The 72,089-nt window shown below is 36.2% G+C and overlaps 2 protein-coding genes across 2 annotated transcripts; both read left to right on the forward strand.

The window, feature by feature from the left end:
* The first annotated feature begins 9,011 nt into the window (after positions 1-9,011).
* LOC101894774 (serum factor response D) lies at positions 9,012-10,842 on the forward strand. The gene has a single exon (XM_005189063.3). It carries the CDS (start codon positions 9,109-9,111, stop codon positions 10,252-10,254), a length of 1,146 nt encoding a protein of 381 aa, XP_005189120.2. The 5' UTR covers positions 9,012-9,108; the 3' UTR covers positions 10,255-10,842.
* A 22,159-nt stretch (positions 10,843-33,001) lies between these two features.
* Positions 33,002-34,534, forward strand: LOC101894615 (uncharacterized). The gene has a single exon (XM_005189062.3). The coding sequence runs from the start codon at positions 33,031-33,033 to the stop codon at positions 34,120-34,122; it is 1,092 nt and encodes a 363-aa protein (XP_005189119.1). The 5' UTR covers positions 33,002-33,030; the 3' UTR covers positions 34,123-34,534.
* The last annotated feature ends 37,555 nt before the right edge of the window (positions 34,535-72,089 follow it).

The raw sequence follows: 72,089 nt of genomic DNA on the forward strand, positions 1-72,089 counted from the left end.
ACATTGATTTTTTTAAAATATTTTTCAAGGATCAAACATGGATTTTTTAAATATTTTTTTCAAGGATCAAAAGAGGATTTTCTTTAAATGTTTTTTCAAGAAATGCGGATTTTCTTTAAATATTTTTTCAAGGATCAAACGTGAATTTTTGTAAAATATTTTTTTAAGGATCAAACGTGGATTTATTTAAAATATTTCTTCCAAGATAAATCGTGGATCTCTTTCAATATTATTTCAAGGATCAAAAGGGGATTTTTTTAAATATTTATTTAAGGATCAAAGGTGGAATATTTGAATATTTTCTCAAGGATCAAACGTAGATTTTTATAAATATTTTTCAAAGGATATATCGTGGATTTTTTTAAATATTTTCATTATCAAACCTTTAATTTTTTAAATATTTCTTTCAATGATCAAAGTAAGATTTTTTAAAATATTTTTTCAAGGATTTTTATAAATAAAGGATCAAACGTGAATTGTTTTAAATCATTTTTCGAGGATTAAACATAGATTTTTTTTAAATATTTTTCAAGGATCAAACTTGGTTTGTTTTAAATAATTTTTCATTGACAAACTGAATCGATTGATTAAAAATATTCATTTCAAGGACAAACTAAGCCACAAACGTGAATTTTATAAAAAAAAAAAACATTTTTTAAGGATTAACGACAAACGATAAAGTTTGTCCAAACGTGAATATTATAAAAATATTTTTTGAATGACACATTAAGCCATAAACTTGAATTTTTCAAAAATAGATTTTGAAGGATAAACTGTTCTATAAACTTAATTTTTTTTAAATGTTATGAACAAAAACTGAAAGAACTAATGAAGCCCTAAATGTAGATTTTTTTTTTTTTAATATTTTCTCAAAAATAATTTTTGAAAGCATTTTTGGAAAGGCAATCTAAGCCATAAACATGGATTTTTAAAAAATATTGTTTAAAGGCATAAACGTGGATTTTTTAAAAATATTTCTTGCGAACTAATGTAGCTCTAAACGTGATTTTTTGAATTTTTTTTAAGGACTAATGGAGCTTTAATGTGAGTTTTAGAAATATTTCTTCAAGGACTAATGGAGCTTTAATCGTGAATTTTATAAATATATTCTTAAAGGATTGACTGAGCTACAAATGTTTATGAAGGACTAATGGAGCTTTAAATGGCGCAAACGTGGATTTTTTTCAAGGACAAACTGACCTCAAACGTCATTTGTTAAATATTTTTTTTTTCTTAAAAGGACTAATAGAGTTACAAACATGAATTTCATGTTTCTTTCAATGTTTTTTTCAGGATCTAATCTTTGAAAACGAAAAATCTATTTTTTGAAAATTGTTGATGACAAAAACTGGAAGTAGACCAATTTTGAATCTTTGAAAAATGTAACGATTTCAATTTTCAAATTATTTCTAATTTTCCGTAACATTACATTGCTACCACATTTTCCAAGGAAATTAAAAAAAATGTCATTATTATTTTAAATGCAAATTCAAATTTTTTGCATTATTTTCACTTCTGTCACATTCCGCAAAAGCGTGAATCGATACTTCGTTAATGCTGCACAAATTAATATGCAAATATATGTCGGTGACTCACTATGTTACCCATACGGCCTGTGATAAGGGTTGATCGGTATAACACACGTGAATCAATATATTTTTGCACACTTTTCCACGAACACATTGACACACATATTCAAACGAGTGTGTGTGAGAAAAAAGTTGTGTTAGATAATGCATTTACGCATATATTAGAGTCTCTTCATATTGATCAAAACTAGGTCAGCAGTCAATCTTTGCAATTATTCACTAACAATATTGTACCATTATTATTTTTCATACCATTAAACCCAACCCAACCCAACGTTCCAAGAAGGATCTTTGCACAAAAAGTTCAAATTCAAGCTCCTGCTGTACTAATCTGTACTTTCTGGTACTTTTAGAAGCCTAAATGTACCATGGCCCCAAAGACCTGCTATATCGTCCACCTCTACATGACAAGTGAAATTCATGCAGATTTCAATAGATTTTGGTATTATACATATCGTACAATTTTTTCATATTTTAGTACCATTTTTTACCTTATGTTACCACTCGAAAAGGATCACCATACGAATCTTCAAAGTTTTAGATATTACGGTTCCATAAACAGTATATTACCATTTTGTACCTTTCAGTACTTTTCGTCCCATTCATACCATGAATGATTTTTATGAGAAATAAATAAGTATGGAAATGTCCCCATGATTAAGTCATATACAAAAAAAGTGTGTTAAACATGATGGCGCCCAACGTGGATCAACGTTTGGTACTCCATCGTTTGAAGTATTTTTAAAGGAACTTAAGAGAAATATTAAAATGTCCATACTATGGAGAGTATATTAATTTTATCATTCCGTTTGTAAGTCCTCGAAATACTCATGTCAGACCCAACAAAGTATATATATTCTTGATCAGCGTATTCGATTAGCGATGTCCGTTTGTCTGTCTGCGTGTCTTTCTGTTGTAATCACGCTATCTTTCCAACGAATTGAGATAAAAGGCTAAATTTATTTTGCCAGTAGGCAGGTTAAGTTCGTAAATGGGCTATGTAGGTCTACGTTTTCATATAGCCCCCATATAACGGTACTTCCCGATATTCGGTATTTTGATGATTTTAGCGACATTGTTCACCGGAATTGTTTCAAATCTGGCATTTGAAGTTCGAAATGGATACTACAGCCTGAGACAGATAATTTTTTGTGCAAGTCCACGTCATCGTATAGCCCCCATATATAAGTACCTCCCGATATTCGGTATTTTGATGATTTTAGCGACATTGTTCACCGGAATTGTTTCAAATCTGGCATTTGAAGTTCGAAAGGGATGCAACACCCTAACACAGAAAATTGTCTGTGCAAGTCCGCGTCTTCGTATAGCCCCCATATAACGGTACCTCCCGATACTCGGTATTTTGATGGTTTTAGCGACATTATTCACTGGAATTGTTTCAAATTTGGTATTTGAAGTTCGTAATAGATTCGACAGTCTATGACAGAAAATTGTCTGTGCAGGTCCACGTCTTCCTATAGCCCCCATATAACGGTACCTCCCAATATTCGGTATTTTGATGATTTTAGCGTCATTATTCACAAGAATTGTTTCAAATTAGGTATTTATTTTTCATTATGGGAGCTACAGTCTGTGACAGAAAATTGTCAATGCAAGTCCAGGTCTTCGTGTAGGCCTCATATATCAGTACCTCCCTATATTCGGTATTTTGACGATTTTAGGTGCAATACTCACGGAAATGGTTTGAGATGTTGTATTTGAAGTTCGTAATGGATGCTACAGCCTGTGACAGAAAATTGTCTATGCAGGTGCAGGTCTTCGCACAGCTCCGATATAACGGTACCTCCCTATATACGTTATTTTGACGATTTTAGCTACATTATTCACCGTTTATTTCAAGTTTCGAAATTAAATATGGTAATGGCTCATGACAAACAATGCCTACGTCGTATAGACCCCAATATAACGGCTATATTTGGTATTTTTAAAATTTTAAAAGAATTTTTTAAGGATATTACTTTTTGAAAATTTCCAAATTCGTTCCAAATGGTGGAGGGTATTCAAAGTTCGGCCCAGCCGAACTTACTGCTTTTTAACTTGTTTTTCTTTTCAAAGCGGCACACCCTTATGTATTCCGAACATCCTAGTTGGATACTGGTGTAGAGTAGTAGTATATCATATAACCACTCACTACCCCATCCCCTCCCTCCTTCTCTCATTATTTTGAAATTATTCAACCAATTCAGTTTCAATCGCACTTGACATAATGATTGCAAAAGAAGAGGAAGAATAGAAAATAACTTTTTTTCGTGTCTCTCGAACAAAAACAAAAAAAAAACACTGCCTGTGCAATGATTTTATAATTTTGATGATAGGCTTTGTTGTGCCTTGTTACTCCTTGAAGCGTCGTCTATTGTATGCTGTACTTTTTTTTCTCTGTGGAAAAATGTGACTTTTACAGCAGAAGCTGCTGTCAGTTATGTCGTTTAAATGGGAAGTGGAATGTTTAAGGCAATGAGTGTGTGTGTGTAGTTAATTCTTAGTATTTTCCTTTAGGAAATGTAAATAATTATAAATCTCAGAAATATTCGTATTAAATTTCTAAGAATATTGAAATTTGTAAATTTTGTTACAAAAAAAATAATTTTTAATTAAAAGAGTTTGAAAGTTATAATTATATTATCCTTGGAAATTACCGGTTAAGCTGCATTCGGTAAAATCTAAAAATTTCGACTGAACTTGGCTCAAATGTTAGATGGCATTCTATGTGGTGGAGAGAGATATCCATAGACATGAGTATAACAAACAGCAGTAATATGATATGGATATAGTATTTTGGCAAGGAACTTCATTTAAGAAAATACTATTTTTTTCTTTTTTTACAAAGGCATAAAAGAAAATATTGAAAAATATGTCCAAATACAACAGTGAAACTTTTACATGACATATTTGATTACTAACCTTTCTGAAACCTTAAATATGGCTTTAATGTATCCACGATCTCTTGACCAAAACATTTTTCAAAAACCTTAAGTCTTGAAATATTCATGTTCTTATTAAATCTCCAATATTTAACTTTAAGTCCTTAAAAGCTGTTCCTACAAAAACCACAATTTTTAGATGAAAAAAATGGAATTTAAAGTCCTTGAAAACTTTGTTCTTACAAAATTCCACTAGGACTTAACCTATTTTCCAAGGGTTCTTAAAAAAGTATTCCTAAAAAGTGGGCAAAAAATCTTTGAGATATTAGCTAAAAACTCCTAAAAATAATCTTTTGAAAATTTAATTTTGACTGACTTTAAATGACTTTGTAAAAATATTCTTATGCATTATTTTTGGCTAGGAGGACCTTTGAAAATATTCCAAAAAATCGAATTTTTTTCTGGGAGAAGTTTTTAATAAATGTTCCTTTTCACACCCTCAGCCATATGGCTAGTAAGGGTATATATAATTGCATACGGCCAAAAACCTGTCTCATCTAAATAACGGATTTAGACCCTAGGTCTCTTTGGACCAAATCTGTTCCAGGACATTTGGAGTCGATCTAGCATACCCGTCCGTCCATCTGTCTGTCTATCTGGCTGGCAGGTGCGCACGATAATTGTCGAAGGGAGTATTCGATTTGATCCAAAGTTGGTACATCGTAATATTATTGTTAAACTCAGATCGAGTTCGGCGATGGTCAATATCGGTCCACTCTTTCTGGTACCACTTACATAAAATATCAGAATTTTCAAATAAAGTAATTTACTGCACAGAAAGAGAAAGGATAATCCGATTTTGCTCTAACTTTGCAAATACTAAATTTTTTGCATAAGTGCTTGGTCCGGTGCGATGGACAATATCGGTCACTCCATTAAGTACCTCCGCCACAAAGGGCCAAAATTTTGAATAATTATAACTGATATAAGGGCCCGATTGTCTTCAAATTACACACATCACAATATTTTTATTAACCCAATGTCTGGTGTGCACATGGAATATATCGGTCCACACCTTTTAGTACCTCCCCCACAAAGGGTCAACATTTTGAATATTTATGCAGTTCATAAGACACGAAATTAACATTCGATTCCATTAAGACTTGGCACATTTCAATATTTCCACCAACACAAGATCTGTAAAAAAAATTTTAGAGATCGGAGCATTCGTTCTGGTACCTCCCCCACAAAAGGGTCAACATTTTTAATAATCACATCGATTATAAAATTCAAAATAAGCATCCGGTGCTCTTCATATTTCACATATCCAATTATTTCTACTAACACAAGCTGTGCAGATGGAATGTATCGGTCCACTCCTCTTGGTGCCACACTCCCCCCCCCCTCCACCATACACAAAAGGACAACAATTTCAATAATCAAAGATGATAGGATCTTCCAAATCCTTCTGCCTCCCCACCCACAAAGAGTTACAATTTCCAATATTTATATTTTTCATAACTTGCGAATCTACAGGGTGAGATAAAGAAAACTGCAACAAAGTCAAATGCCATAATTTTTACATTTTTTTCATTCATTTTATTGAATAAAAGCAAAAATGTCGGAAATAGCATCAAATTTTAGAATAAGTTTAGATTTGTTCGAATTGGTCTCCTTTGGCAGTTCACCACTTTCGGCCAAGCGAAGAACTCTTTAGCTTCTTAGTACCTATTTTCTTTGTGTTGCGGTGTAAGTTCTTGCAGTTTTTGGAATTTCAATGGCTTTACCCCGAGCTCATTTTTCAATATTTGCCAAATGGAATATTGCGATATTTTTAGCTCACGAGCCAATGACAGCAGTTGCAGTTTGGCAGTCGATCTCAGGTCAGCAGGACAGCAAGTGTAAAAATAGAGCAAATGCCCCCGGCCAAAAAGCTAAGGGTAACAGTCCTGCCCAGGCTCTATGAAACCATTACAAAAACGAGATCTTCCAAAAACGATTTGGACATAAAGGGGCTTCTACCATATTGTAGTATTGTAGTTTATCGCATAGTCGGCCTCGCTCGACTATAGTCATGAGTAAGGTTTTTTTCTTGAAAAATATTTCCTAAAAAATTGGTGATTATTGATCTGAAAGATTCACGAAAAATATTCTTATAAAATCCACAATTGATGCCATTGACATTTTTTTCTTAAAGAGCGCAAGTCTTAGAGATAATAATCAAAAACAAATCCATGCTTCTAGGTCAGATGACCCATGTGGGTCGATCACTGAAAACATATTCGTAAAAACTCCACGTTCGATGATTGATGCTTGGAAAATTTAATTTTAAAACTACATGGTTATGGGACAAATGATCCTTAAAAAATATTCTTAAAAAAAACAAGTTTTTAGTTCGTGAGATCCGCAAAAATCATTTTAAAAAATGCAATTTAAAAATCCTTACAAAATATATTGAATTATGCTAATGAAGTGTTATTAATAAAGTTCCGATGGTGAACAATATTTTTTTTTTAAATCTAATTATATAGCTCAGATGACCCTTGAAAAATATGTTTTAGAAATTCGCATTTATGGGGCAGATGGCACTTTGAAAAAACTCTTAAAAATCCTTATAAAATATTTTTAAAGAATCAAAGTTTATAAATCTTAAAATACTTTCTTCTGGTTTTTCGTTTGGCTCGAGGTCAGAATTTAAAAAAACAGACGAATTTGTTTTTTTTTTTTTTTTTTTATATATATATATATTAATTTATTTGTCCGATATTTCGACTATCTTCGATAGTCATCATCAGGGATTTGAATTGGATTTTAACTCTTCTGTTTTTAAGTTCTCTGATGCAGGTTTTCCATCCTTTCCTATTTACTCAAATTTTCCAACTGAAAATTACAAGGAAAAGGAACAAACGTGGCTGGCACCCGCTTTACAACAATGGGAGTTTATGACACGTCTGACAATGTGACTTGCACCGTTTGGGGTCGGATGGATGGATATGTGCAACGGCTCGTGATGGGGGTTGCGATGTTTCATCATCAGCGGCGGCAGTGCTCGTTTTGCCAAAGAGTTATGTAGGATTCTAAAGAAAATTATTGAGGGAAGGCTGAGGGAGGGGGGTACTGAGTTTACAACTTTTGATTTGTGATGCTGCCTGTCGCAATACCATGGCCTACCTGGGTTTTCTCAGAAGCAATGGTCACATTTTCCTTTCCTTATTTCTTTTATGAGCCAACCACGCCGTTAATGATGCCGATGATGCCGAACATTGTAAATATCCAGCAAATTAATTTAATAAGTCACGTTGAAATATAAAACATCAACGTTGTTTGACTTCCTTGCTATTCGGCGTGATTTCCCCCTCCACCTGGCATTGCTCTCTGATTTTTTCCCTTTGTGTAAAAATAACAGCCACGGAGAATGGTGGCAAAACGGAAGTGTAAAATTAAACGTGTTAATTAACTACACGGATGCGGAAATCGAACTCGGCCAACAACAGCAGGAGGAGGAAGAACCACAAACACGCCAATGATGACGACAAAATGTTGGTTGGCCGCCACAACAGGTGTTTGCCGGAACACAAGTCAAGCATGCCGAGCATAAAACACATGTTATGTGTCAATGGTTTTGCTCCTATGGCCATGGTATCCTGGCAGAAAGAGGAGCGTTCGGTGTGGAAAAGGTGTGAACCGAATTAAAATAGTTCAGCGAAGTCGTCAGTTTCAAATACTAAGGACGCTTGAATGCAAAAACATCGGCAACAACAACAAACAAAACATCAATATCCTTTGAATGCCAAAAATCACGTTGTTGCCTTTAAGGACACACTACATTCACTGAATGCAAACATTGCACACATTAACAGGCTATATGCGGGCTCTCCTTGAAACACCGCAAACGGGGAGAGGGAGAGAGAAACGGTGCGAGAGAGAGAGACTTTTAAAGCTTTTTTGTGGTGCTGGCCTCAAATGCGTTTGCGTCAGGAGTAAAATGTGCCAAATGAAAAGCTTTGGCCAAAGCCGAAGGTTAACACGACCCAACGACCATGGCGTCGAAGACTATAAAAGGACATCAGGATAACAGTGAAATGTTAGTTTTATTCAAAACTGCATAGCAAACGGTTATCAAACGGATTAAAAATCACAATTTATTGAAATACCGATAACTAGAAAATACAAGTTTGAAAACTGAAGCAAGACCTACAGCCAAAGAAAAAATAAGTTCAACCGCAAAACAATAAGAGACACTCAAGGAAAAAATTTTGAAAATTTTATAAAAATTTCCGAAAAGTGAAAAAATTGGAGAAAAAATCAGAAACTATTTTCCAAAAAAAAATTCGAAATTCCAAAAAAGTGAAAACAAACAAATTTGAAAAAGGACATCTCAAAAAGAATTCAAAATATTCAGAATATTGAAAATTTCAAATTTTTAAAAAATTGGAAATAAAAACTTAAAAAATCAAAATATTTTGCAAAAATATTTAAATTAAAAAATCTTAAAAAAACTCTCAGAAAAATTCCAAAAATTTTTGGAATTATAAAAAAACTGAACACAAATTTCGAAATCAAAACATTGTGTGTTTTTGTTGTTGTTGTGTAACTCCCCAACAAGATACAAAATTCTGGATTACAAATATCTCAAAATGGATACTCTATCACCACATCACAAAAATGCCAAGGTCAGCAACTCCAGTAGTTCTGGCTGTTCGGCAGCCTCTTCGACCACGGATATCAAATCAACGCTGAAAAATCAACGTTCTGGCGATTCAGCAAAGCCATCAGGATTACGATCCAAATCGTTTTTGCTCTGTTTGGGCAAACATTTGGGACGCCACTTCAGCCACAGCCAGCATAACCATCCGCATCATCATCATCACCATACCTTGAGCCATAATGGCCATACCATTGTCTACAACAGCCAAGAGGATTTGCGTAGCTCTTCAACGGATTCCTTTTCGCTGAGCTATGAACGCAACTCTCGTTTGGATAGTTTGAACAATGGCAATGCCGGGACCTCCAGTTTGGATTTGAGCAGCGAAGAAATGAATTCCCGCACCTCATCGGCCTCGGGCTGTTCACGCCTATCGGCCGACCAAGAATTAGATATGGAAAATTGTACCGTCAATCAGCCACATATCTATATTGCCACCACAATTTATAGGGCCAGCAGTTCCTTGGATTGTCATGATGACATTGCCGACTACAGTGAGGCGGATAGCGGCAACTCGAGCAGTGATGAAAATAACGAAGAGGAGGAAGTAGAGGAACACGAAGACAGGCCCCAAACGGAAAACAATAAAAATTGCCTAAATGTCAATGGTAAAATTACACAAAAATCTAAATCCTCACCCGCATCTGTGTCAAACACACCTTCCTGTTCGCTGACCACATCCTCATCGAAGGGTTTGCATTTGAGCCGCTTGTCCATTACATCCTCAGTGAAAAGTATGCTGCAACATTTCTCCACGGTATCGGGTGTTACAACGCGTTCCTTGTCCTGTTCTAGTACGCCACTGAGAAGGGTTTGGGATACCAAGTGTCGTAAGTCCCAAACCAGTGGCTGTTCCACAAATGCATCCAGTAAATCATCATCCTCCACATCATCTTCCTCCGCCTCCTCGAATTCCAATTCCCGCAACCAATCTTCGAACAAGAAACCCGAAAAGAAACAACAAAGTATACTGAGGCCACCAATCCATTATGTCTATATGAAGGGTATGTCTGGCCTGTACTCAAGGGTACCCAGTTATACGGTATGCTGTCCCTATGGTACCCAGCAATGGGCCTAAATTTTAAGTTTAAAAAATTATTTAATTTTTTTCTTTTTCAATTTACCCCCACAAAATTCTAATAATTTAATTAAAATATATCACCATGACTAATGTAGAGTTAAGTTGTTACAAACAACGCTATTACGTGATGCAGTGCCTCGTTTGAAAAAAAAAAATAAGAAACAAAAACCCCAAAACACTCCCCCTCCCTTAACACACACTTTAGAGATTAGATCGGATAAAGTATGGCAAAGGGACTTTAATATTTTAGGGAATTTCTTAAGATAAACACAAAAACATAAAAAACACATATATTTTCAAAATTCCCTAGAAAAATTAAAAAACAACAAGACAAGGTAAATGAGATCAAAGAAAACCAAGTTTTCGCAAAAAATCCCAAAATTGCAAAAAAGAAAAATGTTTAAGTTTAAAAATCTATATATACACCTCTATAGCATTATAAGTCGGAATAAGTATAGCATATTTAAACAAAAGGCACTATATAGTTCAAATTTTTCGAAAAAAAATTGAAAATAGCAGAAGATTGACAAGGAAATTAAAACAATAGAGAAAAAATATATAAACGAAAATTCCGTAGATAAATATGAGAAGATATAATTCATTTGGAATATTTAATTTGCCCAAACCTATACTTTCATATAATTTTTCTCAATATTTTTATAAAAAAAACAAATAAAATAAAAAAATACCAATCAAAATACCATTCCAATATTGTCCATAAAAAACAAAATTTTAAATTTTAAACTCATTAAAAATACTACTCAAAATTCCCTTCCAACAAAGATCTGTAAAATTTTCCATAAAAAATTAAAATTTAAAATTTTTAAAAATTATACTCAAAATTTACAATATAGATCAAATTCTTTAATGCTTTTTTCGATATTTTTCTAACAAAAAATAACATCAAAAACTTTTAAATTCTAAAAATTCAAAATTCCCTTCCAACTAAGACCTGTCATATTTTTTCATAAAAAAAATATAAAATCAAAAATTTTGAAATCCTAAAAAATGGTATTCAAAATTTCTTTCTAACAAATGTCTGTAATATTTTCCATAAAAAAATTTTTAAATTTTAAAAATAATATTCAAACTTCACTATGTAGTTTAAATTCATTAATTTTATTCAATATTTTTCTACAAAAAAAATCAATCCTAAAAAGTCTCTTCGAACAAAGATCTGTAATAGTTTCCTTAAAAAATAAATTTCAATTTTTTAAAAGTAATATTCAAAATAACTTTCAGGCTCAGATCTTTTAAAAAATATTCAGCTTGGCAATTGGGAAAAAGAAAAAGTTAAGACCAAAACACAATTAAAGCGTTCTCCGTTTAAATTCTGTTATGATGTTTTCAATATTTTTCTAACAAAATATTAAAATTAAAAATTTAAAAAAAAAATTTCAAAACTCCATTTAAACCAAGATCTGTAGCTTCCATAAAAAATATAAAATTAAAAATGTTTAAAAATTATATTCAAAATTCACTATGTAGTTCAAAATTTGTTATGCTTTTTTTTCAATATTTTATAACAAAAAACATTAAATCAAAAATATTGAAATCCTAAAAACTGTTATTCAAAATTACCTTCCAACAAATGTCGGTAATATTTTCCTTAAAAAAAAAAATATTTTACAATTCTTTTGAAGCCCAGATTTTCTTTGGTAAATTTAGCTATTAAAAATATTCGGCTTTGATATTGGAAAGCGAAGCAGTTAAGACCAAAACACAATGAAACCGTCCTCCGTTATTTCGTCTCACACGTCGTCGATAGAGCGACAACGATAAAGCCATCTCCTTGTGGTTGGTTGTTTTATCAACGACTCGTTACATAAAATAACGGATGGCGCGTTTATTCTTCCACGGCCTTAAGTGTCTGTAATAATTGAATGAAACCGACTGAAAACGTTCACAACATATAGTGAGGATATAGAGTTGAAAATAATGGTCGGCTTTCGGTTTTATCGAATGGTCAATTTTTAATTTTCAATATCAAAAATCTATTAATCGGCCAATGGAATGTTGTTATTTAGTCTGTTCCAGAACTGCAAGACTGTAAGAGTTTTTACTACGATAACCGATTTTCACTGTATGATATCGAAAATAATTGCAAAATTAGTAGATTCTTACAGGTATTGGAACAGAGCAATTGTAATACATGATTTTTGCATTAAAATTTAACAAAGCATCCTTCTAAAATAAAACTAAACAAAACGAGACCAAATTATGTTGTTATTAAAAATTTTTTTTATAGCATTTATGCTTATTTTCATATTTTATAACTTAAACCCAAAAAAAAATTAAAAATTGCAACCCTGAATATTTTCCTAAAAAATTTAACCCAGAATCTTTCTAAAACAAACAACACCACTGTACTAATTGTAAGCATATCCAATGTATTTTCTCTAACCCCCAAAACAATTGTAAATAACAAAAATATTTTTAACTTTCTTTTATTTATTTACTTTTTTAATGCCTAAGCACACAATATTTTTCTCCCAAAATTTAAAACACAACCAATTGTAAAAAAAATAATTAACAACAAAAAAATCCAAACTATAACATATTTACGAATTTATTATTATTAAACACTGAAGAATGAATAACGATTTACTTCAAGTAAAGCAAAAAAAATTAACAAAACAAAATCAAACAAATAGCTGAAAATGTAATTCTCATTTTTTTTTCTAAATTTCAAATATTTTTTTTTATTAGTAACTACCACTTAGAACAAATATATATCATTATTCTAATTTCGAAAATAAAATTTACATTTTTTTCTTTAATATAATAATAAGTAGTTTAAGAAAAACAAAACATAAAATAATAATTATAAACTATTTTCTCTAAGAAAAATAAAACAATTTTGAAAAATAAGAAAAATCTTGAAAAAATTAAATCAAAACAATTATTTTATTTGAAATGAGACAAAGAGCACAATGTTATCTTTATAACACATTGCTTACATGGTGAGTATTTAGGGAAGGGAGGGAGAAAATAACATTGATGAGGGAGAATGGGGGGGGGGGAATCTGAAAGCTCATTCCTTGGCGAAGAGCAAAAGCAAAAAAACACAACAGCAACAGTTTCCTGTTACATTTCCCTGTAACACTTGTTGCTTAAACCACAACAAAGGGAAATGCTGTTGTTCTACTGTTATTTGTGTGAGGACATGTAAAGGGATATATGTACTATATTTAACAGGGTGGACCGTTGAATATGCTATAAGAAGACATAGAAATTCATAAAAAAAACACTTAAATGGAAAAATCCGAAAAAAGAAAAGAAACGCCTAAATAATGCAGTGCCGGGGAGTCGTTTACCTATGAAACACGCCAAGCATTTAATGTTTTAATGGACGAGAAAGAAGAGCTCTATGGATCTAGCCTTGCGATAGGGGAAAGGAAGACTTAATGCAAACTGAACAAATTGTGCATTTTGAATACTAACCAGTAAGGAAAAATCAAAAGTCGGGCGGTGCCGACTATATGATACCCTACACCACTATGCATATTTAGTAGTTCCCGTAAGAAAATAATTTATTTGAAGTAGATCATACCACCTATCAACATTTAGCTTTAGAGCATTTATAGTTTGGTTTCAGAGGGAACTAAAACATATTGTGGAGGCATATGCGATTCTGAATCGATTTTCACCAAATTTGAAGGAGACATTTTTATCTTTTGTACCAAATAACATTGCTATAGAGTGCATGATATCACTTCGAGAAGGATTATATTAAAAAAATATATATGCGAGCTGAGTTCCACAAAATGGAGACGTATGTCTGGAAATTCTCTCCAGATGAGCTGATATTAGCCATTATATATGGGAGCTATATCCAAATCTTAGTCGTTCTCAATAAAATTTGACAAAGGTATTTCTGAGCTCTATAAGATATTTGGTAGAGTAAATTCGGTGGGATGAGCCAATATTTAAGACTTTTGGATAGATATTGGTCATTTGGTGCACAATTAACCCGAAATCGGTTGAAGATTTATTAAGAGCTATATCTTAATCTGATCCGAATATCACCAATTTTAATAGGGTTCTTCCTTGGGCCAAAGAAATATTGTTTGCAAAATTTAATCTCAATCAGATAATAAATGCGACCTGCATTTTGTTCACAAGAATACATGGAGGGACTGGCATGCAAAAATCGACTCAGAAAATAATTCTATAAATATTCTCAGAAGTAACTATTGGTCTATCTCGCTTCCTTCTAAGTTACAAACAAATGCACAAAGATTTAATACCCTTACCTATATGGGTGTAGGGTATATAAATGCCTGACACGAACTGTTGGAATGAATCCAAAATTTTAAGGTGGACTTTGTTGAAGTAGTGGACACTTTCTAAAAATAAAATTATAACCTTAGATAATCTGATGGACATAGTAATGTTTTAAATTACTTTTTTGAGAGGATACCGAATGAGTTAGCCCTAATACAAAGAGGAGAGAGGAGAGATCCACCTGACCTAAGTCTTATCTTAATGTTTCTCTCTGTCAAATTTGAGCTTCCATTCGCTAAATAAGAAAGGTGCATAATTTTTGAAAATGTTGAACTTTTGTGGGAGAGATATAAGAGAAAATGGATCTATATTCCTCCATTTATATTTACCAAGAACACGTACTTGGATGAAAATCTCAAAAACCCTGTTTATTAAAACCTAAACAAGTTTGACCTGAGAACCGGAAACTCTTTGAGGTTTGATCTACGAACCCATACTGACATGTGAACAGAGAGATTATAAGAAAATTTGCAGTCAGTTCGAAAAAAGTTATAATTTTTTATTCAAATAAAAAAAGTTCGGCCGGGCCGAACTTTGAATACCCTTCACCATTTGGAACGAATTTAGCAATTCTCAAAACAATAAAATCCGTTAAAATCTTAAAATACCGAATGTAGCTGTTATATTAGGACCTACACGACGACATGGGCCTGCATATGTAACTATTGTCATAAGCCATAACAATATTGAAATACGAAACTTGAAAAAATCCGGTAAATAATGTAACTAAAATCATCAAAATACCGAATATATTAGGAGGTACTGAAATATGAGGCCTATACAAAGTCCTGGACCTGCATAGACAATTTTCTGTCATATGCTGTAGTTCCCATTACGAACTCTAAATATGAAATTTACATATGGAGTCTAAACGAAGACGTGGGCCTGCATAAGTAATTTTTGTCACAGCCATTACGAATTTTAGGTACGAAATTTGAAACAACTCAGGTGAATAACGTCCCTTGGACAGAATTTCTGGTATAGGTTTTTAGTCAATTCCATTGAAAAATGTTGTTAAAATTATCAAAATACCGAATATAGCTAGGTGCGTTATATTCGGAATATACGTCCTATATAGACAATAATGAAGTACTCGGAAAGAAATCCTTTTGTGGACTTTCAGACAATTTTGGCTACAATCATCAAAATACCGAATATCGGGAGGTACCGTTGTAAAGGAGACTATACAATATTGTAGACTTATATAGAAAATTCTCTTCCAGGGGTAAAGTACCCAGAAAAAATTCCTTGTGTGGATTTTCAGACAATTCCATTCAAAAATGTGGCTAAAATCATCAAAATACCGAATATCAGAGGGGTACCCTTGTATGGGGGCTATACGATATTAAAACAATTCTCTTCTAGAGCTTAAAGTACTCGGAAAAAACTTCTTGTGTGGATTTTCAAACAATTCCATAGGGAAATGTGACTAAAATATATACGATATACGATATCGTGGACCTATATAGAATAAAGGGAGTAAAGGGAGGGAGCAAAGAACTCCTTGTGTTAATTTTAAGACAATTCCATTGAAAAATTTGGAAAAAAGCATCAAAATACCGAATTTCGAGGGGTTCGGTTGTATAGGGGACCGTTTAGCGCATCTTCGAACTTGACCTGTGCTAAATTTTAGCTTCTTATCTTTATTCGTTTTGACTTTGATTACAACAGACGGACGGATGGACAGTTAAGCTGATCGGAAAATGTTGCGCTGATCAAGAATATATATACTTTGTTATGTCTAAAATAATTATTTCGATGAGTTACAAACGGAATGACGAACTAAATATACCCTCCATACTAATTATTGTGGAGGGTATAAAAATACAAATAAAAATAACATCAAAGTGACCCTGTGATTTCTCGCATGTGAAATGAAATTATCCTTCTATGGTTAACAGTTGCTGGAGATACTTCTTAAAGTGTGATCTCAGTCTGAAATTTTCAAACAAAAATATGTGAAGAATGGTTTCTAGCCCTCTCAAAACGCCGATATATCTGTTTTCCGTTTAAATCGCTACCATAATAATCTACTGAGTTTTTCCTATAATCTTTTTTATGTTGCATGGCGTAATTGTTTTGTTAAATTGAAATATTAATAGCAACTCTCTTAATTCAATTACATTAACAATAATAAGACAATTTTTTTCCAAAATAAGTATTTTAAAAATGGTCCCCTTTCAGTGGTCTTTGAACAATAGCGGAGTTCCAGGCTCTTAATTTTCCGCAATCATTGTCATAATTTCGCACAATGACTAACAAGGCAACCGGCGGTGCTGTGTATCCAACCAACCGCCAAGATATGTCTGTCATTTGATTGACTAGCATGATTACCTTCCCCCTGCTCCTTCCTTCGGCTCGCTACTTGGTGACGTTCAAATGCTAATCAAATAAACAAACACCAAAGTTCAGTGAATTCTACCCTTCAGTCCTCATACTCGTACTGTTGCTCCGTTTTTTATTTCCCTCCTAATTTATGTATAACCATGTAAAAAATGATCCAGGGGAGTCTAAAGCTGATAAATAAATTTTGCCAGCGCATTATGATAGCTAAAAATACTTTGGGTTCCTTTTTCTGTTCAATCGCAGACAGAAAACGAAGAAAAACAAAACGTACATTCATATACGAGTAGATAACAAAACGAAGTGAGTTGTAAGTTTTCTTTGCCAAGGAAAATTTTTGTAAGCTCTTTATGCCAAACATTACTTGAGACATAAGAGCATGTGTGTGTATGTGCGAGTGTGCATATGTGTGTAAAGGGGTTTTAAAATCCATGATATCTTTGCTACTCGTTTATTTACTCCCAAAAAAATATTGAATATTAAATGATGAAATTGTATTTCTTCGAATTTTTCCCAGCTGCAACACTTCCGTCAGCTAAAGAGTTTCCAGGAATTCTTAATATTCTTTCCATGCCTACCCGATGTTCCATGAAATTGGAAAATTTTTAACTATTTTTCTTCATAAACTAAATAGTCAGTTATGAATATTTCCCATTAAAAATTTGGATGAGATGGAAGACAATGTAAACAGTTAATGTTTTTTTCAATAATGGTCTAGGGTCGGAGTGTGATGGGGATATATTTTGTTAACTATAATGTTTTAAAATTGTAAAGAGGTTGAAAATCAATTTAAAATGGGTATTTTGGCACAATATTTTTTAAGGAAAAATGAAAAGAATTCAAATTCTACGAATACATCCATACTCCTCCCAGCCATTATTATTTTTCAAATATTTATAATTAAATTTTAAAGTTTTTTTTTTCAAAGGACTATATTTGCAGATTTCCTAGAATATTTCTTTAAAGAAATATGGACCAAAAAGATGTTTCTACGTACCAAGACATTAAAAATTGTCAATTTTTTATAAATCTGTATTCAAGGACCAGAATTCCTAGATTTTTAAAAATATTTCTGTAAAGGCATATGGGCAAGGGGCGAATAATTGTGAGTCTTTGAAAGACTATGTCTTCTAGGATCAATAGGCCAATAATCATTGATTTGAGTATTTTTTCAAGGACTGACAAACCAATAATCGCGAATTTTTAAGATTTTTTTTTAAAGGATCAACACAACAATAAGCATGGATTTTTTAAGAATATTTTTCAAGGTCTAACAGATAAATCATCGTGGAGGTTTTAAGACTGACAGACCAATAATCGTGAATTTTTTAAGAATATTTTTTTAAGGACTGACAGACCAATAATCATTGATTTTTTAGGAGTATTTATTCAAGGACTAACATATCAAAAATGGTAGATTTTTCAAGAATATTTTTCAAGGACTAACATCCCAACAATCGTGGATTTTTAAGAATATTTCTTCAAAGACTAACAGATCAATAATCTTGGATTTTCTAAAAATATTTTTTTAAGGACTAACAGACTAAAAATCAAGTTTTTTTAGGAATACTTTTTCAAGGACTAACGGACCAGTAATCGTGGATTTTTAAGAATATTTTTTGAAGGACTAACAGATTAATAATCATGGGTTTTTTAAGAATATTTTTTCAAGGACTAACAGATTAATAATCGTGAATTTTTTGAGAATATTTTTTCAAGGACTAACAGATTAATAATCGTGGATTTTTTGAGAAAATTTTTTCAAGGACTAACAGATTAATAATCGCGGATTTTTTGAGAATATTTATTCAAGGACCAACACAACAATAATCGTGGATTTTTTATTTTTTTAAATATTAAATGGATTGCATGGATTTTTTAAGAATATTTTTTCAATAATCGGGGAAATTTTAGGAATATTTTTTCAAGCACCAACACAACAATAATCGTGGATTTCTTAAGTATTTTTTTTCAAGTACCAACATACTAATAATCGTGGTTTTTTTAGGAATATTTCTTCAAGGCTAACATACCAATAATCATGGATTTTTTAGGAGTATTATTTCAAGGACTAACAGATCAAAAATTGTAGATTTTTTAAGAATATTTTTCAAGGACTAACAGACCAATAATCGGGGATTTATTAAGAATATTTTTTCAAGGACTAACTGACCAATAATCGTGGATTTTTTAAGAATATTTTTTCAAGGACTAACAAACCAATAATCGTTGATTTCATAAGAATAATTTTTAAGGACTAACAGACCAATAATCGGTGATTTTTTAAGAATATTTTTTCAAGGGCTAACAGAACAATATTTTAAGAATGTTTTTTCAAGGACAAACACAACAATAATCGTGGATTTTTAAGAATATTTTTCAAGGACTAACGAACCAATAATCGTTGATTTCTTAAGAATATTTATCAAGGACTAACAAACCAACAATCGTGGATTTTTAAGAATATTTCTTCAAAGACTAACAGACCAATAATCTTGGATTTTCTAAAAATATTTTTTCAAGGACTAACAGACTAAATATCAAGGATTTTTTAGGAATACTTTTTCAAGGACTAACAGACCAATAACCGTGGACTTTTACGAATATTTTTCAAGGACTAACAGACCAATAATCTTGGATTTTCTAAAAATATTTTTTAAGGATTAACAGACTAAAAATCAAGGATTTTTTAGGAATACTTTTTCAAGGACTAACAGACCAATAACCGTGGATTTTTAAGAATATTTTTCAAGGACTGACAGACCAATAATCGTAGATTTTTTAACGAATATTTTTCAAGGACTTACAGACTAATCGTCGTGGACTTTTAAAACAATATTTTTTCAAGGTTTAACATACACCAGCATCAAACAGGTCAGCTGAAAATATGCACCTTCACTTGCCAACAGAACTGAAGCGCCGGCCATGGTGATGGTGTGGGCCGCCATAATAGCCGATGGTCGTTCTCCGCTCGTAGTAATCCATCAAAATAAACGCCGAATTTATCGCGATCTTGGACATTCCAACAGGACTCAGCACCATCGCACTCAGCACGCTCCACCCAAGAATGGTTAGAAAATGAGGTTCCTCGCTTCATTTCCAGCGCACAATGGCCACCAAAATCTCCGGATACCAATCCGTTGGACTATTGTGTCTGGAGTATTTTGGAAAGCAAGCGCTTCGCCGGGAATGGGTCAAAATACCGCAGAGCAACATTCGGGCAGCGTGTGACGGTTTGAATGGCCGTTTGACCAATTCGAACCAAAGATGACCAATACCAAAGGTGGCCAATTCGAACACATCTAAACTTATTCTAAAATTTGATGCTATTTCCGACATTTTTTGCTTTTATTCAACAAAATTTAAGAAAAACTGTAAAAATTTTGGCGTTTGACCTTGTTGCAGTTTTTTTTATCAATCATCCTGTATATCTTCAACAGATTCCGAGTTAATTTTGGCCAATATCAGTCCAAAAGTCCTGAATTATGGTACATCCCATCGAATTCAGTTTACAAGAAAGTACATCGAATTCGGAAAAAATCGGTTCATATATAGTTATAGCTCCAATATATGTGTCATCCGATTTCATATTTAAGTCCCTAATAATCGTAGTATGCATTCGAAAACAATGATATTTCGTACCAGATATCTTATAGAGCTCGACAATACCTCTGCCAAATTTCATTAAGATCTCTACTGATTTGGATATAGGTCCCGTATATATCTTCAACCGATTTCAGGTTAATTGTGCAAATAATGGCTAATATCAGCCCAAATGGAATGAATTTCGCGACGTACGTTTCCATTTTGTGTATCTCTGCTCCGATACATATATTTTTAATATAATCCTTCTCGACTTGATATCATGACCACTATAGCAATGTTATTTGGCATAAAAGATTAAAATGTTTCCGTCAAATTTAGTGAAAATCGATTCAGAATTGAATATGCTTCCACTATATTAGTTCCGTCTGAAACCAACTTATAACTGCTCTAAAGCCAAATGTTGATAGGTTGTATGATATACTTCAAATAAACTATTTTGCTACGAGAGCTCTACTAAATAAGCATAGTGGTGTAGGGTATCATATAGTCGGCCCGCCCGGGTTTTGACTTTTCCTTACTGGTTTAAAGATGTACATGGACAAATGGACCAAAAACTGAACATTTTCCCATCGCTCTGCAATTTTACAATTCTACAGGTCACAATTAAAAACCAATAGACACGGAATTTTGCATGAGGTTGGAGCTTAGGAGTCTAGCATTTTGGATGAACATTAACTTATATTTTTATCCAGTAAAATTGACCACAACTAAATGGGTCAGTATCTAAGGGAGCTTTACCATATATTATAGTGATGAAGGGTATCACATGGCCGATCCTGCACTACATTAGCCTTTGCTTACTTTTTATACCATCCACCATAGTACGGAGGGTATATTAAGTTTGTCATTCCGTTTGTAATACCTCGGAATACTCATGTCAGACCCAACAAAGTATATATATTCTTGATCAGCATAAAATTCTATGTCCGTCCGTCAGTCCGTCTATGGAAATCACTCTAGCTTCCAAAAGAATTGAAGTAGATTGACAAAATTTTACTCAAATGTATGTTATGTCTGCAGGACTTTTGGTATTGGGCTACATAGGTCCAGGTTTTGGTATAGCCCCCATATAACGGTACCTCCCAATATTCGGTACTTTGATGATTTTAGCGAGATTATTCACCGGAATTGTTTCAAATTTGGTATTTGAAGTTCGTAATGGATACTACAGCCTAAGACAGAAAATTGTCTGTGCAGGTCCACCTCTTCGTAGAGCCCAGATATAACTATACCTTCCGATATTCGGTATTTTAATGATTTCAGCGACATTATTCACGGGAATTGTTTCAAATTTGGTACTTGAAGTTCAAAATGGATACCACACCCTAAGACAGAAAATTGTCTGTGTAGGTCCACGTCTTCGTATAGCCCCCATACAACGGTACCTCCCAATATTCAGTATTTTGATGATTTTAGCGACATTATTCACCGGAATTGTTTCAAAATTGGTATTTGAAGTTCTTTATGGGAACTACAGTCTGTGACAGAAAACTGTCTGTGCGGGTCCAGGTCTTCGTATAGCCTTCATATAACGATACCTCCCGATATTCGGTATTTTAATGATTTTAGCGACATTTTCACCGGAATTGTCTCAAATTTGGCATTTGAAGTTTGTAATGGATACTACAGCCTACGACAGAAACTTTTTTGTGCAGGTCCACGTCTTCGTATAGCCCCTATATAACGGTACCTCCCGATATTCGCTATTTTTATGATTTTATCTACATTATTACCGATTGTTTTTAAGTTTCGCATATGAATATTGTAATGGCTTATGACAAATGTTACCTATGTAGGTCCATGTCGTCGTATAGACCCTAATATGACGGCTACATTCGATATTTTTAAGATTTTAACAGAATTTTTAACGTATTTAATTGTTTTTGATAATTGCCAAATACGTTCCAAATGGTGGAGGGTATTGAAAGTTCGGCCCGGCCGAACTTATAGCGTTTTTACTTGTTTAAATATATTTTATATCGCGGATTTTTTATACCCTCAGTCATATAGCTAGAAATACGTCCAAAACATGCCTCATCGAAATAAAGCTATTAGACCCTTGGTCTCTTTGGATCAAATCCTTGCAATGCAATGTATCACAGTTTTATCCATTCCTCACTTCAACCCATTCTCACCGCTCTTAAAGCATGATCTAAATTTCCAGGTTTCTCTGACGTTTTATTCAAATCCAAAGAATTAAATTTGCACTGACAATTACATTGTATTTAATTTTTATGATTTTTGTATTAAACCTTTAAAATTAAAATTATTTTTGCACACAAGAAAAATAGAATACAATTAAATTAACTCGCACGGTCATAGCATTTGTTACTATGACGTCACAGACAAACATAAATATCCATTAGAATAACAGATGTGTGGACAGTCAACATGTCAGCATACAAATGTAATTATTCAGACATGTGTACATGCAACTATAATGGTATTTGTGGCCATGGAATCAAATATATCTCCTATCCGCATATAACCTGAAAATAATACAAGTCCAGCTGTCGAGATGAGAAAATAAATTGTTTCGAGAGAAAATATTATAACTTTTAAAGTTGCCCTCTGGAATGCTCCAACTCAAACCCTCGGGTATGATCAATTTGTTGCATTGCTTTGTGTTGTTCGTCACAAATAATTAATTTAATTTTACTGCCACATTTTTTCTCTCTCTCATGTTGCATCAGCAAATCATGTTATTGCCATTGCAATGACACTCATTTGCATAAGTGTGGCAGGGTAAGCCAGACACGCGTGAATATCAAGTGTAGTAAAATAAAAAAAAAAATAGAAATACAAAAAATTATCTTTCTCACACGTGTAAACGCTTAAGAGTAAATCTTATTTAGCTATTTTTCCAAGGTTAAAAATGTGACGATTATTTTGAAAACGGTTTCAAATTGTTTGCAATGTCAGAACAATGTTTTGCATCAATTCGTAGGAACAGCGCATAGAAGTGTGCGGGGTCAAATTGAAAAGAATATCCAGGAAATAGTTTTAATTATGAAATTAAATTAAAAAGTATCAGCTGTTAACAATACTGCGACTCTATTGAGGGGAATTGAATTTGCAATGACTTCCATCCACAGACGATTTAAACTGTGTATTTCGGCTAATGGAGAAAAAATATTGATGTTCAAAAGAAGTGGGTGGCCATTTAAAATTCTTTTTTTCGGTTCTTAATGAAATATTACGGGACTTTCATATCTTAACTCTATCATGATTTGGAGTTTTCAGCGTACGGAGAAAGCTCATAGCTGTCCTTAATAAAAAACAAATAAAATAGCTGTAAGTTCGGCCGGGCCGAACTTTGAGTTCCCTTCACCATTTGAAACGAATTTAAAAAATTTTCAAAAAAAATAAAATCCTTAAAAATTTTGTTAAAATCTTAAAAATATCAAATTTAGCCGTTGTATCGGGGTCTATACGACGACGTGGACCTGCATCGGCAACTTTTGTCATAAGCCATTACAATATTCAAATGCGAAACTTGAAAAAAATCTGATTATAATGTAGATAAAATAAATAACATACCGAATATAGGGAGGTACAATACGTGGACCTGCACAGGCAATTTTCCGATGAATAATGTCGCAAAAATCATCAAAATACCGAATATCGGGAGGAACTGTCAAATGGGGCCTATACGTAAACCTGGACCTGCACAAACAGTTATCTGTCTTAGGCTGTAGTATCCATTTCGAACTTCAAATACCAAATTTTAAACAATTCCGATGAATAATGTCGCAAAAATCATCAAAATACCGAATATCGGGAGGAACTGTCAAATGGGGGCTATACGAAAACGTGGACCTGCACAAACAATTTTTTCTCTTAGACTGTAGTTTCCATTTCGAACAACAAATACCAATTTTGAAACAATTCCGGTAAATAATTTCGCTAAAATCATCAAAATACCGAATATCGGGAGGTACGGTTATATGGGAGCAATACGAAGACGTGGACCTGCACAGACAATCTTCTGTCATAGGCTGCAGTATACAGTACGAACTTCAAGTACAAAATTAAAAACAATTTTGTTGAATAATATCGCTAAAGTCATCAAAGTACCGAAAATCGGAAGGTGCCGTTATATGGGAGCACCTACATGGCCCATTTTCAATACCAAAAGTCATTTCAGTAAAATTTTATTTTTGCAACAACAAAAATTTTATCAAACTACTAAATTTTGTTCGGAAGCTAGAGTGATTTCCACAGACGGGAGGAAGGACGGACAGACGGTTGGACATCGCTAAAGTGACATAGAATTTTATGCTGTTCCTCCATGCTATGGTGGAGGGTATAAAATGTCTGATATTACAAAAAAAATATTCATATTTTTACTAGCATATTTTTGTGCAATTTTTCTCCTTTATTTTTTGCTGAATTTGCGAGAATCGTCAAAGCACGTCCAGCAGTTTTGGAGTTATAAACGGTCTAACTAACATTCCCTTATTTGATGCATGCGATTGTATATATTTAGCTATCCATAACCCCTAAATATCTAGCGACCATCTCCAAAAACAACAGGCTTCTATTCTGACCCTAGTCCAACATTATTTTTGGCTCAATAATATTTTGAAGGATCTCCTGTCTAAAAATCTTGGATTTTTAATTTTTTTTTTTAATTTTCTGGGAGAAAATCCAATATTTTTTATTTCCTCCTAGACCGCCTGACAATGAAACGTAAATTAAAAACAAGTAAGCAAAGGCTATGGTCGTGCGGGGCCGACCATGTGATACCCTACAACACTACAATATGTTAGAAGCCCCCTTATGTCCAAATCCATATTGGAAGGTTTCGCTTTTGAAATTAGGATTTTGATTAGGGACATTTGCAGAATATTTATGCACTCCTTCGGGCTGTTAGTTGTTGTGGTCCATTTTACAGATATATATAATCCAATGATCCTCCAAAATGCTAGAATTCTTCCCTGTCTTTAACCCTCTTCACAGGCGTGTCGATTGGCTTTAATTGTGTGATCGGAAAAAATTACTGTCTTTGGTTAATTTGAACCCCTAAATATTTTGCAATCATCTCCAAAAGCAAAAATTACCTCTGTATCTCCAAATTAAGACTCATCTATATGATTTGCTTGTCTACGATATTTGGCTATATTCGTCAACGAAATCAGCATAAAAAAGCCATAAGTTCGCCTTTTTTGTATTTCGGATACCACCTGTAAGTAATGCTGTTATTTCACACAAAATTAGTGGTCCATTCTACTCGCTGTCCTAAACTCTAACTTTATGCGAGATTTCGTGTCCTTTGGTTTCTATTTGTGACCTTTACAACGGCTGCAAAATCAGGAAAATTTGTAGTTGTTGGTCCATTCCAATATTTGCAATACTTATATAATATCCCCAACCTGTGTTGTAAAGTGAAAGAATATTACAAATTATTATAAGTCAAATTGAAAAAATCGCATGCGATAAAAAATATGAAAATGAATTAAAAAATGTCACAAAATATTACAAAATCTTTATTAACATCATTATTGGCATATTTTTCTGCGATTTTTTTTTTTTATTTTATACTTTTATGTCAAGAGGGCATTCTGAATTGACAAAATCGGTCCAGCTATTCTTGAGATATAACATGCCCTTCCTTTGTATATACACATTGTATATATTTCGCTATATATAACCAATATATTTACTATTGGCATCTACGTAACGGCCAGAATTGACCTCTTCGTCTATCTGTAATTTCGCCGGGATTAAAAATATTCGCGGTTTAATGGGAAATTTGACTTTTATTTAACACAAATGTTGTGGCCTATTTCACCCACTAAATATTATCCCATGACCATCAAAATTGGAAGGCTTCTGCTCAGCCCTAAGCTCTAGCCCATGCTAACTTCCGCTCTGATTGGTCTATAATTGTGACCTGTAGAGCAGCTGCAAAATCATTAAATTTTTCAGTTTTTGGTCCATTTCAACCCCTAAATATTATGCAATTATCTCAAAAAGAAATAGGGTTATATTCTGACCCTAGCCCCACCTACATTCTAAATTTCGTGAAGATCGGACCATAAATGCGACCTGTAGAGTGATTACAAATTGACATGGACAGACGGACAGACGGACGGATGGACATACATAGCTAGATCGACTCAGCTCGGCGAGATAGGAAGATCCATATATACTTTCCTATGTGGGAAACCAATATTTCGTGGTGTTACATAATTTTTGGCCCAATCAAACTTATAATACCCCCAACACATAGCGTTGTAGGATATAAAAACAGCAAGTTCGGCCGGGCCGAACCTTGAATACCCTCCACTATTTGGAACGAATTTGGAAAATGAAATCCATCAAAAATTCTATTAAAATCTTAAAAATTCCGAATACCGGAAGGTGCCGAAATATGGGAGATATACGATATTGTGGACCTATATAGACAAATCTATTTCTGGGGGTAAAGTACTCACAAAGAACTCCTTGTGCAGACAATTCCGTTGAAAAGTGTGGCTAAAATCATCCAAATGTCGAATATCGGGAGGTACCGTATATGGCGGCTATACGACATCGTGGGTCTATATAGACCATTCTCGTTCAAGGGTAAAGTACTCACGGTCTTAGAATTTTACGCTGATCAATAATATATATACTTTGTTGGTTCTTATATTATTATTATTTCGATGAGTTAAAACGGAATGACGAACTCAATATACCCCCCATACTATGTATGGTGGAGGGTATAAATATATAGCTATAATTACATGCCATGAATTTTGTGACAAAATTTCTTTAAGAACTTCTAGGTTTTCTAAAGACTTCCTGGGTCGAATTTCACAATAAATGTCAAAATGTAAATTGTGGAAAGGCGGACAACATATTCTAGATTTCTTTTTTTTTTTTTTTTGAATTTTAAATGCAGAGACAATTTTCTTAACTACGTTATATTGAACAGCATATACAAATCTCGTACATTTTGGCAACATGTCTCACTTAAATGTGGTTGGAGTTCCCTTCTATGATCCCACATCGCAACGCCTTTGCTTAATCGCTATTAAAGCGTTTATAAATGACATCAGCTTTGCGATGCTATTAATAGATCTTCTTTGCAAACAAATTAAATTTAATGAACACTCATTGTGATTTACTATGGCAACGCCGAACGATTGGTCATAAAGTGGCAAATTAATTGACTCCCTTTTTTTGTTTTTTTGTTTTACTGCAATAGTTCACTTTTGCGAAAAGTTAATCTCCAACAAAGCCTAAACTTGCGTCATCGAAACAAAGACTAAAAATGGAATTTATAATTTCTGTGGACCAATGAAGAAGGAATACGACATTGAAAAAGAGATTGATTAACAACATTTAGTGCCTAAATAGTGAACATTAAATGATGAGCGGACACTGACTCACACACACACACACACACCCTTATGATATGAATACCCCATTAGATTTAGCGAAAGAGGTTAATGACAGTACAATTGTCGCAGCAAAACCAACGAAAAACATTGACATTATTTCGTCATTAACACCCAACAATGGCAGCGATGCCCGGCTCACAAGTGCATCAATGCTTAGTCTCTGGCATGCACAGCAAATCCCCAGTCCTGGCTGCAATCCAAAGTGCCGGTCCAATAAAGCTCCATGGGAAACCACTCCCACGCATCTCTACGAGTGTGTGTGTGTCCGCTTCTTTTAGAGGGGCCAAAATCCTATAGTTCGATAAACCATTTGTTTCAATGAGGATAACATGGTAATAAAAATCGAGTTTCGCTTTCGGTTTGTTTTCTTTGCTTTTGCCCACATTGTTTTCCTTCTAGTGATTGAAAAGGGATTAAGGCCGGGGATTTGATACGTATATTGTCTTTTTTAGTGATATCGCACACACACACACACACACACATAGACACTAATAGCTTGATTGTCGCTTGAACTTGACAAACAGTTCGTCCGGTCAATGTTTGTCAAATTTAACCTTTAATTGCAGTATTATTTAATTTATAGCCAGTTTTCCAGCGTGACAGTATGTGTGTGTGAGTGTATGCATTAATTGCATTCAATAATCGAATGTGGTGGAAACTATTATTAGAATGGAAGAGTTGGGGTTCTGTGGCGTGAACGTGGGAAGGAGATTTGTAAATATGTTGCAGGGTGTAAAATTAAATGGCGTTGAAGATGAACGCAAATAGAAATAAAAAAAAAAAAACAAGGTAAAGGCTAGATTCGGGCGGATGGGATGCCTATAGTTACACTATAATTTCGGCAAAGTTTCTGCAGATCTGAGTCCTTATGGTCTGGAATAAAAGTAACCTTTAAAGTATTAGGATGCAGCCTTCAAGATGTTTGGATACTCTGGCCCCATCCCCAACTCGATGCAAAATTTCTGGAGGATCGGGCTATAATTGCAGCATGTATATTTTTGCAGGGCGGAAAAAAATAACAAAAAATATCGGAAAATGTAATGTAAATTATTGGCATGTTTTTATACCCTACAACACTATGTGTTGGGGTATTATAAATTTGATTGGGCCAGAATTTATGTAACACCTCGAAATATTGGTTTCCCATATAGGAAAGTATATATGGATCTTCCTATCTCGCCGAGCTGAGTCGATCTAGCTATGTATGTCCGTCCATCCGTCCGTCTGTCCGTCTGCCCATGTTAATTTGTAATCACTCTACAGGTCGCAATTTTGGCCCGATCCTAACGAAATTTCGCACGAAGGTGGGGTTTGGGTCAGAATAGAAGCCTATTTCTTTTGGAGATGATCGCAAATGTTTAGGGGTTGAAATGGACCAAATACTGAAAAAATGTCGGATTTTGCAGTAGCTATACAGGTCGCAATTATAGACCAATCGACGCGGAATTTCACATGTAGCTAGAGTTTAGGGCGGGGAAGAAGCCTACCAATTTGGGTGGTCATCGGATAATATTTAGCGGGTAAAATAGACCATATCTCATTAATTCAGAATGGTGTCTTGGCAGGAAAGAAAAAACGTCTAAAAAAATCGCATAAAAATATCTCTCTAAAGATGAAAATATTGATTTTGTAAAATTTTCTCATATTTTTTCTATTTTTGTCATATTTTTGGCATATTTTCATTTTGAATTAAACATTTGGTAATATTTCTACAGCTAACAAAACTAAGTAGTTAGGATATCAGGATATCATATACAGATCGCATTTGTGGCCCGATCTTTACGAAATTTTGCATGGGGATAAGATGAGGGTCAGAATAGAAGCCTACTCTTTTTGGAGATGATCGCCATATATTTAGGAATTGAAATGGACCAAAAAAACGGCAAAATTATCGGCAGGTCGTAATTATCGCTCGATCCTCACGCACATTTGAATGGGGGTTACCGCACATTGCAAAAGCCAAGCAGTTTTGGATGGCCATCCAAAAATATTCAATGTGTGAAATAGTTTGCCAACTTTTGTAGATAAACGAAAATGTCCATTCCAGTGATAGTGTTGTAGGGTATTCAACGGTCTGCCCTGATCGACTGTAGCCTTTGCTTACTTGTTTTATATTCGGCTGGAAAACCACAAGTGGCTACCGTTAGAGCACTCCAGCATTTAAATGTGAATAAATATTTTGTTCCTCGTAACATCGCTCGTTACCGTGATACTAGTATCGTAGCCCGAGGTCAACAAAGTGGACGGAAGAAAATAGCAACATCAGCAGAAATGGTTCGAAAAGTAAAGAAACGACTTGATCGAAACCCGCGTCGCAGTGGCCGAAAAATGGCTCGCGAGCTGAACATATCGCAATATTCCATTCGGCAAATATAGAAAAATGAGAACTTTCACCGCAACAGAAAGAAAATAGACTCAAAAGAGCTAAAGACTTGATTCGCTTGGCCGAAAGTGGTGAACTGCCGAATTTAGTTTCCTCCGCTGAGAAAACATTCGTTGTCCAGCAGTTTGTAAACAAACAAAATGATCGTGTTAACTAGTCGAAGAGGTCAGCTGAAAATGTGCACCTTCGGTTGGTTAACAGAACTCAAGCGCCGGCCATGGAGATGGTGTGGGCCACCATAATAGCCGATGGTCAGTATTAATCGTCCGTGGCATCAGAATATATGACGAATAAAATCGCGAAAATATTCTGGAGGGTGTGTTAAAGCCTTGCGCACACCAATATTTTGGCCACAGATCTTAGACATTCCAACAGGATGCAGCACCATTGCATTCAGCACACGCCACCCAAGAATGGTTACAAAATGAGGTTCCTCGCTTCATTTCCAGCGCACAATGGCCATCAAAATCTCCGGATATCAATCCGTTGGACTATTGTGTCTGGGGTATTTTGGGAAACAAGTTTGGCACTAAAAAAAAATACCAAAGTGTTGATCACCTCAACCAAGCGCTTCGCCGGAAATGGGCCAAAATACCGCAGAGCAACATTCGGGCAGCGTGTGACGGTTTCATTGGCGATTTGAAGGCCATAATGCCAAACCTTACAAATTCGAACAAATCTAAACATTTTCTAAAATTTGATGCTATTTCCGACATTCAATAACATTTGAAAAAAATTTGAAAATTATGGCGTCTGACTTTGTTGCAGTTTTTTTATCTCTTCCTTTATATTACATCTTCACACCAGACCTCGGGTTAAAATATTTCGAAGTGTGTAATTTGAAGACAATTCGTCTTTTACGTTACATTTCATAAGAGCTATAATTATTAAAAATGTTTAACCTTTGTGGGTGAGGTACTTGACGGAGTGGGCCGATATTGTCCATTTTCGCACCAGATGTTGCACTGATGCAAATATTAGGATTTGCAAAGTTGGAGCAAAATATTTTTTTGTTGAAAATTTTGACCTTTTGTGGGAGCGGTACCAGAAGGGTTTGGCCGATATTGCCCATCTACGGACTCGATCTAAGTTTTATAATAATATTAAAATGTTCCAAGTTTAGATCAAACCAGATACTCACTTCGAGAGCTATCGTAAGCATCAGCCGGACAGAATGACGGACGGACGGACATAGACAGATCGACTACAAATGTTCTGAAACGGATTTGGTCCAAAGAGACCTAGGGTCTAAAATCTTTATTTCAATTAGGCACATTTTGGCCGCATTAAATGATATATACCCCCTGTAGACATATGGCTGAGGGTGTAATAAATTTTCCCAAAAGAAAGGGTATAATATTCAGCATAGCCGAACATAAAATTGTTTTTGCATGCTTTTTTACCTTCGGTAAAGATGTTTCATAATCCCTAATGGCCTATTTTTTTTAGCCCAACAGCGGGAATGCTGTCATTTTGAACTTTAGGAGCCTTTTTAAAATATCACGTGTCCATTTTTAAGTAACTTAAATGTAGTTTTTAAACCAAGCGTTAATTTTTTCCAAACCAAGTTTCGAAATTTGCAATATTTGTTGTTACCACAAAAAAACACACGCACACACACACGAGAATTCCAACAGTTTATTGACTTCGATCCCAAGTGTGGACAACGGAAACGAATTCTGCACAGTTTCAAATTTCCAATAAATCTTGGGTGGCATTTTTCCACCTCACTTCGGTGGAAGTTATCTTCCGTAGTGGAAAAATGACCCATGCTGGAGCTGAAAAACAAAAGGATACAGATATGAAAACATTTGACACTTTTCACGAGCATGGAGAAAATGAAGATACAACGGACACTGGACCATTGTCCTCTCGACACCAATTAATTAAATTTTAAAATATTTGTCTTCACCGCTAAGTGGGAAATTTGAAGCTTAACATAAAAATTATATTGGGGGCAATGACTTTGGAGATGCTATTTTTTTTCTTTTCATTTTTGCAGGGAACAAGGCAGCAAGAGGAATATGAGAGGGAAATTATGTGTATACATGTGTGTGTGTGTATGGGGTCCAGTGAAAATTTAAAAATAAAAATGTAGGAAACGGAAGTGGGCATTAGCATGCCGTGGCAATGTTTACAAACAAACCAGGAAAAAAACCGCGAAAACATTGCTCTCTCTCTCTCCCTCTCACTCTCCCCATTGATGTGTATGCGTATGTATGTGTCTGTTTGTTTTCCTTTGCATATTAAAAGGATATGAAGAATGGCAGAATTCAATGTATCCACATGGCCACACAGTAAAACAGAGAGAGAACATCTTTGCAGCACTTTTTCCTTTCTCTGGTATTGCAAAAATTTGTGGGGTATGTTTACAGCCGGAGAGGCAAAGAGCTGGCCTGCTATATAAAGAAGCCGCTTGCAGAAATATCCTTCAGTTAGCAACGAGCATTGGCAGTGAGTAGTTGTAAAATAAATAAAATAAACCGGCAAAACGTGAAAAGTGTCAAGTTAATAAATTGTGAGAGAGAGGAAAAGAGAACGTTAGGAAAGTATAAAAGTGAGAGTAACACAAAAAGAGGCCAAGTGAGAGAAACAAATCCATTGGATGATTTGAAAAACAAAACAAACAAACAAAGCCGGTGCCACGAAATAAAGCAAAACAAAGACATGTGCCCCACAAAAAAGTGAAATATTTGAAACAAAAATTATTGAAAAATCTCAAAACTTTAAAAGTGAATTGAAATTTGTCTCGAACTTTGCAAAATGACAACTGCTCATGTCTATTTTGCCGATATACCCCTCTCGTCGCCCTCCTCATCCTCGGCCCATAGTCTTGCGGCCCCAGAAGGTCATCGTTCCAATTTCGAGGCATCGCCAAACAGTGACGCAACATCCGAGCAACGTCAATGCAGTCGCAATGCCACTGAACGTAGCATTTCGCCCGGCTGCAATACGGCCCTGCAATCAACGCCACGCTATGAGCGTAACATGGGCTTCTTTCGCCAACTGAGTCGTCGTTTCGGTTTGAGGTCAAACGATGACCTAGTTTATTCCGGCAGCAATGAGGAAGACAATCAAAGTTCATCGACCGATTCCTGTTCTTCGCATAGAGAAAATGCCAGCAAGGATGCTCAGCTACACAAACAACAACAACAACACGAACAGCTAGAGCGGCAATATTGTAATGCCAGTAATATAATGACGGCATCAATGATGACCATGTCCATAACCGAACACATCTCATGTGCATCCAGTGAGACCAGCAGCACGGTGGACATTGAAGAACAGCAACAGCAACACAATCTGGGAAACAGTGACACCAAACCCCCAGAAGATAATGATGAAAACCATGTAACAACTGGCAAACAAACCTGTCACAAGGAACGCAAATCCTTTGCCCGTTCCAGTTTTTCCCGGCTCCAACGACGTTCGGCCAGTTCCATACGACGAGCTTTTGAAAATTTCTCTCTATCCTCACGTTCGCTGTCGTGCAGCGGTACAACACCGACACCGCCGCCATTGTCCTTGGCCACACACATAAATACGTCATCGTCATCATCGTCGTCCACACCCATCAAATCGGCACTCAAGTCCACATCCAACCTCGAACTGAACAAACGTTACAACGCTTCATCGGCAAATGCATCATCGTCATCAAATTCATCAGCCTCGGCGGCCGCTACTGGCTCAATGACAACAACAACAACAACAAAGTCGTCGAAAACCAAAACAAAGCCACCTCCTCAAAGGATCCTACGTCAGCCTGTCTCCTATACATATCTGAAGGGCATTTCAGGTTTGCCAACCCAAAGGGTTCCACGTAATTCCGTGTGCTGTCAATATGCCAGACGTTAATTGTATTACAGCAACACATCAAACACACACACATCCTCACACAGATATACTCACACACACACACACACACCAAGGCTATTAATACTAGAGTAGAAGCTCCCAACATACATAAGTTTAAAGTTCATCATGTATAATAATAAAAACAATATTCCAAAAATACACGCAACACCGCTTGAGATACAAACACAAAGAGTAACGAACGAACGAATCGATACGAAACTGTAAACAAGGCCGGCAGAAGCTGGCCTGAAATAGGCTAACGCCATTCTTACGTTTGGCCAGAACAACAGCAGATGTCACATACATCTATGCATTTATTGTCATTCACAGACATACACACACTATAAAACCGTTGCATTTTTATCTACAAATATTTAGCCAATGGAAGATTAGAAAAAAAGGATAATACGGTCCGCAGGATAATGTAGTTTGAAAAAAAAATCACATTAAACATAGTAGAGTGATTTTTCAGTATACCATTTTAAAATTAACGTTTTTTTTTTTTCTTTTGAAAATTAATTAAATTTAACAATTAAATTAAAAAAAAAACAATTTAAGGCTTAATTACAATTTTATATAAGGCAATCGATTTGAACTAACTTAGGATAATAAATTTGAAAATTTTATTAACGTTTTAATTATGAAAATAAGAGAGAACATATTGCTTGGAGAGAAGGATGAGGTATGGCAACATACGATTTTTTTTTTTGGAAAACATTTCCATACGCCATTTATTGACTTTTTGAGAAATGGCGATTTCTGTACCCTCAGCCATGAGCCTAGAGAGCATAAAAAACTGCAACAAAGTCAAACGCCATAATTTTCACATTTTTTATTTATTTATTTATTATTTTTTTAAATTATATTGAATGAAAGTAAAAAATGTCGGAAATAGCATCAAATTTTAGAATAAGTTTAGATTTTTTCGAATTGGCCAACTTCGGCACGAATTATGACCTTCAAACGGCCAATGAAACCGTCAAACGCTGCCGGAATGTTGCTCTGCGATATTTTGGCCCATTCCCGGCCAAGTGCTTGCTTGTGGCGATCGACACTTTGGTATTTTTTAGTGCCAACCTTGCTTTCCAAAATACTCCAGAAACAATAGTCGAACGGATTGGTATCCGGAGATTTTGGTGTATATTGTGCGCTGGAAATGAAGCGAGGAACCTCAATTTGGAACCATTCTTGGGTGGCGCGTGCTAAGTGCGATGGTGCTGAGTCCAGTTGGAATGTCCAAGATCTGTGGCCAAAATATTGGCGTGCGCAAGGCTTTAACACACCCTCCAGAATATTTTCGCGATTATATTCGTCATTTATTCTGATGCCACGGACGATTAATACAGACCATCCGCTATTATGGCGGCCCACACCATCACCATGGACGGCACTTGAGTTCGTTTGGTGGCCAACCGAAGGTGCACATTTTCAATTGACCTCTTTGGCAAGTAAACTCGATCATTTTGTTTGTTCACAAACTGCTGGACAACGAATCAGAGAAAACCAAATTCGGTAGTTCACCACTTTCGGCAAAGCAAAGCAACTCTTTAGCTCTTTTGAGTCTATTTTCTTTCTGTTGCAGTGTAAGTTCTTGCACTTTTTGGAATTTCAATGGCTTTGCCCAGAGCTCATTTTTCAATATTTGCCGAATGGAATATTGCGATATGTTCAGCTCGCGAGCCATTTTCGGCCACTGCGACGCGGGTTTCGATCAAGTCGCTTCTTTACTTTTCGAACCATTTCTACTGATGTTGCTGTTTTCTTCCGTCCAATTCCTTGATGTCGGGCTACGATACTAGTATCACGGTAACGAGCGATGGTACGAGGAACAAAATATTTATTCACATTTAAATGCTGGAGTTCTCTAACGGTAGCCACTTGTGGTTTTCCAGCCAAATAAAAAGACATCACACTATCACGCTTGAACTGCATCACGAATAACTTTTTTTCTGGAAAATTCTCACCTAAATGCTTTTGTACGCTTGTAAACAATATAATGAGCTGTCATTGGAATAATTTTAACAGCGGCCGGAAGAGTTTCTTAGAAATGACAGCAGTCTGAAGCTGATTTTTTCATATCACCCTGTATGTGTGATTTTTATCAAATTTGATGTACTTGCTTCTAGACTGAACTCAGTCGGCTGTGCCAAAATTCAGATCATTTGGACTGATATTGTTCATTTGGTGCTATGTCTAAATTTGAACCGATTCGCACCAATTCAATAGGGTTTGTCAACATATTGTTTCGAAAATTTCATCTCAATCGGATAATAAATACGACCTGCATTTGGTTCACAAAATTAAATGAACAGACGGACGACGGACAGACAGACTGGTATGCATAAATCGACCGAGAAAGTGATTCTATGGAGATCCCCAAAAGAAACTATGTTACAAACAAATGCACAAAGACATAATACCCTTACCAGTATGTGGTATAGGGTAGGAAAAAAAAAACAATAAATAAATAACAAGTAAAACAGCCGTAAGTTCGGCCGGGCCGAACTTTGAATTCAAAAAATTTAAAACCATTAAAATTTATGTTAAAATTAAAATTTCAAAATACCAAATGAAAAAGACGTGGACCTGCATACGCAACTTTTGGCATAAGCATGCACAGACAATTTTCTGGCATAGGCTGTAGTATCCATTACGAACTTGAAATACAAAATATGAAATAATTCCTGTAAATAATGTCGCTAAAATCATCAAAATATCGTATATGGGGGTACCATATATGGGGGCTATACGAAGACGTGGACAATTTTCTGTCACAGGCTGTAATATCCATTACGACCTTCAAATGCGAAATTTGAATCAATTCCGGTAAATAATGTCGCTAAAATCATCAAAATACCGAAAATCGGGAGGTACCGTTATATGGGGGCTATACGAAGACGTGGACCTGCACAGACAATTATCGCTCATAGGCTGTAGTATTCATTACGAACTTCAAATACTAAATTTAAAATAGTTCCTGTAAATTATGCCGCTAAAATCATCAAAATACCAAATATCGGGGGGTACCGTTATATGGGGGCTATACTAAGATGTGGACCTGCACAGACAATTTTATGTCATAGGCTGTAGTATTCATTGCGAACTTCAAATACTAAATTTGAAATAGTTCCGGTAAATGATGTCGCTAAAATCATCAAAATACAGAATATCGGGGGTACCGTTATATGGGGGCTATACGAAGACGTGGACCAACATGGCCCATTTTCAATACCAAATTTCCTGCATACATAATACACATTTGAGCAAATTTTTATCAACTTACTTCATTTCGTTTTTAGAAATAAATTAGAGTGATTTCCATAGACGAACAGACGGATAGATGGACAGACGGACGAACCTCAATTTGGAACCATTCTTGGGTGGCGCGTGCTAAGTGCGATGGTGCTGAGTCCAGTTGGAATGTCCAAGGTCTGCGGCCAAAATTTTTGGGTGCGCAAGGCTTTAATACACCCTCCAGAATATTTTCGCGATAATATTCGGCATTTATTCTAATGCCACGGACGATTAATACACGCGAAGAGCGACCATCGGCTGTTATGGCGGCCAATCGAAGGTGCACATTTCAGCTGACCTCTTTTGCAAGTAAACAGATCATTTTTCTTTTTTTTACGAACTGCTCGACAAAGAATGTTTTCTCATCGGACTCATCTTCGGAACTGCTGGACAACGAATATTTTCTCATCGGAGAAAACCAAATTCGGCAGTTCACCATTTTCGGCCAAGCGAAGCAACTCTTTAGCTCTTTGGAGTCTACTTTCTTTCTGTTGCGTTGTAACTTCTTGTATTTTTAGGAATTTCAATGGCTTTACCCCGAGCTCATTTTTCAATATTTGCCGAACGGAATATTACGATATGTTCAGCTCACGAGCTATTTTTCGGCCATAGCGACGCGGGTTTCGATCAAGTCGCTTCTTTACTTTTCGAACCATTTCTGCTGATGTTGCTGTTTTCTTCCGTCCTCTTCCTTGACGTCGGGCTACGTTACGAGTATCACGGTACGAGACACAAAAGATTTACTCACAATTAAATGCTAGATTGCTCTAACGATAGCCACTTCTGATTTTCCAGCCAAATATAAAGAAATCACAATATCACGCTTGAATAAAAATTTTCCTGGAAAATTCTTACCAGCATGCTTTTGCTCGCTTGTAAACAATATAATGAGCTGTCACTGGAATAATTTTAACAGCTGTTGGACAAGTGGCTTGGGAATGACAGCAGTCTGAATTTGGTTGCAGTTTTTTCATCTCACCCTGTTCATACCCTACACCATATTGATGGAACTTAAAAAAATTAGAAAAAAATCCATAGAAATGTGTCTCCAAAATGGAACCCTTTATAGGGGGGCTATACGAAGGTGTGGTTCTTCATAAGTAACTTTTGCCATAGGCTGTAATACCGATTCCGTACTTGAAATGCAAAATTTGAAACAATTTCGGTGAATAATACCGCTAAAATCATCAAAGTACCGAATATAGGGACGGACGACGTGAGGGAGGGAAGACCTGGACCTGTTATAGGCTGTTCTATCCATTATGAACTTTAAATACAACATAAGAAACAATTCCGGTAAAAAGTGTCGCTAAAATCATCAAAATACCGCATCGTTATATGGGGAATATATGAAAACGTGGACCGACACAGCCCATTTAAAAACTTAATTTGACTACTGGCAAAATACACATATGTGCAACATTTAGCCTTCTATCTGAATTTCTTCTATCTGAATTCATTCCATCGGTTATGGGTTTTCTCCATATTGTCTTATATATGAATTTGGATTACTATGCTTTTAGAGTCAGCTAAAGAAAGCGGTCGCGGGCAAATATTGTAATCAGATATCACATTGACATAAAAACTTCGAACACAGCATAAATGCCTAGCCTGCTAATTTTATCAAAAAAAAACCTTCTTATTAAATTATCTACCCTTAGAAGATAAAAGGTGAAAAAAAATTTGCCCTCAAATAAAATCTATATCCTCATGCAAACTCTCCAAGCAATATTGAAATGTAGTTAATGGTTTCACAAATCAAATTTAATTACAAAAAACAGTTGTTATTACAATTTTCTTCTCTAAAATGCATACCCATCTTTGATTGTAAAAATAACTGTGATATTTCAAAAACTACAAACGCTACATTCGTATCGGTAAATGATTTACTCTAATTGGACCAGAATTACATTGATAAGTATATGTTTCTTTTCGTAGCAAATAATTTTCTTCATTTACATAAAATAAATTCATTGAGAAAATTGCAATAACAAGAATTATACTAATGTTAAATAATAATAATAATAATAATAATAATAATAATAATAATAATGATTATAATAATAAAAATAATAATAATAATAATAATAATAATAATAATAATAATAATAATAATAATAATAATAATAATAATAATTACATAATAATAATAATAATAATAATAATAATAATAATAATAATAATAATAATATTAATAATAATAATAATAAAAATAATAATAATAATGATAATGAAAATGATAATAATAATAATAATAATAATAATAATCATAATAATAATAATAATAATAACAATAATAATAATAACACAATAACAAGAATAATAGTAATATTAATAACAAGAATAATAGTAATAATAACAATAATAATAATAATAATAATAATAATAATAATAATAATAATAATAATAATAATAATAATATTAATAATAATAATAAAAATAATAATAATAATGATAATGAAAATGAAAATGATGATAATAATAATAATAATAATATAATAATAATAATAATAATAATAATAATAATAATAATAATAATAATAATAATAATATAATAATAATATAATAATATAATAATAATATAATAATAATAATAATAATAATATATAATAATAATAATAATAATAATAATATATAATAATAATATATAATAATAATAATAATAATAATAATAATAATAATAATAATAATAACAATAATAATAATAATAAAATAATAATATAATGATAATGATAATAATAATAATAATAATAATAATAATAATAATAATAATAATAATAATAATAATAATAATAATAATAATAATAATAATAATAATAATAATAACACAATAACAATAATACAGTAACAATAATACAGTAATATTAATAACAAGAATAATAGTAATAATAATTATAACAATAATTCTATTAAATTATAAGTTATTAAATAATAATAATAATAATAATAATAATAATTATAATAATAAAATGCAAGAAATACATTTAATATGGTAAATATAATAATAATGATTATAATAATATGTATTATTAAATTAATAAATGTAATAATAATAATAATCATAACAATATTAATAATTAATTAATTAATTATAACAATAATCATATTAAATTATAATAATAAATTTAATTAAAAATTATAAGCAATATTATTATTATTATTATTATTATTATTATTATTATTATTATTATTATTATTATTAATGTTATTATTATTAGTATTATTATTATTATTATTATTATAATTATTATAATTATTATTATTATTTTTATTATTATTATTATTATTATTATTATTATTACCATTTTCATTATCATTATTATTATTAATATTATTATTATTATTATTATTATTATTATTATTATTATTATTATTATTATTATTATTATTATTATTATTATTATTATTATTATTATTATTATTATTATTATTATTATTATTGTTATTATTATTATTACTATTATTATTCCATTCATATAATAAATATTATTATAATTATACATTTTATTTTAAATGCCATTTTTAATTTATTTCTTGCATTTTTTATACATAAAATATATAAGTATTCAAAATTAATTATTAAAAATAACAAAAATAATAAAAAATATTATTATCTTTGTTTTTACAATGTATATTTATATTTATATTATTATAATAATTGGAATTGTGACAAAATTATAAATATAAACAAATAAAATTATATAAATATAATTATAATTTTATATATATTATAACTTTATATTTTAATTATCACAATTAATTAATATAAATAAATTAGTTAAATAAATTTGAATTAATATTTCCATTTGTCCATTATAATTATACCCTTCACCACAAAATGGTCAGGGTACTATGTCATTGTGCATTTGTTTGTAGCAGGCAAAAGGAAACGATATTGACCCATAGTTCCTTTTGATGATCTGCATAGAATCCTGTCGGTCCGTCTGTCCATGTATTTTGGAAACAAAATACAGGTCGCATTTATTGCTCGATCCAGATGAAAGTTTGCACAAATCATGAGTTTGGCCCAAGGACGAACCCTATTGAAATTGGAGATACTCGGTCAAAATTTAGATATAGCTCTCATGTATCTCTTCGTCCAAATTGCATTTTATTGTGCGCCAAACGTGTAATATGAACCAAAAAAAAATATGGAGTTTGCACATACGACAAAATCAAGCCTGAAAATAAGTATGCCAAATTTGATCGAAATCGGTTCAGATATAGCTATAGCTCTCAAATATATTGTTCATGCGATTTGTTATATTTGTTCCCCTCAGCCGTAATATGAACTCCGTAACAACAATATTCAAGGAAATATATCAAATAAAGCCTAGAAATACCTTTGCTAAATTTTATCGAGATCGGTTCAGATTTGTATATAGCTCCCATATATATATTCGATTCCAAGTTAATTGTGCACCAAATGGAAAATGCAGGCCCGAATTAAAAAATACAAATGCTTCGGCATATTTAGTCCTTTGAACTTTAAATTATAATTATATTCATAACTTGTATGATTTAATTCTCCCATAAAAAGTTTTAATTGTTATGTGAAGCTCTACTAAATATGCGAAGTGGTGTAGGATATCATAAAGTCCGCCCGTTTTTAAGACTTCCTTTACTGGTTTTCATTTTATAGTTTTTTTTTATTATTCCCATATTTGATCGAATTTATATAGTTACTAACATTTTTATTAAAAAAAAGCGCCAAAATTTGCTTATCTCATGCTTTGAAATAAATTTTAACATTTTTTCACAACTATGCTTATTTAAGATTCCTCCGTAGTATTAACATATAGAAGAATGTGTATTTTTTTAAATTAATATTTTTATTTTTAAAGTAGCTTTAATCTACGGCACACAATTGGTTTTAAGAAAATAAATATAAAGACTGTTTACGATGTTAAAATAAAAAAATTAATTAAAGCGATTAAGAAAATATATAAGAACAATTTTAAATTATGCCATTTTCTTCTTCATTCTATTTTTTAATTAATTAGTTTCTCTCAAAATAAAACGATTTAAATAAAAAATTATAAAAATTATACATTTGATGATAAAAAAATTAAAATATGCAATATTTAATTTGCATATTTTATGTTACGACAAAAACAGCTAAGACCAGGGGCTGGATTCTTGTTCTATGAAAATATGAAATGAACAATATTTCCTTTATAAAATTTTTGATTTGACATTTCTTTCCTTTATAAAAGTTTTCATTTCACATTTTCATAGAACAAGAATTGAGGCCCAGAAAATAATTACAGTCTTGAAAACAAACCGAAATAACCATATTAGCTCACACTGCCAAAGCCCACACACACATACATATAAACGTATTGACCATCTTCACCCACCATCACACCATAAAATGCCATAATGATTTACTAATTTTATAAATTAAATAAAAATAATAATAGCCACAACAAAAACAACAAATCCAATGACTATATTAAGCAATATTATATTTATAGAATCGAAACTAATCAATAAATATAACAGTAACAGCAAAAACAACATCTCATATGTCATCTATGACAAAAACAAAAGAAAAAAATACAAGAAAGCGGTTATTACTTTTATTAATAAAATATTATGACGCATTTATTATACCAAAAAAAAACCGAAAAAAATATGTATACATACGGATACGATATAAAGCCAAAACCACAATGCCATAAAATGCATTTATATACAAAATTGAAATAAAGCCAATGTAAACCGCATATACACACACACGCAAATATAACGATATTGCAATAACTCAACTACATATACATATGCCTATAATAAAAAATGCAATAATAAAGTATTTCCAAAACAATATAAAAAACATAAAACTTGAATAAAAATTGTTTTCAAAATTAAAAAAACAACAACAACAAAAGATTTATTTCTTGCAATCACAGTTATTTTGGGTAAGTATTGACATTTATCATGCGAAGTAACAAGATAGCGTTTATGTATATAAATAAATTATATTTGAAACAGTGGGAAAACTTTGAATACAACATTAGACATAATAAGTTATTTATGAAGTTATTTCTTTCTCTCTATTGTTCCAACATATGTATAGGCACGTGTAGGTATGTTCGTACCTGCGCATATACCTAGAATATGTATCGTTATACGTATGTGTAATATTTAATATCATTATGTCATTAATCATACGCCACACAAGTTGGTTTTATTGCATTGCATAAAATATGTTTTCGTTGTCAAAATTCCGAGAAAAAAAAATTTTGGAATATTTTAAACAATTTTATTATAGGTAAATTAGTCGTTTCAATTTGACAAAAAAAATATATATAAAATAAAAAAATATAAAATAGATTTGGACTATTTCGACTACTTCCTTTATATGGAACTAGCTGGCCCAGTCTGCGTTGCCGGCCCTCACTTTTAGTCTTTAATGCATATTTTTCAAAACATAATAAATCACAGATCTGACTTATGTAACCGGCACAATTTTTATACCCTATACCACAAGGTGGTCAGGGTATTATGTCTTTGTGCATTTGTTTGTAACAGGCAAAAGGAAACGAGATAGACCCATAGTTCCTTTTGATGATCTGCATAGAATAACTTTCTGGGTTGATTTATGACGTCTGTCCATGTATTCTTGTGACAAAATGCAGGTCGCATTTATTATCCGATTGAGATCAAATTTTCCAAACAACATTTGTTTGGCCCAAGGATGAACCCTATTGAAATTGGAGATAGTCGGTCAAAATTTAGATATAGCTCCCATATATATCTTCGTACGATTTCCCTTTTATTGTGCACCAAACGTGTAATATCAGCCCGAATAGTATGGAATTTTGCACATACAACCAAATTAGGCCTGAAGGCAAATCGGACGAAGTTATATATGGGAGATATATCCAAATCCGAACCGATCTCGTTAAAATTTAGCAAAGGTATTTCTGAGCTGCATTTGATATATTTCCCCAAATATTGTTGTTACAGAGTGAATACTACGGCTGCGGAGGACGAAAATAACAAATCGGATGAACAATATATATGGGAGCTAAAGATATATCTGCACCAATTTTGATCAAATTGGGCAAACAAATTTTCGGGCCCAATTTGGTCGCAAAATTCCATACTATTTAGGCACTTTTGGTGAACAATAAAAGGCAAATCGGACGAAGATATATATGGGAGCTATATGTAAAATTTGACCGATTATCTTCAATTTCAATAGGGTTCGTCCTTGGGCCAAGCAAATGATTTGTGCAAAATTTCATCTGGATCGGGCAATAATGTACTTTGTGTACAAAAATACATGGACAGACGGACGGACGGACATACATAAATCGACTCAGAATGTGCTTCTATGGAAATCATCAAAATGAACTATGGGTCTATCTCGTTACAAACAAATGCACAAAGACATAATACCCTTACCACCTTGTGGTGTTGTGTATAACAATCTAAACAGCCCCCAGCCTTGAGTTATTAATATTCTAACTGTTTACCCTTTTTAGAGGAGGTTCCGAAGCAGTTGGCCAATATTTTACAATTCGTATCTGACCAAAGTCTGATATAAATATTACAAAGTGCTATATTTTGACTATATCGTATACTTCCTATACTTTATATGAGATATGTGCAAATTTTTGAAAAATGTGGAAATATGCGTGAGGTACCAGATATAGCGAACTGAAATATTCCACTTCATCTAATACAAATAAAAATATTGATATCTACAAAATTTAAAGAAAATCGAAAATTTATATCCAATTTTATACGAAATCATTAATTCATGTAAATTACATATTCATATCAGATTTATAGTACGTTGTTTAGCATGGCAGACTTGTTTCGCAAGTTATGACAGATATAAGTATTGGAAATTGTGACCCTTTGTGGGCGAGGTTTCAGAAGGGGTTGGCAGATATTTATTGTCTTCACAGCAGTTCTCATGTTAGTAGAAATAATGGGATATGTGAAATATGAAGGGAACCGCATGCTTTTTTCGGATTTTATAATCGTTTTGGTTATTCAAAACTATGACCATTTGTGGGAGATTTACCAGAAGTAATGGCCCGATCTCTACCATCTTTATAACAGATCTTGTGTTGATGGAAATATTGAGATGTACTAAGTCTGGATGGTATCGGATGTTAATTTCGCGTTTTATGAGCTTCATGGATATTCAAAACTTTGACCCCTTGTGAGGGAGGTATTAGAAGGAGTGGACCGATATATTCCATCTTCACAGCACACAATGCGTTAATAATAATATTTTGATGTGTGTAATTTGAAGACAATCGGACCTCACATCATAATTTATACAAGTTTTAATTATTCAAAATGTTGACCCTCTGTGAGAGAGATATTTGATGGAGTGGGCCGATATTGTCCATTTTCGCACCTTAGTTAGCGCTGGCAAAAATATTGGAATTTGGCAAGTTTGAGCCAAATCGGTTGAGCCTTTCTCTTTTATGAGGTAAATTATTTTCTATGAAAATTTTGACTTTTTGTGGCGGAGGTACCACATGTTGCCCAACTCGATTTAAGTTTGACAATAATATTACGATGAACCAAAATTGGATCGAATAGGTTACTCCCTTGGAGAGTAATCGTGTGCACCAGCCAGACAGACAAGCATCGACTCCAAATGTCCTGAAATGGATTTGGTCCAAAGAGGTCTATCAAATGATATATACCATCTGTAGCCATATGGCTGAGGTTATAAAAATATATATTTTATGGAAGAAGTAAATCTACTCACTGATAATCCAAACTACAACTGACAAAACGTAAAATATGCAAGGAGCTACACTTGTAACTGCTAACCCAATATGTCAAAAAGTTACAGTTGAGTTGGTAGGAAATCGAGGCCGGGATCTCCAAAATCAGAAATTTAAAAATATCGATGTGAAATCCCGAAACATCAAACTACAGCTGAGTTGGTTGGAAATCGGTACCCTTCGAAATATCGGAGATTACAACATCTATCCTAATTCCATCGAATATAAAATATTATGCCGGTTTCCTTCCGTCGTTTGATGGAGAGTAAAAAAAATCATACAAACAAGCGATAACACAACCTGCACCACCGACAGCTGAATTGCGACTGGACTGTTGGTTGTTCTAACCGTGTTGTTTTTATACCCTCCACCATACGTAGTATGGAGGCTATATTGAGTTCGTCATTCCGTTTGTAACTCATCGAAATAATAACAACAAAGTATATATATTCTTGATCAGCGTAAAATTCTAAAACGATTTAGCCCTTTCCGTCCGCCCGTCTGTTGTAATCACGCTACAGTTCAAACGAATTAGGATAAAATTTTGGACAAATCTGTCTTTTGCCTGCAGGCAGGTCAAGTTCGAAGATGGGCTGTATCGGTCCACGACATCGTTTAGCCCCCATATAACGGTACCCCCCCCCATATAACGGAACCCCCCAATTCGGTATTTTGATGATTTTAGCCACATTTTTCAATTGAATTGTCTTAAATTTCACACAAGGAGTTTCTTGTGAGTAATTTATCCACTGGAAGAGAATTATTTATATAGGTCCAAGATATCGTATGGCCCCATATAACGCTACCTCCAGATATTCGGTATTTTGATGATTTTAGCCACATTTTCCAATGAAATTGTCTGAAATTCCACACAAGGAGTTTCTTGTGGGTACTTTATCACCATATAACGGTACCCCCCGATATTCAGTATTTTCATGATTTTAGCCACATTCGGTATTTTTTAGATTTTAATAGAATTTTTAATTAATTTTATTTATTTATTTTTTATTTATTTATTTTATTTATTTCTTTTTATTATTATTATTTTTTTTTTTTTTTTGAAAATTTCCTAATGTTGGAGGGTATTCAAAATTCGGTCCAGCCCTTCTTACTGCTTTTTCATTGGTTACACTCTTCAATTTCTCACGATCAACTCGCTACCGTTGCCTATATTATACACGATGACTTGACAATTTTAGCAGCCCTCTTGAACACAACGATTGTCGAGAAAGCGAGAGTAACTCTCAAAGAGCATTAGCATTGGTATTGGTTTTCGCTACCCGCCACTGAGTCACCCAGCTTTGCGATAAAGTCTTAAATCACACATAAACCTAGCTACCATCATTCAGTCGTTGTTGAGAAGACAATAAATGTAGAAAGGAGAAGACCTACGCATTGTTGACTCTTAAAAATTTAATTATTAATTCCGTTACAAAATCCAAATACCAAATTTGAAAAAATTTTGTCTACAAATGTGATATGAATCGTCGTTTAATTGGGACTATATGAAGACGTGCACCAGCAGAGGCAATTTTCGACCATAGCAGGTAATACAAATTACGAACTTCAAATACCAAATTTGAAACTATTCCGGTGAAAACTATCGAATACCTGGAATTATAGTAATAATGAGCCTAAATCTTGAACCATAATGGAAGGTTATCTGCAAACTCCAACTTTACAGAAAATTCGTTTCAAATTGTTAATAAAATGCCTTACATCTGTCAATAACGTTTTATGGGGCCTATACCAAAATGTGGACCTATATGGCCCATATTCAATACCAAAAAAAAGCTACAAACCTAAAACACATCTTTAAATCATTAAAACTTTATCAACGTACTGTGAGTGATTTCCCCAGACGGGAATGGCTAAAACGACATAGAATTTTATGAAATGACCAACATGACATTAGAACCAGTAAGGAAAAGTCAAAAGTCGGGCGGGGCCAACTATGGTGATACCCTACACCACTGTGCACATTTAGTAGAGCTCCCGATTTTCACCAAATTTTATGTACTTACTTCTAGACTGAATTCGGTCAAAAATGTCTCAAAATTCAGGTCACTTGAACTGATATTACCAATTTGATGCACAATTAACCCGAAATCGAGCGAAAATATATATGGGAGCTATATCCAAATCTGAACCAATCTTTATAAAATTTAGCAGAGGTATTTCTGGGCTGTATCTGATATCTGGTACCAAAAATCATTCTAGTGGAGTGTATATTACGAATGTGAGCGACTTAAAGACCAAATCGGATGAAACAAAGCTATACCCATAGGAGCTATAGCTATATCTGAACCGATTTTCAGGAAATTTGATGTACTTGCTTCTAGACTGAATTCGGTCGCATGTGCCAGAATTCACGTCATTTGCACTGATATTGGTCATTTAGTGCACAATTATTCCGAAATCGAACGAAGCTATATATGGGAGCTAAAACTAAGTTTGAACCGATTCTCACCAATTTCAATAGGGTTCGTCCTTGGGCCAAACAAATATTGTTTGCAATATTTCATAACAATCGGATAATAAATGCGATCTGCATTTTGTTTGCAAGAATACGTGGACAGACGGACGGAATGATGGGCGTGTGATTCTAAGAAGATCCTCAAAAGTAACTATAGGTCTATCTCGCTTCGTTCTAAATGTTACAATAAAATGAATAAAGACATAATAATTTTACCACTATGTGGTGTAGATTATAAATATACCCTCCATTATATGGCGGAGGGTATAAATAAATGAAGAAAACAATAAATATATAGATAGAAAATAACGCTTATGCGACTGCTTAACCTGAACTGTGTAACAGGCCTGCAAAAAGGGTCATATAAAACAATATTTATATTGCTATAAGTTGTTGTTACTTGCTAATGCATTCCGTTGAAATAATAAACATCAGTCGTATCGTCGCTATCAGCAACCAATGAATATACATTAGCTCTCACATACACATGTGCCCGAATTTGAGAGTAAATTGCAAAAATTAAAAATTATAAATTTAATTGTGTGCCAATAATATCACGAACGGTGAGTTTCGATAGAGCGAGTGTTTCTAATGAGAACTATTGAATATGTATTGGTTGCCATCCATTCGCATTAATGCTTTCTCTACGGTAGGTGTATGAGTCTCTCTCATCATCGACATCCATTCATTGTCGTCAACTTCCATGCTTTCTCTGTTTACATTCATGGATGTATTCTCGCCACCATCAACATCCATAGCCTCTGTTTCTATACTGTAATTGTATGAGTCACTCTTCTCATCGACATCCATACACATCAACTCATTCTCATCAACTTCCATGTTGTTCACATTTACTTTCATGGGTGCGCTCTTTCTAACATCCACTTTCAGAGTCGCTACATTGCCGTCTACCTCTCTACACTCCTCTCTACCGTTTACAGCACCAACGATAATGATAATTACTGGCATATTCCTAGGTAAGCAAGCAAACGTATGGCAATGGAAATATCTTTCTGTATGAATGTTTTTCTGAGCGCTTGCTAGACAGTTCAGGGCAAGCAATCGCAAATCGCTTATAACTATATATTGCGTATTTTTGATTTTCGATCGAGCTAGTGTCCAAACTCAGTCAGAATCGAGACGCCAAGATTATTTCTATATATTGCTAATTTTTATTTTCGCCAACCATAGAGCCTGTGAGGGTGAGCTCCGAGCACCAGCCAATTCCATCTTCCACTTATTGCTTATATTTAAGCAAAACACAAGTCAGTTCGTTCAAAACCATCGTACTACGATTGCCACTATATATTGCGATCTTTTCATTTTCGCCAACCATAGAGCCTGTGAGGGTGAGCTCCGAGCACAAGCCAATTCTATCTTCCATTATTGCTTATATTTAAGCAATACACAAGTCAGTTCGGAGAAACCGTCGCACCACATTTGCCACCATATATTGCGATCTTTTCATTTTCGCCAACCATAGAGCCTGCGAGGGTGAGCACCGAGCACAAGCCAATTATATCTTCCATTATTGCTTATATTTAAGCAACACACAAGTCAGTTCGGTCAAAACCGTCGCACCACGTTTGCCACTATATATTGCGATCTTTTCATTTTCGCCAACCATAGAGCCTGTGAGGGTGAGCTCCGAGCACCAGCCAATTCTATCTTCCATTATTGCTTATATTTAAGCAATACACAAGTCAGTTCGGTCAAAATCGTCGCACCACATTTGCCACCATATATTGCGATCTTTTCATTTTCGCCGGTCAAAACCGTCGCAAATTTGTTTTTTTAACACAAAACTCATGGTCTATTTCACCCACTCAATATTATCTGCTGACCATACAAATTTAGAAGCTTCTGCCCAGTCCTAAGCTCTAGTCCCATGCTAAATTCCGCGTCGATTGGTCTATAATTGTGACATGTAGCGTGATTGCAAAATAACATAGCTAGATCAGCTTAGCTCAGCGAGATTGGAAAATCAATATATACTTTCCTATGTGGGAAGCCAAAATTTCGAAGTGTTACATTATTTTTGGCCCAATCAAACTTATAATACCCCCCATCACATAGTGTTGCAGGGCTTACTAAAAGGTATTTATATTTAGTATTAGTTTTTGGCACTTTAATTTTTTTGTTTGGCATTTTTTAGCATTATTTTTATGCTATTTCAGCTACAACACTATATTAGATCTGGTCGCACTGGTTGCCATCCATTCAGATCAATGTTTTCGCTCTCCACATCCATGTGTTCAGTTTCTGCATACACCACTTCCATAGACTCTATACCTCTACGGTAGTTGTATGAGTCTCTATCACCATCGACATCCACACACATCCATTCATTGTCGTCAACTTCCATGCTTTCTCTGTTTACATTCATGGATGTATTCTCGCCACCATCAACTTCCATAGCCTCTGTTTCTATACTGTAATTGTATGAGTCACTCTTCTCATCGACATCCATACACATCAAATTACTGTGACCAACCTCAATGGTGTTCACATTCACTTCCGTGGGTACGCTCCTTCCATCATCCACTTTCAGAGTCGCTACATTGCCGTCAACCTCCCTACTCTCCTCTCTGCCGTTTTCATTACCAACGATAATTATAATGACTGGCATATTCTTAGGTAAGCAAGCAAACGTATGGCAATGAAAATATCTGTCTGTATGAATGCTTTTCTGGGCGCCTGCTACACAGTTCAGGGCAAGCAATCGCAAATCGCTTATAACTATATATTGCGTATTTTTGATATTCGAGGGAGTTAGTGTCCAAACTCAGTCAGGATCGAGATACCAAGATTATTTCTATATATTTCTATTTTTTTTAATTTTCGCCAATCATAGAACCTTTGAGGTTGAGCACCGAACACTAATTAATTCTAACTTTCTACTTACTACTTATATTTATGCTAAACGTAAGTCGGTCAAAACCACAAACCAATTCTATCTTCCAACCACTATATATTGCGATCTTTTCATTTTCGCCAATCATAGATCCTTTGAGGATGAGCACCGAGCACCAGCCAATTCCATCTTCCATTATTGCTTATATTATGGCAACACACAAGTCAGTTCGGCCAAAACCATCGTACTCCTCCGAGCACCAGCCAATTCTATCTTCCATTACTGCTTATATTAAGGCAACACACAAGTCAGTTCGGTCAAAACCATCGTACTCCTCCGAGCACCAGCCAATTCCATCTTCCATTATTGCTTATATTAAGGCAACACACAAGTCAGTTCGATCAAAACCATCGTACTACGTTTGCCACTATATATTGCGATCTTTCCATTTTCGCCAACCATAGAGCCTATGAGGGTGAGCTCCGAGCACCAGCCAATTCCATCTTCCATTATTGCTTATATTAAGGCAACACACAAGTCAGTTCGGTCAAAACCATCGTACTCCTCCGAGCACCAGCCAATTCCATCTTCCATTATTGCTTATATTAAGGCAACACACAAGTCAGTTCGATCAAAACCATCGTACTACGTTTGCCACTATATATTGCGATCTTTCCATTTTCGCCAACCATAGAGCCTATGAGGGTGAGCTCCGAGCACCAGCCAATTCCATCTTCCATTATTGCTTATATTAAGGCAACACACAAGTCAGTTCGGTCAAAACCATCGTACTCCTCCGAGCACCAGCCAATTCCATCTTCCATTATTGCTTATATTAAGGCAACACACAAGTCAGTTCGATCAAAACCATCGTACTACGTTTGCCACTATATATTGCGATCTTTTCATTTTCGCCAGCCATAGACCCTGTAAGTTTGAGCTCCGAGCACCAGCCAATTCTATCTTCCATTATTGCTTATATTAGGGCAACACACAAGTCAGTTCGGTCAAAACCATCGTACTACGTTTGCCACTATATATTGCGATCTTTTCATTTTCTCCAACCATAGAGCCTGTGAGGGTGAGCTCCGAGCACCAGCCAATTCCATCTTCCATTATTGCTTATATTAAGGCAACACACAAGTCAGTTCGATCAAAACCATCGTACTACGTTTGCCACTATATATTGCGATCTTTTCATTTTCGCCAGCCATAGACCCTGTAAGTTTGAGCTCCGAGCACCAGCCAATTCTATCTTCCATTATTGCTTATATTATGGCAACACACAAGTCAGTTCGGTCAAAACCATCGTACTCCTCCGAGCACCAGCCAATTCTATCTTCCATTATTGCTTATATTAAGGCAACACACAAGTCAGTTCGGTCAAAACCATCGTACTACGTTTGCCACTATATATTGCGATCTTTTCATTTTCGCCAGCCATAGAGCCTGTGAGAGTGAGCTCCAAACATCAGCCAATTCTATCTTCCATTATTGCTTATATTAAGGCAACACACAAGTCAGTTCGGTCAAAACCATCGTACTACGTTTGCCACTATATATTGCGATCTTTTCATTTTCTCCAACCATAGAGCCTGTGAGGGTGAGCTCCGAGCACCAGCCAATTCCATCTTCCATTATTGCTTATATTAAGGCAACACACAAGTCAGTTCGATCAAAACCATCGTACTACGTTTGCCACTATATATTGCGATCTTTTCATTTTCGCCAGCCATAGAGCCTGTGAGAGTGAGCTCCAAACATCAGCCAATTCTATCTTCCATTATTGCTTATATTAAGGCAACACACAAGTCAGTTCGGTCAAAACCATCGTACTACGTTTGCCACTATATATTGCGAACTTTTCATTTTCTCCAACCATAGAGCCTGTGAGGGTGAGCTCCGAGCACCAGCCAATTCCATCTTCCATTATTGCTTATATTAAGGCAACACACAAGTCAGTTCGATCAAAACCATCGTACTACGTTTGCCACTATATATTGCGATCTTTTCATTTTCGCCAGCCATAGACCCTGTAAGTTTGAGCTCCGAGCACCAGCCAATTCTATCTTCCATTATTGCTTATATTATGGCAACACACAAGTCAGTTCGGTCAAAACCATCGTACTACGTTTGCCACTATATATTGCGATCTTTTCATTTTCGCCAACCATAGAGCCTGTGAGGGTGAGCTCCGAGCACCAGCCAATTCTATCTTCCATTATTGCTTGTATTAAGGCAACACACAAGTCAGTTCGGTCAAAACCATCGTACTCCTCCGAGCACCAGCCAATTCTATCTTCCATTATTGCTTGTATTAAGGCAACACACAAGTCAGTTCGGCCAAAACCATCGTACTACGTTTGCCACTATATATTGCGATCTTTTCATTTCCGCCAACCATAGAGCCTATGAGGGTGAGCTCCGAGCACCAGCCAATTCTATCTTCCACTTATTGCTTATATTAAGGCAACACACAAGTCAGTTCGGTCAAAACCATCGTACTCCTCCGAGCACTAGCCAATTCTATCTTCCATTATTGCTTATATTAAGGCAACACACAAGTCAGTTCGGTCAAAACCATCGTACTACGTTTGCCACTATATATTGCGATCTTTTCATTTTCGCAACCATAGAGCCTGTGAGGGTGAGCTCCGAGCACCAGCCAATTCCATCTTCCATTATTGCTTATATTAAGGCAACACACAAGTCAGTTCGGTCAAAACCATCGTACTACGTTTGCCACTATATATTGCGATCTTTTCATTTCCGCCAACCATAGAGCCTATGAGGGTGAGCTCCGAGCACCAGCCAATTCTATCTTCCACTTATTGCTTATATTAAGGCAACACACAAGTCAGTTCGATCAAAACCATCGTACTCCTCCGAGCACCAGCCAATTCTATCTTCCATTATTGCTTATATTAAGGCAACACACAAGTCAGTTCGGTCAAAACCATCGTACTACGTTTGCCACTATATATTGCGATCTTTTCATTTTCTCCAACCATAGAGCCTGTGAGGGTGAGCTCCGAGCACCAGCCAATTCTATCTTCCACTTATTGCTTATATTAAGGCAACACACAAGTCAGTTCGATCAAAACCATCGTACTCCTCCGAGCACCAGCCAATTCTATCTTCCATTATTGCTTATATTAAGGCAACACACAAGTCAGTTCGGTCAAAACCATCGTACTACGTTTGCCACTATATATTGCGATCTTTTCATTTTCTCCAACCATAGAGCCTGTGAGGGTGAGCTCCGAGCACCAGCCAATTCTATCTTCCACTTATTGCTTATATTAAGGCAACACACAAGTCAGTTCGATCAAAACCATCGTACTCCTCCGAGCACCAGCCAATTCTATCTTCCATTATTGCTTATATTAAGGCAACACACAAGTCAGTTCGGTCAAAACCATCGTACTACGTTTGCCACTATATATTGCGATCTTTTCATTTTCGCAACCATAGAGCCTGTGAGGGTGAGCTCCGAGCACCAGCCAATTCTATCTTCCATTATTGCTTGTATTAAGGCAACACACAAGTCAGTTCGGTCAAAACCATCGTACTACGTTTGCCAACCATCGTACTACCAGCCAATTCCATCTTCCATTATTGCTTATATTATGGCAACACACAAGTCAGTTCGGTCAAAACCATCGTACTCCTCCGAGCACCAGCCAATTCTATCTTCCATTATTGCTTATATTAAGGCAACACACAAGTCAGTTCGGTCAAAACCATCGTACTCCTCCGAGCACCAGCCAATTCCATCTTCCATTATTGCTTATATTAAGGCAACACACAAGTCAGTTCGATCAAAACCATCGTACTACGTTTGCCACTATATATTGCGATCTTTTCATTTTCGCCAGCCATAGACCCTGTAAGTTTGAGCTCCGAGCACCAGCCAATTCTATCTTCCATTATTGCTTATATTATGGCAACACACAAGTTAGTTCGGTCAAAACCATCGTACTCCTCCGAGCACCAGCCAATTCTATCTTCCATTATTGCTTATATTAAGGCAACACACAAGTCAGTTCGATCAAAACCATCGTACTACGTTTGCCACTATATATTGCGATCTTTTCATTTTCGCCAGCCATAGAGCCTGTAAGTTTGAGCTCCAAGCACCAGCCAATTCTATCTTCCATTATTGCTTATATTATGGCAACACACAAGTCAGTTCGGTCAAAACCATCGTACTCCTCCGAGCACCAGCCAATTCTATCTTCCATTATTGCTTATATTAAGGCAACACACAAGTCAGTTCGATCAAAACCATCGTACTACGTTTGCCACTATATATTGCGATCCTTTTATTTTCGCCAGCCATAGAGCCTGTAAGTTTGAGCTCCGAGCACCAGCCAATTCTATCTTCCATTATTGCTTATATTATGGCAACACACAAGTCAGTTCGGTCAAAACCATCGTACTCCTCCGAGCACCAGCCAATTCCATCTTCCATTATTGCTTATATTAAGGCAACACACAAGTCAGTTCGATCAAAACCATCGTACTACGTTTGCCACTATATATTGCGATCTTTCCATTTTCGCCAACCATAGAGCCTATGAGAGTGAGCTCCGAGCACCAGCCAATTCCATCTTCCATTATTGCTTATATTAAGGCAACACACAAGTCAGTTCGGTCAAAACCATCGTACTCCTCCGAGCACCAGCCAATTCTATCTTCCATTATTGCTTATATTATGGCAACACACAAGTCAGTTCGGTCAAAACCATCGTACTCCTCCGAGCACCAGCCAATTCCATCTTCCATTATTGCTTATATTAAGGCAACACACAAGTCAGTTCGATCAAAACCATCGTACTACGTTTGCCACTATATATTGCGATCTTTCCATTTTCGCCAACCATAGAGCCTATGAGGGTGAGCTCCGAGCACCAGCCAATTCCATCTTCCATTATTGCTTATATTAAGGCAACACACAAGTCAGTTCGGTCAAAACCATCGTACTCCTCCGAGCACCAGCCAATTCTATCTTCCATTATTGCTTATATTAAGGCAACACACAAGTCAGTTCGATCAAAACCATCGTACTACGTTTGCCACTATATATTGCGATCTTTCCATTTTCGCCAACCATAGAGCCTATGAGGGTGAGCTCCGAGCACCAGCCAATTCCATCTTCCATTATTGCTTATATTAAGGCAACACACAAGTCAGTTCGGTCAAAACCATCGTACTCCTCCGAGCACCAGCCAATTCTATCTTCCATTATTGCTTATATTAAGGCAACACACAAGTCAGTTCGATCAAAACCATCGTACTACGTTTGCCACTATATATTGCGATCTTTCCATTTTCGCCAACCATAGAGCCTATGAGGGTGAGCTCCGAGCACCAGCCAATTCCATCTTCCATTATTGCTTATATTAAGGCAACACACAAGTCAGTTCGGTCAAAACCATCGTACTCCTCCGAGCACCAGCCAATTCTATCTTCCATTATTGCTTATATTAAGGCAACACACAAGTCAGTTCGATCAAAACCATCGTACTACGTTTGCCACTATATATTGCGATCTTTTTATTTTCGCCAGCCATAGAGCCTGTAAGTTTGAGCTCCGAGCACCAGCCAATTCCATCTTCTACTTATTGCTTATATTAAGGCAACACACAAGTCAGTTCGGTCAAAACCATCGTACTACGTTTTCCACTATATATTGCGATCTTTTCATTTTCGCCAACCATAGAGCCTGTGAGGGTGAGCTCCGAGCACCAGCCAATTCTATCTTCCACTTATTGCTTATATTAAGGCAACACACAAGTCAGTTCGATCAAAACCATCGTACTCCTCCGAGCACCAGCCAATTCTATCTTCCATTATTGCTTGTATTAAGGCAACACACAAGTCAGTTCGGTCAAAACCATCGTACTACGTTTTCCACTATATATTGCGATCTTTTCATTTTCGCCAACCATAGAGCCTGTGAGGGTGAGCTCCGAGCACCAGCCAATTCTATCTTCCACTTATTGCTTATATTAAGGCAACACACAAGTCAGTTCGATCAAAACCATCGTACTCCTCCGAGCACCAGCCAATTCTATCTTCCATTATTGCTTGTATTAAGGCAACACACAAGTCAGTTCGGTCAAAACCATCGTACTACGTTTGCCACTATATATTGCGATCTTTTCATTTTCGCCAGCCATAGAGCCTGTGAGAGTGAGCTCCAAACATCAGCCAATTCTATCTTCCATTATTGCTTATATTAAGGCAACACACAAGTCAGTTCGGTCAAAACCATCGTACTACGTTTGCCACTATATATTGCGATCTTTTCATTTTCGCCAGCCATAGAGCCTGTGAGAGTGAGCTCCAAACATCAGCCAATTCTATCTTCCATTATTGCTTATATTAAGGCAACACACAAGTCAGTTCGGTCAAAACCATCGTACTACGTTTGCCACTATATATTGCGATCTTTTCATTTTCGCCAGCCATAGAGCCTGTGAGAGTGAGCTCCAAACATCAGCCAATTCTATCTTCCATTATTGCTTATATTAAGGCAACACACAAGTCAGTTCGGTCAAAACCATCGTACTACGTTTGCCACTATATATTGCGATCTTTTCATTTTCGCCAGCCACAGAGCCTGTGAGGGTGAGCTCCAAACACCAGCCAATTCTATCTTCCATTATTGCTTATATTAAGGCAACACACAAGTCAGTTCGGTCAAAACCATCGTACTCCTCCGAGCACCAGCCAATTCTATCTTCCATTATTGCTTATATTAAGGCAACACACAAGTCAGTTCGGTCAAAACCATCGTACTACGTTTGCCACTATATATTGCGATCTTTTCATTTCCGCCAACCATAGAGCCTATGAGGGTGAGCTCCGAGCACCAGCCAATTCTATCTTCCACTTATTGCTTATATTAAGGCAACACACAAGTCAGTTCGATCAAAACCATCGTACTCCTCCGAGCACCAGCCAATTCTATCTTCCATTATTGCTTATATTAAGGCAACACACAAGTCAGTTCGGTCAAAACCATCGTACTACGTTTGCCACTATATATTGCGATCTTTTCATTTTCTCCAACCATAGAGCCTGTGAGGGTGAGCTCCGAGCACCAGCCAATTCTATCTTCCACTTATTGCTTATATTAAGGCAACACACAAGTCAGTTCGATCAAAACCATCGTACTCCTCCGAGCACCAGCCAATTCTATCTTCCATTATTGCTTATATTAAGGCAACACACAAGTCAGTTCGGTCAAAACCATCGTACTACGTTTGCCACTATATATTGCGATCTTTTCATTTTCTCCAACCATAGAGCCTGTGAGGGTGAGCTCCGAGCACCAGCCAATTCTATCTTCCACTTATTGCTTATATTAAGGCAACACACAAGTCAGTTCGATCAAAACCATCGTACTCCTCCGAGCACCAGCCAATTCTATCTTCCATTATTGCTTATATTAAGGCAACACACAAGTCAGTTCGGTCAAAACCATCGTACTACGTTTGCCACTATATATTGCGATCTTTTCATTTTCGCAACCATAGAGCCTGTGAGGGTGAGCTCCGAGCACCAGCCAATTCTATCTTCCATTATTGCTTGTATTAAGGCAACACACAAGTCAGTTCGGTCAAAACCATCGTACTACGTTTGCCAACCATCGTACTACCAGCCAATTCCATCTTCCATTATTGCTTATATTATGGCAACACACAAGTCAGTTCGGTCAAAACCATCGTACTCCTCCGAGCACCAGCCAATTCTATCTTCCATTATTGCTTATATTAAGGCAACACACAAGTCAGTTCGGTCAAAACCATCGTACTCCTCCGAGCACCAGCCAATTCCATCTTCCATTATTGCTTATATTAAGGCAACACACAAGTCAGTTCGATCAAAACCATCGTACTACGTTTGCCACTATATATTGCGATCTTTTCATTTTCGCCAGCCATAGACCCTGTAAGTTTGAGCTCCGAGCACCAGCCAATTCTATCTTCCATTATTGCTTATATTATGGCAACACACAAGTTAGTTCGGTCAAAACCATCGTACTCCTCCGAGCACCAGCCAATTCTATCTTCCATTATTGCTTATATTAAGGCAACACACAAGTCAGTTCGATCAAAACCATCGTACTACGTTTGCCACTATATATTGCGATCTTTTCATTTTCGCCAGCCATAGAGCCTGTAAGTTTGAGCTCCAAGCACCAGCCAATTCTATCTTCCATTATTGCTTATATTATGGCAACACACAAGTCAGTTCGGTCAAAACCATCGTACTCCTCCGAGCACCAGCCAATTCTATCTTCCATTATTGCTTATATTAAGGCAACACACAAGTCAGTTCGATCAAAACCATCGTACTACGTTTGCCACTATATATTGCGATCCTTTTATTTTCGCCAGCCATAGAGCCTGTAAGTTTGAGCTCCGAGCACCAGCCAATTCTATCTTCCATTATTGCTTATATTATGGCAACACACAAGTCAGTTCGGTCAAAACCATCGTACTCCTCCGAGCACCAGCCAATTCCATCTTCCATTATTGCTTATATTAAGGCAACACACAAGTCAGTTCGATCAAAACCATCGTACTACGTTTGCCACTATATATTGCGATCTTTCCATTTTCGCCAACCATAGAGCCTATGAGAGTGAGCTCCGAGCACCAGCCAATTCCATCTTCCATTATTGCTTATATTAAGGCAACACACAAGTCAGTTCGGTCAAAACCATCGTACTCCTCCGAGCACCAGCCAATTCTATCTTCCATTATTGCTTATATTATGGCAACACACAAGTCAGTTCGGTCAAAACCATCGTACTCCTCCGAGCACCAGCCAATTCCATCTTCCATTATTGCTTATATTAAGGCAACACACAAGTCAGTTCGATCAAAACCATCGTACTACGTTTGCCACTATATATTGCGATCTTTCCATTTTCGCCAACCATAGAGCCTATGAGGGTGAGCTCCGAGCACCAGCCAATTCCATCTTCCATTATTGCTTATATTAAGGCAACACACAAGTCAGTTCGGTCAAAACCATCGTACTCCTCCGAGCACCAGCCAATTCTATCTTCCATTATTGCTTATATTAAGGCAACACACAAGTCAGTTCGATCAAAACCATCGTACTACGTTTGCCACTATATATTGCGATCTTTCCATTTTCGCCAACCATAGAGCCTATGAGGGTGAGCTCCGAGCACCAGCCAATTCCATCTTCCATTATTGCTTATATTAAGGCAACACACAAGTCAGTTCGGTCAAAACCATCGTACTCCTCCGAGCACCAGCCAATTCTATCTTCCATTATTGCTTATATTAAGGCAACACACAAGTCAGTTCGATCAAAACCATCGTACTACGTTTGCCACTATATATTGCGATCTTTCCATTTTCGCCAACCATAGAGCCTATGAGGGTGAGCTCCGAGCACCAGCCAATTCCATCTTCCATTATTGCTTATATTAAGGCAACACACAAGTCAGTTCGGTCAAAACCATCGTACTCCTCCGAGCACCAGCCAATTCTATCTTCCATTATTGCTTATATTAAGGCAACACACAAGTCAGTTCGATCAAAACCATCGTACTACGTTTGCCACTATATATTGCGATCTTTTTATTTTCGCCAGCCATAGAGCCTGTAAGTTTGAGCTCCGAGCACCAGCCAATTCCATCTTCTACTTATTGCTTATATTAAGGCAACACACAAGTCAGTTCGGTCAAAACCATCGTACTACGTTTTCCACTATATATTGCGATCTTTTCATTTTCGCCAACCATAGAGCCTGTGAGGGTGAGCTCCGAGCACCAGCCAATTCTATCTTCCACTTATTGCTTATATTAAGGCAACACACAAGTCAGTTCGATCAAAACCATCGTACTCCTCCGAGCACCAGCCAATTCTATCTTCCATTATTGCTTGTATTAAGGCAACACACAAGTCAGTTCGGTCAAAACCATCGTACTACGTTTTCCACTATATATTGCGATCTTTTCATTTTCGCCAACCATAGAGCCTGTGAGGGTGAGCTCCGAGCACCAGCCAATTCTATCTTCCACTTATTGCTTATATTAAGGCAACACACAAGTCAGTTCGATCAAAACCATCGTACTCCTCCGAGCACCAGCCAATTCTATCTTCCATTATTGCTTGTATTAAGGCAACACACAAGTCAGTTCGGTCAAAACCATCGTACTACGTTTGCCACTATATATTGCGATCTTTTCATTTTCGCCAGCCATAGAGCCTGTGAGAGTGAGCTCCAAACATCAGCCAATTCTATCTTCCATTATTGCTTATATTAAGGCAACACACAAGTCAGTTCGGTCAAAACCATCGTACTACGTTTGCCACTATATATTGCGATCTTTTCATTTTCGCCAGCCATAGAGCCTGTGAGAGTGAGCTCCAAACATCAGCCAATTCTATCTTCCATTATTGCTTATATTAAGGCAACACACAAGTCAGTTCGGTCAAAACCATCGTACTACGTTTGCCACTATATATTGCGATCTTTTCATTTTCGCCAGCCATAGAGCCTGTGAGAGTGAGCTCCAAACATCAGCCAATTCTATCTTCCATTATTGCTTATATTAAGGCAACACACAAGTCAGTTCGGTCAAAACCATCGTACTACGTTTGCCACTATATATTGCGATCTTTTCATTTTCGCCAGCCACAGAGCCTGTGAGGGTGAGCTCCAAACACCAGCCAATTCTATCTTCCATTATTGCTTATATTAAGGCAACACACAAGTCAGTTCGGTCAAAACCATCGTACTCCTCCGAGCACCAGCCAATTCTATCTTCCATTATTGCTTATATTAAGGCAACACACAAGTCAGTTCGGTCAAAACCATCGTACTACGTTTGCCACTATATATTGCGATCTTTTCATTTTCGCCAGCCATAGAGCCTTTGAGGGTGAGCTCCAAACATCAGCCAATTCTATCTTCCATTATTGCTTATATTAAGGCAACACACAAGTCAGTTCGGTCAAAACCATCGTACTACGTTTGCCACTATATATTGCGATCTTTTCATTTCCGCCAACCATAGAGTCTGTGTTGCTTAAATATAAGCAATAAGTGGAAGATGAAATTGGCTTGTGCCTGGTGCTCACGCTGAAAACCAAGCCGATTCCATCTTCAATTTATTGCTTCTATTCAAGCAAATATAAGCAATAAGTGGAAGATGGATTTGGCTTGTGCCTGGTGCTCACCATGAGCACAAGCCAATTCCATCTTCTACTTAATGCTTATATTTGAGCAACACACAAGTCAGTTCGGTCAAAACCGTCGCACTACGTTTGCCACTATATATTGGTATTTTTTAATGGTCACACTGCTGGCCATCCATTCAAATAAACGCTTTCGCTCTCCACATCCATGTGTTCAGTTCAGTTCACTTCCATAGACTCTATATCTCTACGGTAGTTGTATGAGTCTCTCTCATCATCGACATCCACACACATCCATTCATTGTCGTCAACTTCCATGCTTTCTCTGTTTACATTCATTGATGTTTTCGCGCCACCCTCAACTTCCATAGCCACTGTTTCTATACCGTAATTGTATGAATCTCTCTCGTCATCGACATCCATTCATTGCCGTCAACTTCCATGCCTTCTCTGTTTACATTCATGGATGTTTTCTCGCCACCATCAACTTTCATAGCCTCTAATTCTATACGGTAATTGTATGAGTCTCTCTTCTCATCGATCAATGCTGTTCACATTCACTTTCGTTGGTGCGCTCTTTCCAACATCCATTTTCAGAGTCGCTACATTGCCGTCTACCTCCCTACTCTCCTCTCTATCGTATGGCAATGGAAATAAATTTCTGTATGAATTATTGTTATTTTTATTGCTTATTTTTAATTCACATTCAAATTCCGATCGCCAGACCAAACGCTTGCTGGTCGGTGAGCTGTGTCTTCGTTGGGCTTGCTATCAGTTGTGCTTGTCAACACGGCCAAGAGCATGAATCACCAAGTCGGATGAAGTCGTAGGTATTCAAGTTAACGCGGCACGCTGGGATCCTGAATAGTTTTTTTTTTTTCATTTAACTATTGAACGGATCGAGATATTTCTATAATTTTTGCTTTTTTCGATAGGTAACCCTGTCAGCTTTCGGGTATATTAAAAATAATCCAAAATAAATTAGTGGTTACAAAAGAATTCAAGGTCAAAGCTCAAGTTTTGTTTTCTTTTTAAATATTTTACATTAAAATATGAATGTTTTGTACCCTCCACCATAGTATGGAGGCAAAAAAAAAGCACGAACACCTAAAAATACCAAAGTGTCGATCACCACAAGAAAGCGCTTCGCCGGAAATGGACCAAAATGCCGCAGAGCAACATTCGGGCTACGTGTGACTTGTGTGATTTCATTGGCCGTTTGAAGGTCATAATTCATGCCAAAGGTGACCAATTGGAGCAAATCTAAACTTATTTTAAAATTTGATGCTATTTCCGACATATTTTGTTTCCATTTAATAAAATTGGAAAAAAATGTAAAAATTTTGGTGTTTGACTTTGTTGTCGTTTTTTTATCTCACCCTGTTATATATATACCTATTACCCTATTCAAAAGTCATCTCTTCAATTTTTTGTAATTGTAAACTCGGTTGTAATCCGATCTAGCGGTAAGGTCAGAATATTTTTTATTTAAGGTAAACGCAACATATTTAGGGACCCAAAAAATGATAATTTTCCTGATTTTGCAGCTTCTTTACAGGTCACGAAGCGGAAGTTAGCATGGGCCTATAACTTAGGGCTGGGCAGAAGCCTTCCAATTTGGATAGTCATCGGACCACAAAAAATGGCCATAATTTTTCTTTCTTTTTTTTTTTGTAAAAAATACGAAATTTTCACCTGAACCACGAATATTTCTAACCCTGACGAAATCACAAATACGCGAAAATGTCACTTCTGACCGTTACATTTACGCTCATATCCAAGATTTATAGCAAAATGTAAACATTCTCATATATCAAACAAAGGGATGTTAGTTAGACCGCTCAAAAGCCAAGAACAGCCGGACTGATTTTCACAATTCTCATCAATTCGGAATGGTCTCTTGGCAGAAAAGGATAAAATCTATGAAAATCGTGTAAAAATATGCCAATCGCATGCGATTTTTATACCCTACACCACAAGGTGGTCAGGGTATTATGTCTTTGTGCATTTGTGTGTAACAGGCAGAAGGAAACGAGATAGACCCATAGTTCCTTTTGATGATCTGCATAAAATCACATTCTGAGTCGATTTATGCATGTCCGTCCGTCCGTCCGTCTGTCCGTCCGATCATCCGATTTATTATTTTTGTCCACCGCCGCCTTAATATGCACTCTGTAACAACGATATTCAGGGAAATATATCAAATACAGCTCAGAAATACATTTGCTAAATTTTATCGAGATTGGTTCAGATTTGGATATAGCTCCCATATATAACTTCGTCCGACATACCTTTGATTGTGCACCAAACGTCTAATATTTGTCCAAATGGGATGGAATTTGGCACTTACGATCGAATTGAGTCTTGAAGCTAGTATGTCAAATTTGGTGAAGATCGGTTCAGATATAGCTATAGCTTCCATATATATTATTCATCCGATTTGTTATATTTGTTACCCACAACCGTAATATGCACTCCGTAACAACGATATTCAGGGAAATATATCAAATACAGCTCAGGAATATCTTTGCCAAATTTTATCGAGATCGGTTCAGATTTGGATATAGCTCTCATATATATAACTTTATCTGATTTCAAATTAATTTTGCACCAAATGGGCAATACAAGTCCGAATTCAAGAGATACAAATGCTTCGGCATATTTAATCCTTTGAACTTTAAATTATAATTATAATCATAGCGTGTATGAAAACTTTTAATTGTTATGTGGAGCTCTACTTAATTAGCTAAGTGGTGTAGGGTATCATAAAGTCGGCCCCGCCCGACTTTAAGACTTTCTTTACTGGTTTCAATTTGACTTATAATTTTGAAATGTACAATTCTAAAGTTTTTCTACAACCCCAACACTATGTGTTGAAGGTATTATATACAGGTCGCAATTATCGTTCGATCCTCACGAAATGTTGCATGGGGTAGCGTTACGGTCAGAATTAAAGCCTATTGTTATGGAGATGTAGATTTTGCAGTCTCTCTACGCGAGGAGAGAGTAAGGGACATGGAAGAAGTAGAACATTTTGGGATGACCATTGGATTATATTTAGCTGTAAAATGGACAACGACTTATGTGAATTTATTCCGAATAAATAACAACACGGTGGAGTACGTAAATAAGGGTAACATCTGGGCAGGGCTCTGTGAGAATATTTCAAAAACGAAATCTTCCAAAATGAATTTGGACATATGTTGGGGCCTTCCAACATATTGTAGTGTTGTAGGGGATCACATGGTCTGGAATGACTGCAATAACACATCAAAACCCCATTAATATTTCAATAACACATATTTATTGAACATTCTGTCGTCTGGCCATACTAATAAAAATACAAATGAATACTCCCTTCGGCATTTCCATGTTTTTTTTTTTTTTTTTTTTTTTTTTTTTTTTTTGTACATCCAAAGCTTATTTGAGCATGAACAAACAATACAAAAGATTCCTTTTGTGATTTTAATTCAACATTTTGTATCAAATTTTCGCATGAGTAGCGAATAATTTATTTCATTGAGTTGTAAAGATAAGTGACATTAAAAATGCCTCACACACACTTACACATATGTGTGTGTATGTATGTGAATAGTGAATATATTATATAAAAATAGGTTCCAGTTTTTCATGCGGTTTTATGTCCTTTTGTTATTTCAATGTCCATCGGACGGTAGTATTGGAGCGTAAAATATTGATTATTTTCAGGAACGTATGGGTGTATGAGTTACAAATATGTATGGTTGGAATATTTGATGAGAGTGTATTTGTGTATTCAGCCGGAAATAACCTGGTACTCACTGGGCCTCCAAATCTTCTACATAAAGATTGCATTCTGATTCTCAAGCTCGTCTATGAAGAGTTCCTGGCTTTTAGCTCCCTATTGATAGTCCTTGGACGGTCAACTCGTCTATGAAGAGTCCCTGATTCTTCATCTGGTTTATCTTGTCTATGAAGAGCCTCTGGCCCTTCAGCTCGTCTATGAAGAAGAGCCTCTGGCACTTCAGCTCGCCTATGAAGAAGAGCCTCTGGCACTTCAGCTCGCCTATGAAGAAGAGCCTCAGGCCCTTCAGCTCGCCTATGAAGAAGAGCCTCTGGCCCTTCAGCTCGCCTATGAAGAAGAGCCTCTGGCCCTTCAGCTCACCGATGAAGAAGAGCCTCTGACCCTTCGGCTCGCCTATGAAGAAGAGCTTCTGGCCCTTCAGCTCGTCTATGAAGAAGAGCCTCTGGTCCTTCAGCTCGTCTATGAAGAAGAGCCTCTGGCCCTTCAGCTCGTCTATAAAGAAGAGCCTCTGGCCCTTCAGCTCGTCTATGAAGAAGAGCCTCTGGCCCTTCAGCTCGCCTATGAAGAAGAGCCTCTGGCCCTTCAGCTCGCCTATGAAGAAGAGCCTCTGGCCCTTCAGCTCACCGATGAAGAAGAGCCTCTGACCCTTCGGCTCGCCTATGAAGAAGAGCTTCTGGCCCTTCAGCTCGTCTATGAAGAAGAGCCTCTGGTCCTTCAGCTCGTCTATGAAGAAGAGCCTCTGGCCCTTCAGCTCGTCTATAAAGAAGAGCCTCTGGCCCTTCAGCTCGTCTATGAAGAAGAGCCTCTTGCCCTTCAGCTCGCCTATGAAGAAGAGCTTCTGGCCCTTCAGCTCGTCTATGAAGAAGAGCCTCTGGTCCTTCAGCTCGTCTATGAAGAAGAGCCTCTGGTCCTTCAGCTCGTCTATGAAGAAGAGCCTCTGGCCCTTCAGCTCACATATGAAGAAGAAGAAGAGCCTCTGGCCCTTCAGCTCGTCTATGAAGAAGAGCCTCTGGTCCTTCAGCTCGTCTATGAAGAAGAGCCTCTGGCACTTCAGCTCGCCTATGAAGAAGAGCCTCTGGCCCTTCAGCTCGCCTATGAAGAAGAGCCTCTGGCCCTTCAGCTCGCCTATGAAGAAGAGCCTCTGGCCCTTCAGCTCACCGATGAAGAAGAGCCTCTGACCCTTCGGCTCGCCTATGAAGAAGAGCTTCTGGCCCTTCAGCTCGTCTATGAAGAAGAGCCTCTGGTCCTTCAGCTCGTCTATGAAGAAGAGCCTCTGGTCCTTCAGCTCGTCTATGAAGAAGAGCCTCTGGCCCTTCAGCTCGCCTATGAAGAAGAGCCTCTGGCCCTTCAGCTCGCCTATGAAGAAGAGCCTCTGGCCCTTCAGCTCACCGATGAAGAAGAGCCTCTGGCCCTTCAGCTCACCGATGAAGAAGAGCCTCTGGCCCTTCAGCTCACCGATGAAGAAGAGCCTCTGGCCCTTCAGCTCACCGATGAAGAAGAGCCTCTGGCCCTTTAGCTCACCGATGAAGAAGAGCCTCTGGCCCTTCAGCTCACATATGAAGAAGAAGAAGAAGAGCCTCTGGCCCTTCAGCTCGTCTATGAAGAAGAGCCTCTGGCACTTCAGCTCGCCTATGAAGAAGAGCCTCTGGCACTTCAGCTCGCCTATGAAGAAGAGCCTCTGGCCCTTCAGCTCGCCTATGAAGAAGAGCCTCTGGCCCTTCAGCTCGCCTATGAAGAAGAGCCTCTGGCCCTTCAGCTCACCGATGAAGAAGAGCCTCTGACCCTTCGGCTCGCCTATGAAGAAGAGCTTCTGGCCCTTCAGCTCGTCTATGAAGAAGAGCCTCTGGCCCTTCAGCTCGTCTATGAAGAAGAGCCTCTGGCCCTTCAGCTCACCTATGAAGAAGAGCACCTGGCCCTTCAGCTCGTCTATGAAGAAGAGCCTCTTGCCCTTCAGCTCGCCTATGAAGAAGAGCTTCTGGCCCTTCAGCTCGTCTATGAAGAAGAGCCTCTGGCCCTTCAGCTCGCCTATGAAGAAGAGCCTCTGGCCCTTCAGCTCGCCTATGAAGAAGAGCCTCTGGCCCTTCAGCTCACCGATGAAGAAGAGCCTCTGACCCTTCGGCTCGCCTATGAAGAAGAGCTTCTGGCCCTTCAGCTCGTCTATGAAGAAGAGCCTCTGGTCCTTCAGCTCGTCTATGAAGAAGAGCCTCTGGCCCTTCAGCTCGTCTATAAAGAAGAGCCTCTGGCCCTTCAGCTCGTCTATGAAGAAGAGCCTCTGGCCCTTCAGCTCACCTATGAAGAAGAGCACCTGGCCCTTCAGCTCGTCTATGAAGAAGAGCCTCTTGCCCTTGTGCTCGTCTACAAAAAGTTCCTAGTTTTTTTAGCTTTCTGGCCCTTCAGCTCACCGATAAAGAAGAGCCTCTGGCACTTCAGCTCGTCTATGAAGAAGAGACTCTGGCACTTCAGCTCTTCTATGAAGAAGAGCTCCTGGCGCTTCAGCTCGCCTATGAAGAAGAGCCTCTGGCCCTTCAGCTCGTCTATAAAGAAGAACCTCTGGCCCTTCAGCTCGTCTATAAAGAAGAGCCCCTGGCCCTTCAGCTCGTCTATAAAGAAGAGCCTCTGGCCCTTCAGCTCACCGATGAAGAAGAGCCTCTGTCCCTTCAGCTCGTCTATGAAGAAGAGCCTCTGGCCCTTCAGCTCGTCTATGAAGAAGAGCCTCTGGCCCTTCAGCTCGTCTATGAAGAAGAGCTTCTGGCCCTCCAGCTCGTCTATGAAGAAGAGCGTCTGGCCCTTCAGCTCGTCTATGAAGAAGAGCCTCTGGCCCTTCAGCTCGTCTATGAAGAAGAGCCTCTGGCCCTTCAGCTCGTTTATGAAGAAGAGCCTCTGGCCCTTCAGCTCGTCTATGAAGAATAGCTTCTGGCCCTTCAGCTCGTCTATGAAGAAGAGCCTCTGGCCCTTCAGCTCACCTATGAAGAAGAGCCTCTGGCCCTACAGCTCACCTATGAAGAAGAGCCTCTCTTCAGCTCCCTCTCTTCAGCTCGCCTATGAAGAAGATCCTCTTTAGCTCACTGGCCCTTCAGCTCGTCTATGAAGAGCCTCTTGTACTTCAGCTCGTCTGCGAAGAGTCTCTGGCCACTGGTCCTTTAGCTCGTCTCTGAAGAGTCCATGAAGAGCCTCTGGCCCTTCACCTCGCCTATGAAGAAGAGCCTGTGGCCCTTCAGATCGACTTCAAGTAAATCCTAACCATTAAGCTCTTGAATATACAGGTCCGCAGCTCGTCTATGGACATTTACATGGTCTCTTAACACCTTCCTCTGCAGTCTATCGACATAGACTCCCTGGTCCCTGACCTCCTCACTACAAATTCCATTCCCCTCCAGCTTCTCAGTCTCCTACACAGAGTTCCTGGCCTTTCAACTCGTCCATATGGACCGTCTTGCCTTCAACTTGTTCATATAACCACCACATTTGTAATATACTCCTCAAGGACACTCATCTACAAAAGAAGTTTTACACCCTCCCCCCAACCTCTTCCTCATGAATCTTATTCTGTCACGCAGTGTTATGCCAAACATGCAATCTTCACTCACACAATCAAACACCAACGACAATGGATGCCCAAACAAATGAATTGCTTACCTCCATCCTCTAAATGAATGGTAACAACATTAATTGATATTCCGTTTGACAACTCAATTCAACGGAAATCTGATGGAAGGAGGAGCACTCTGTGGTTAAAGGGATTTCATTTCCGTTCTGCACATTCAAACTTCTAGTGAAAGAAAAATGGAAATAGAAACGAAAGAAAAACTAGGCCAAACTTGTGGGAATTCCAAAAAAAAGAGACAACTACGCGAAGTTTGGGTACAACAAAAGTTTTCTGGCCATGACAATAGCAACAACTACATTTTTTGGCGGGGGTGTTTTATGGCTTACGCAGTTAAGTTTTACAAAGTGTTAAGTCCAATGTATCTTTTATGAGTAATCTAGCTAATAACTTATGCGGAAGATGTAAGCCAACTGACCCACATTTGAGTAAGAGTTTCTTTTTTCTTGGGAAAATGAAAAAGTGAAATAGGTCAGTGTTTACATTTTCTATTAATTTCGTTTACATGTGTTAGTTTTATGGCGCAATTGAAAACACCATTTATCTATTTATGATGAAAGTTATATAAATAAATAGTAAAAAGTTTTTTTTTATGGCCAGAACATGAAAAACAATTTGGCAACACACATAATTGGACAATTATTAGGAGAAAATTGTATTGATTGGGTATCAGTTATGACTTGTAGATATGAGGAGGGTCACAACTTTTTGGTTAGGGTATGAGTGATTTCATAAATTACATGTATTTCATATAACTCATACGCAGTGTTTTCACAATATAAAACAAGAACTAGATTGGCACAACTCTAGAACTAAGTTGAGTTCCATGCTCAAACATTGGTCAAAAAATAGACTCAAAAATTTGAAAGAATCTGGCATGGATTTCGGAGTTACATGATTCAAAAGTTTGGCCTTTTGTGGGAGACTTACTTGGATGAGTGGACCCCTTTTTATATCTGACCTAAGATTAAGTTAAAGTATAGTATAGTTTAGGCCATATCGGGTGCACCCTTCGATCCAAATTAGATTTTCTTTCAAATATTTTGAAATTTTGTGGATGAGCTATCTTATAGGAATGGACCGGCAGCTTTCATTTTAATATTACGATACACAAAATATGAAAAAAAAATTCGACAATTTTATACCCTCAGCTATATGACTAGAGGGTATATATCACTTAATACGGTCAAAACGTACCTCATCTAAATAACAGTTTTAGACCCTAGGTCTCTAGATCAAATCCGTTTCAGGAAATTTGATATAGCAATCCGTCCGTCTGTCTGTCCGGCTGGTGCGCACGATAACTCTCTCTTATCAAACTTAAATCGAGTCCGAAAATGGACAAAATCGACTCATTCCGGTACCTCCCCCACAAAAAAATTGAAATTTAAAAAAAAAAAAATATTTTACTGCGCAAAAGGAGAAAATATAATCCGATTTTGGTCTAACTTTGCAAATCCTAATATTTGCATCAGTGCTAGGTAAGGTGCAAAAATAACGATATCGGTCCACTCCATTAAGTAATTGCCCCACAGAGGGTAAAAATTTGGAATAATTACAACTCTCATAAAATGTGATATATGATTCCAATTGCCTTCAAATTTCACACATCCCAAGGTCTGGTGTTAAGATGGAATACATCGGCCCACTCCATTTGGTACTTCCCCCACAAAAGGTCGAAATTTCAAAAAATAAAAATATTTTCTGCAAAGAAAGAGAGGCGATAGTTCGATTTTACTCCAACTTTGCAAATCCTAATATTTCCATCAGTGCTATGTCAAGGGTAAAAATGGAAAATACCACAAATACTCAAAATTTTGAATAACCATGAAGCTCATAGAACGCGTAACTAAAGTCCGATTCTATTCAGACTTGGCACATCTCAATATGGTAGATATCGGACCTTTTTCTCTGGTATCTTTCCTATACAGATTTTGAAAAACAAAATGCTCAAAGAAAGCGAAATAGGCATCTGCGAACCCCTTTTTACGCCTCCCC

This window comes from Musca domestica, unplaced genomic scaffold (assembly GCF_030504385.1).
Source record: "Musca domestica strain aabys unplaced genomic scaffold, Musca_domestica.polishedcontigs.V.1.1 38, whole genome shotgun sequence".
Lineage (NCBI taxonomy): Eukaryota > Metazoa > Arthropoda > Insecta > Diptera > Muscidae > Musca > Musca domestica.

Coding starts and splice junctions, on each gene's coding strand:
- LOC101894774 (XM_005189063.3), top strand. CDS start 9,109: ATGGATACTCTATCACCACATCACAAAAATGCCAAGGTCAGCAACTCC.
- LOC101894615 (XM_005189062.3), top strand. CDS start 33,031: ATGACAACTGCTCATGTCTATTTTGCCGATATACCCCTCTCGTCGCCC.